General features: G+C 45.0%; 1 long non-coding RNA gene across 1 annotated transcript; it reads left to right on the forward strand.

Moving 5' to 3' along the window:
* The first annotated feature begins 24,150 nt into the window (after nt 1-24,150).
* LOC135903597 (uncharacterized) lies at nt 24,151-40,679 on the forward strand. The gene is made up of 3 exons (XR_010564861.1): nt 24,151-24,228; nt 39,798-39,899; nt 40,567-40,679. It is a non-coding gene; the product is annotated as an uncharacterized lncRNA (long non-coding RNA).
* Nucleotides 40,680-72,089: the final 31,410 nt, after the last annotated feature.

Here is a 72,089-nt window from a genome sequence, read left to right on the forward strand (position 1 = left end):
CTTCATTTAGAAATAATAAACCAATCGGCGGCACAAAATGCACTTCGGACCTCAGGCGCTTGTGCTTGGAAAATGGTGCCCAGGTGTCCTTAATAAGTAGGCTCACCTAGGTGAGCCTATATAGCAACAAACGCTGGGCACCGCATAGCTATGTGTGTGCATAAAACTAGTTGAATAGTAATTTAATATATACACAAGAAAAGTTCCTATATCCGTCGCGCACTCTCTGCACTCGCTGAAAATGCTAACTGGAAGTGTCCTGTTTCCTGCTCCACAGAAACCGTAACATTCGTACTTACCACTTCTTATATTTCTTCTGGATGAACTTACACGCCTTTGTCTGCGTGGTTCCTTTATCTTGCGATTTCTAGTCACTCCGTACACATTGCAGCGAAGAACCTACAGAGCAACCACGTTACGGGGGGGGGTAGTGCCCAATAAACTGCTAACCAAAGCAGACACGGGAGGCGATTTTTCGCGCCGTTAGCCAAATTTGTTAGTAACTAGTCGGGCTGTGGTTTATCGAGGCCGAAAACAGAACGTTAGGGCAGGAGGGAGAACCTTAAGAACGACGACGCGTCTAGAGCCTATGCCACCGACGTCATCAGCTGCAAACAGGAAAAAACAAGTTTTGTAAGGTCGCTGCGCGAAAAGGCATGGGAAGTAGAGAATAAAATGAAGAAAAATTAGGTGTCCCAGCCGCACTTGTGCCTAATTAGAAGCACCCTGGAGAGCGTTGCTCGCATCGAGCGGAGTCGAGTGAAGGTGTCGTGTTGAGCCAAGAGTCTTCCAGTTCACGTCTCGGCCTGAATATTTTGTGACCTACTTCCTTTCTGTCGTCTGAGAGCGGGATGCAGTCGCCACTTAACTTCTCCCATGTTCGTCCCAAATTTCGTTTCAGACGTTTGTCGCAGCGTTAATCGAGAGCCCGCAAAAGACCCTGCCAGCTTGCTCGTGCGTCAGAAACCTTCTTTTAATCGACGTCTTACTCACGATGCGTCTAACTTCACAATCCAAAATAAAAGGAAGTATTTCATTGTCATTTGAACGGGAGAACCAATCGAGTTAACACGGCTTACTTACAATAATAAAAATGGCGGTAGCTTGCATGGCAGTGCATTCACTGTGTGATCACTGGCACCTGTGAAAACAAACTGATAAGAAAACCCCTAAAATAGGAATATCTGCCTGGACGGACGGTTTTGGCAGAGCCCGATAAGTGCTTCGAGTGGGAGGCGCTAAGCAAAGCTAGCAATAACCACCAATTTCAAATACTGAGAAGCCTCATGTTTGTGATCAACATGATTAAAAGGCATTGACAAAAAACAATACATATTTCCCAAAGAAGGAAAGAAGAGACGCAGCGTTCTGCTCTGAACTGAGGTAGGCTGGGATTAAATTTCGTCAGTTTCACTCGCCTTATAAAGGCGAAAAAAACGCAACAATACTAGTGACAGATTACTTTCGCCACATGATGATGATGATGATGTAGCTGATGATGGTTTTATCGGCAACTCCTTTGAAACAGGGCCGCGACAAATAGCAAACTAACCTACTTAATCTAATTCCGCTTTAATGCATCTATTGCTGTCTGGCATTCCACTTTTCACTCCTTCATCTTTTCTTTCTTTAATAAATGATATAGCTCAATATTGTACAGTGATGGATGGCTTTAATGACTCCGGTTTTGTCAAACTATTTCATGCTTCATCTTTTTCTACCAGTACTAAGAACGTATTCCCTTGTCACTACTTTTTCCCAGTGAGTGCTTTCATCCTCTTTGAATCAGAGCGGCTCCGGAAGGTGTGTGTTTCCTACTGGTCCTACTGGGAAAATATCTTGGCATTCCATTACGATGTGCTAATTATTTTCTGGGCTTTTGCTGCAGCAGACACATGACTCATCCGGATGGTATGTTCCTGTTTTCAGGCAGCCAGCTGGGTGCCTCAAAAAGCAAGGCACTGCCATTTCGTCTATGCTAAAAATCTTCCTTCACAATTTCTTTCTCGAAGTATTTTTATATCTCCATAGTCAGTTTCTTTTCCATCAGCTGCATCTAATTTGTCCTCTCTGTTTCTCTCCCTTTTTTATTTGATGATCGTGCAGGGGTTGTGGTGTGCTTCAGGCGGGTCTAGCATGGCGATCGAGGCCGCCAATCGCCCTGAATGAACGCCTCTCACATTGTAATTGCGCTACTCACGATCGGTCTAATAGTTCAGTGGATCTTAGAAATGTAAGACGGGCGGAAGCTTCGTTCTGGGCTATAGCAGATACTCGCGAAAAACACACGGTCCACGTTGCTTACGGCGTCGAATGGCCCGAGGGGTGGAAGTGAATCTCCAAGGTATGCACCACGACGATCGCTGCGCAATGCTCAGGAATACTGCAAAGCAGCAACTGGCCCAAATTGTAGTGGCCTCGCATGACCTTTCCGTGAGGAGAGAAAATATTTAGCCAGAAGCTAAAAACGTTCTTCTTGAAGTGTCGATGGCGATAACGAGTCCTCGGAAGACCGAAAGTGACTGTATTTCCTTGAGCGCCATTTCGGCCTCATAATTATTTTTATTGACATGACACCTGCGCAGACGGCTTTCGATAATCTTCCGACAAAGGTGTTTCTAGCTCACCAGCAGCAAATGTCCCTACGCCAGTTTCATAATTTGCAAACTAATCTGTTCAAAATATATATTCACCTGCCCACTTTAAGAAGCGCCACTTGTCTGAAATGTGCCAGGCGAGGAGTGCTGTGTCTTTGTGAATGAGGCGTGTGAGGAAGCCTGCCGAGTGCTGGCACATTATTGTCTGATGGAAATCCCTGTGAGCTCTTTGTTTATGGAGTACCTGCTTTGTCGTGAACACAAGCATGTTCCAAACCTGTCGTTCTAAGTCACCCGTCATTTTATGTCAAAGGAACGGGCTGTTCACCTCAGATACTGGCACTGTTGTGCGATACACACCCATTTCTATAAGAAAAATTTTCTGTCGTCTTACTAGCGAAAAATCGACATCGTGTTAATTGACCTGTTTGCACAAGAGTTAGGTGCAGCGTAACGGAGAAAATCCCGTGATTTTATAAAGTTACAACAGAGTGCATTTCAAACAAAACGAGGAGTCCGTATTTCCCCAAGAAAGAAGTCAGCGGTACATTCTAATAGCTCTTAGTAGTCAGAATTCTGGAGCATGCGTTACAGACGTTGGTATCTTATCGCCTTTAGGTAGTTGGCCTAGCTTCCATTTTGTTTATTATTGCGTTTGCAATTATTCAAACTTTCGAGGCGCGTTCACGCCGTCTGTGACGCTGCCGTCGTGCTGTCCCGGTATCTCAGGCACACGTACGGCCTGAGCGAGGAAAGTAAGAAGGTTAAGAGAGTTAGTAGAGTCCCCTATTGAGCATGACTGCAAAAATGACGAAGCCAAGTTGACACAACGTCACGCTCCGCATTCAGCCGCCGCTGCAGTGGAGCCAGTACAGCTTCCTGCCTACTGGCGCTGCTACGAGTGTACTGCACACCCACGCAAGCGTTCCTGCTGTGCAATTGTGAGAACAAGACAGCGTGGTGCCTACACTCTTAAGCAAAGTTACACCCTTTGGCTTGCCTCTTTTGCCACGCAATAATAATCGGTATCTACCTTGATGCGTTTCCTTTCTTTAACGCTGCGAGCCCGGTACATTCCAGTAACGAACGGCACGCGCGTTATCAGCATAGAACAGTTTACACCCTTTGGAGTGCCCCTTCTGATAACGCGCGTGGCGTTCGTTACTGGAAAGTTCTGGGCTCGCAGCGTTAAAGAAAGAAAACGCATCAAAGCATATAACGATTATTGTTGTGTGGCAAAAGGGGCAAGCCAAAGGGTGTAACTTTGCCTAAGAGCGTACAGTGCTCCGAGTTGAACAGGCAGCGCTCTTCAACCTATAAACGTTGACGCTATTTCTTACGTCATCTCGAGTGTCATTGAGGGTGTGACGCCTAGTACAGCGATGACGGCGCTCCTTATCACGCCAGCTGTGATACGGCTGATAGTAACTACAATACGCCGTTTCTGCTGCGCAAGAAGCAAAACGGAGCACGTTTGCAGTTGCAGCTGCCTTGCATATACTGTTCCGCGGAAAGATGCCACTCCTATAGTGTTCTTAAATCATCTGGGGAGCTTTCACGCTAACGTAAACCTTTTTGTCACTTTTAGTGTTTCACTTTTCAGCCAAGACTACTCTTTCTTTTCACAGGAGAACTGTTAAAACGAGTTTCCCAGGAATTTTCGTACGGCGGTGAAGGCTCAAGTAATTATTCCGCGTAATTATTTCGCAGCCTTATATTTGCTATGAGACGTACGGATCAATGATTATGATATAAAAGCTACCTTGCATACATCTCACTTGAATGCACAGGAACTTTTATGTGTGTGCTTTTCCACCAGTATTCTGTAATTTTTGCTTCTGACGTCATGTTCACCACGTTACACCGATTGCTCGCTGGAGCGCAGCTGCATTTGCATAAAGTGTTAGATCGGCATACATCTGTGACAGCCTTATGTAGGTGATTGCAAACCTGACGCAAGAAAAGATCCGCCTTTGGAAGTGACGCCAGAGCACTGGCGATATAAGAGCTATGTAAGTTTCTCTTTCATACCGGACACTTTACGTACGACACATCATAAAGACAAGTCATGAATTCTTCCCTAAATTTTATCCATGAATTAGCCGAGATAACGATAAGAATATCCTCGCTTATAAAGACATTACACAATAATGATGTTGAAAATGATAGGTATATCACGTACTAACACCGCCGAAACGTGCCGTGTGTGAGGTGTGTTTGCTGGCGGGCTGCTTTCTCGCGCTCCCCACCAAACACGCTGCACCAACTAGCTCCGACGCAGGGAATTACTCGCATGGAGAATGCGTGAGTATATATTAAAACAAGAATCTCTGAATATATACAGGGTGTTTTTTTAGCTGCACCAAATATTTAAGAAAGGTGCCTGCAGCAGCTAGTACAATTCTAACACTTGATCGATATTACTCCATAAGGCGGCCATAATTTCTACGTGAAATCAAAATGTCTAATCAAATAATTAGCATATTTACGCTAGTTACCGTTCTTTAATTATTCATTTTATGGCACATATATTAATCTAACAATTGTAGCTTGTGAGTTCGCACAGCACATTCACTTGGAGCGAATTCTCAGGACAGCACCAGTTTCGAGATATAAGTGTTCAGTGTCCAAAGAAATGCATTGGCGTTGCCGTTACTTTTGAGCTTCAATGCATAAAACAGCGTTTTCTTTTAAAAAAGATAACTGGAATGCAAATGCATTTCGTAAGAAACTTTGGCAATTTTTATCCTGGAACTGGTGCCGTCAAGAGAATTCGTTCCAAGTGAATGCGCCGTGCAAATTCAGTGGCTATAATTCCTAGATTGAAATATATAAATTAATAAGCGTAACTTTGTGTATTATTGAATTTGTGATTCTGATTTCTAGAAGGAGTAATGGCCGTGCCATCAAGTAATTGAGATCAAGGGTTAGAATTGTGCTATCTGCCACATGCATTTTTTTAGTATTTAGGGCAACTAAAAAAAAAGTACACCCTATGTGGACGTGGGTTTGAGTTTGCCCTGCACCAGACGAATTTAAATATTTTTTATTTATCAGTGAAGTGGCATATACCCAGTGGCTCACACCCTATCAACCAAGTTTGCGTCAAATAGGCAAATAGATTCGCTGTAGAGCAGCACATACGCAGTTACTCTTAGCTATAGTTAACCAGGGTTGGTTAACAGGCCTGGAGTGCGGCCTGATCCCGGTGACCAGAACCGGTAACGCACTCTCTCGCCAGAGCAGGATTGGCCACCCTGGTGCAGTACTTGGCCGCAACCTCCTATATGAATACAACAATCAAACCAATCAACAATCGTATATTTAATGTTCTATTTATAGTTTTTAAAATCAGATAAAAGGCTTGCGCTGACTTTGTTAGGTTTCACGGCATTTGTGTGCGGGCAGCCATTGTCAAAATTCTGCATAATAATTTAGTAAGGAATTTAAAACCAGGTAAGAGCAACTTTAGTGATAGAATAGCTTGGAAACATAACCGATAGATGCAGCCTTTGTCTTATAGCATGGCACAGCATACAGCTTATATAGACATTATATGCGGAGCCTTACGGCAACACCGATGGCAACGACGAAAGTTCGCGTGGAGCGCCCATATAATTCCTATGGAAATAAAAAAAAATGCTATTTCCGTAGAATGCTAAGAAGAATGAATCAGAGATATTGAAATTATCCTATTACTCAAATCACGCTAGATATGCATGATTGTCGGTGATGTGATGTAATTAGACTATTGTGCTATCGTGCAATGAAAAAAATGTTGACGACAATGTTAATCTTTTGGTGTCCACAAGAATAGTGTGTTCTATCATTATAGCCCCCTGGCAACATTTAAAATGTAAATACATCTAGTCACGCTAACCTCTCTAATTACAAGCAGGAGCTCTAGTCGAAAGGGCGATTCTTTTCAGAAAGGGTAGTACCGGCATGGCTCTCTGCAGAGAGAAATAACGTCGCATTTACGACAAAAAAAGGAAAAATAAAGATAAGCTAACAGTCGCACCTGCGTCGTGTACTGGCTATCAGGACAGCCTTCTTTCAAAGCAAGGAATAAAGAGACACTTCAGACGAAATCATTATAATCCCTTTGGTGAAATGTTTTTTTTTTCCTTTAGTCAATCAGAACCATGGAGCCAGTGTGGCTGCGGGGAAGCGTGCTCATCTCGGACGCCGGTGGCATGGGCTCGATTCCCACCCAGACCTAAATTAATGCAGTGTCCTTTTTGAATGCATTAATGTACTTCGTTTACAGGAACCTGCTTGAGAAATTTGAGGTTAATCCGAGCATTTGTTAACGTGTTTTTACTCTTTCTGCCATCTGCCTATTTTGGTACCACGATTGGGTCACGCCGCCGACTACGCCAGATTTCGCGTAATGGGGTATTAATGTTTTCTTATTAAAAAGCCTGTATTTGGACTAGCTCATTATTGAGGCTACTCCAGCTAACACCCTGTCTGTCACGGCCACAGCCGCCTATACCCACGGGACAGCTATCTTTGTTCTGGCTTTATCCGGCAAGAAATTACTATGGAATGCCGCATCCCCAAGAGACGCATACTGCAGCACTTTTCTTCGTGCAGGTCGAAGATATGAAGAAAGCAGAGGAGTATAAAACAAATTTATTTGCCGACATGACTGTATTGACCTTAAAGCCAAAACAAAAACTAAGGAAAGGATTTCACGTGATTGCATATATTGTGGTTCGGAAATTATACACAGGGACAAGATACCTCGAGTGCTTTCCCAGGAACTTGGAGCCTTGTTTATGCAACTTCTGTGCCACAGTGTGCTACTATGCGTGTCAGCCCCCTTCTTGGCATGTGATGCATATAAGTACACACAGTTCAGTGTTAGGTCATCCTGGAAACTATGTCCCACTCAAAGGCTGCGTTGGAACAAGCCAGCTCGAAAATAAAAGGGAGTATAGTGAGCCAGAGAAACCAAAACACTTTTTGCTATAGACGCAGCAGCATGCTGACGGCAGCTCGTACTCCCATCCTAAGACTCCGCCAGCATGCGTTTACGCGAAGACAACGGGATGGCACAGAGGCCAGCAATATGGGCCAGCTGCGCCCTTCGTCACGTGTCGGGTGATATTCCTTCAGTGATATTAAAATCTGTCTTGATATACACAGACATATGTGTTCTCTAGTTTCGATTTCTTTTTTTGGGTGGGGGGAGAGGGGGGGACCGAGCTCTTCACCAATATTTTTGCTGCAATTAACTGTATTCCCTTCGTCGCGCAACTTTTCCTACTTTTCCTAAACAGTCTCTTATCATCACTTTCACTTCAGTGGAAGGACGACGACGAAGTGTCTTTTGATACAGCGCTGTTCTTTCTAGCTCCAGTTTATTTCTGTGAAAACCTCAGTTCATCCGCTGGTCCTCGCTCCCTGCTCGGTCGTAATGGAAGTGGACGACCCCGTACGTCTGCCGGCGACGGCGGCGTCAGCGGCGGCCGCCTCCAGGAAGCGGCTCGGTCAGCAGAGCGACAGCGACAGCGAGGACACCCATGTCTACTCTCACAGCAGTGAGGACACTTCCGATGCCGACTTCCAGCTTGTGCAGAGCCGCAGAGCGAAGAGAAGGAACACCAGGACGTCTTCATCGTCAAGCACGCAAACAGTGAGACAGACGCAGAGGCCGGACGCCAATACCATCATATTTGTGCCCCTGCTTCCCAACGTCAACATGAAGCTACTTAACAGGCAATCTGTGTCGATGTCACTGGAAGCCCTGGTGCCAAATGAAATATCGGACATTCGAGTGAACACCCGAAAAAATCTTCTGGCGGTTGATGTCCAGCATGCGGCTGCTTTGACCACTCTACGCAGCGTAACGGACCTCGATGGCATTCAGGTGCGCTCTTACATCCCTCTGGGATCTGACGTAGTCACCGGCGTTATCTACGACGTAGACGTCGCCATCCTTAATAACGACTTGCCCATTCTTATCAAGCCAGCCAATGATGAGGTCATCGTTGATGTTAAGCGGCTAGGCAGTTCACGCTGCGTGAAAATAGCATTCAAGGGTAAATATGTACCCTCGCATGTAAAGGTGGGACACTTCAGACATGCAGTGCGGCCTTTCATTGCGAAACCTCTTCAGTGCCGCAAATGCATGAAACTGGGACACGTGAGCAGCGTCTGCGAAAATCAGGCAGCATGCCCCCGCTGCGGAGAGCCCCACGCTGCAGATAAGTGTGGCGCGACTGTAGTGAAGTGTTCAAACTGCGGAGGATCACATGAAGCTTCATCGAAGGCATGCCCACATATTAAGAAGGAAATGGCGATCTTGAAAGAGATGGCGAGAGATCATTCATCTCATCGCGAAGCCGCTGAAAAAATCAGGAAGCGACGTTCACGTCGCCGGCGCTCCTCAAGGACGGCTCCTCAAGGAAGGCGCATGCCACTTCCTACAACACCACCTCCTCCTCCACCGCCTAGGCCAGACAATGTGGAAAAGACCGCGAAGAGCCAGTCCACTGAGAAGACCACATCTGCCGAATGTTGGCCGGCTCTACCGAAACGACAACATTCACATCCAGAAACACAGCAAACTTTCGCTGGACAACCCCCGACGTCTACTGCCGGCGATTTGTGCGACCAAGACAGGCAAGTGGCTGATATGATGCAATCGCTAATTAATACAATGCGCATTATACTGAACAAGCTGCAAACACCAGCAGCTCGAAGCGCTCTGCAAATACTGGATGCACTAAATCCAGTGCTTGCTAGCATCGTTTAAGCATCATGGCTCGACCAACAGTCCCCTTCCGCACTGACCTTAAAAGTGCGTCGATCTTTCAATGTAATGCCAGGGGTCTAAGGACCCGTATATCAGACTTTCGCCAATTCATTTTTACACATCGCTTCCCCATACTGGTTATTTGCGAACCAAATACATCAACTCCACTCAGACTGTCCGGTTATGAATCTTTCGTCTCGTCCACATGCGGTGCGAGCACGAAGGTGATCATCTACATCCGCACGGACTTAACATATGTCGCTAACGCGATAGAGCCTCATGACGACAACCAATATGTCTGCCTAAATGTCCAAAAGAAAAATGTGTCATTTACACTAACTGGAGCCTACATATCCCCAGCGGGTCACTTTGACGGCGAACGACTGAAGAAAATATTACTAATGAACAATGGCCCCTGGATTATTACAGGTGACTTCAACGCACATCACCAGCTATGGGGAAGCACTAAAATTGACTCCAAAGGCAGGCGCCTTGCCTCCTTTGCTGCTGACCATGATTTGTGCTGTGTGAATGACGGCAGCCCTACATTTCTGCGAGGCACGACCTACAGTAACTGCTTGGACTTGACTTTGGTGTCACGACGCTTTGCCTCGAGCGTCCACTGGTTTACGGACATAGAAACACATGGAAGCGACCATATTCCAACATACATAAAGATTAGAGGGGTTGAGCAACGCTCCTCTACCGTCTTGCGTGCAGTTGATTGGTCAAAATTTAAGAAGGATATGGATGACACATGTCGGGAAGGCCTCTCACACAGCATCGAAGAAGCAATCGCAGAGGCATTGAAAACATCCACCTGCTCGCTTACAAGGTCAACAAGGCGGACAGACTTGGACATGGAACTTGAGAGGCTGCGTGCAGCACGCCGACAGGCGGAGAGGAGGTATCGGCGCACGAAGTCCGTCTTGGATCTGAGGGCTTCACGACGCATACAAAAGAAAGTCCAGCGTCGCATGGATAAATTGGAAGATAAGCGATGGAAAACATTCTGTCAGTCGCTTGATCCCCGAAAATCGCTCTCGCACATATGGAGAACGGTTAGGGGTCTTCGCTCATCTCCGCATCAAAGGAAGCCCTTCGCTGCTCTGGCCCTCTACCAACTCCGCTCGGAACTTCAAGTGGCTCAAGAGTTCTGTGCACGGGTTGCTGGGTCCGTGGCCATCATTACTGACGCAGCATTGAATGACATCCCTGAGGCACGTGTACCAGAAATAAACGTGCTATTTTCACTCGAAGAGCTCGATGCTGCGTTGGCGACCTGCAGGCGTTCTTCGTCGCCAGGACCTGATGGCATCACGTATGCTGCCCTATGCCACCTTGGACATGACGCACGTGATGAGCTGCTCAACTACTACAATGAGTCTTGGCAGAATGGCGCCGTTCCTAAAGAATGGAAATCGAGCCGCTTGATCTCCATTCTGAAACCTGGAAAGTCTCCGCTTGAGATCTCATCATATCGTCCGATTGCGCTTTCGAGCTGCGTCGGCAAAGTGATGGAAAGAATGATTCTTGCTCGATTGGAATGGTACCTAGAACGATTCAACATCTATCCGGACGCCATGACAGGCTTTCGTCGAGGTCGCACGTCCATCGACAACGTCATTGACATCATAACATGGGTCCAAAATCAAAAAAGCCTCAAGCGCCTATCTGCGGCACTTTTTCTGGATATAAAAGGAGCATACGACAACGTCGCCCATGAGGCCATACTAAACTCACTAGAGGCTGTTGGAGTTGGTGGCCGGATGTATAAATGGATTCGGGACTATTTGACTGAGAGGCGTTTTTTCTTACAGACCGAAGACGGCCCAACTTCAGACCATTACATCTGCCGTGGTGTGCCGCAGGGTGGAGTGTTGAGCCCTATCTTGTTCAACCTCATCCTGGTAGGACTAGCGGATTACCTACCGCAGACAGTACATGTCTCAATATACGCCGACGACATTTGCATCTGGGCCTCTGCGGTGACTCGCCCTCAGCTAAGAGCCAGGCTTCAGCGGGCGGCAACCATGACGGCTTCTTACCTCCGAGAACAAGGCCTCAGTGTGTCTACTGAAAAGTGCGCATTACTTGGTTTTACGCGGAAACAAATGTCGTCGTATCCTGTTACCATCGATGGTCAAGCTGTATCCTATGTTAAGACGCATCGCTTTCTGGGCGTCATCATTGACCGCAACCTCTCGTGGAGCCCTCACTGCGTCTATCTGAAGAAGAAGCTAGTCGCCATTGCTCAGGTCTTCAAATTTCTATGCGGGAAAAACTGGGGTACACCAGTCCATTCTATGTTGCAACTGTACAGGGTTTTGTTTCTCGGACTCCTACGTTACAGCCTACCAGTATTGTCAAGTGCATGCAAGACGAACTTTCGCGCCTTGGAGAGCATACAAGGTCAAGCCCTACGCACGTGTTTAGGGCTGCCTCGGTGCACTTCAACCGCAGCAACAATCGCCATCGCAGGAGACCATACAATCCAGACTCATGTAGCTGTCGACTCTCTCAGAGCGCACATTCGCCATCTGTCAAGGATCCCCGACCATCATTTGGCCTCCCTACCAGCAGATAGACCTCAAGCGACCTTTTCACGAGTGATTAGCGCTCATCAAGAGTACATACCGGCATCTTTTACACCGGCGGCGAAGCCTTCCTCTCCCCTGTGGTGCCTGCGACCACCTCAAGTGAATTTTGCTATTCCTGGACTTACGAAAAAGTCCAATCATCCATCGCCGGCTCTGAAGCAACTTACGCTCCTATTAATGCACCAGACGTATGATGACCGCATACATATATATACTGATGGTTCGACCTCACCTACCAGCTCAACTGCCGCATTCGTCGTTCCAGCCAAGAACGTCACAGCTAAATTCAAATTGTCGCACCCGACTACATCTACATCGGCAGAACTTGCAGCTCTCCATGCCGCTATGATGTACATCACCGAAGAGCCAACAGAGAAATGGGTCGTATTTTGTGACTCTAAGGCAGCCCTTCACAGCATCAAGTCCGCATTACGTCCCAGAACTTACGAGCAAATGACATCTGAAATCAGGGAACTGCACCATCATGCTCTGGAAAGAGGACACCACATTATATTTCAGTGGATCCCTGCTCACTGTGGCATCGTCGGCAACAACCTAGCTGACAAGGCTGCCCGGTGTGCCCACGAGGATACCAAGACGCGTCCAACACCTATGGCGAGGTCGGACGCTGCCAGAGAACTTCGCCAACTTGCGCGCAAGAAGTCCCAAAGATCTCTGGATTTCAAGTGGCTTCAATTGCAGATTACGTCAACTGGACCCCACGCTACGGCTACAACTACCATCTAGCCTTTCCCGCGGCGAAGCAACCTTGTTGTGTCGCTTGTGGCTGGGAGTGGCGTTTACGAACGCATATTCCTACCGTATGGGAATGGCCGAGAGCCCGATGTGCGACTCCTGTGGGTGTGAGGAGACCATCGAGCACCTATTATGTACCTGCCCTCGCTACGATGTCCAACGCCTCTCTCTGCGGGCAACTTTACGCAGACTGGACTCGAGACCTTTCACCGAGTCAAAGATACTCGGACCGTGGCCACACCCGTCACTGGCTCGAAAAGCGATTCGTGCACTAGTGCAGTACTTGAAGTGCACGGGCTTAACAGACCGTTTATAGTGTCCTTGTGTTTGGTGTCCTTCCCACACGTACTCAGTGTTTACTCTCTCCCTTTCTTCCGCTTTCTATTCCCCTTTCCCCCACCCCCAGTGTAGGGTAGCAAACCGGATGCTGTTCTGGTTGACCTCCCTGCCTTTCTTACCCTTGTTTTCTCTCTCTCTCTCTCTCACTTCAGTGTACCAACATGAACTCAGCCGGTGCCCGTGGAGCATAAACAAGTTTCACGCCTGGCCTCGAAACACAGCGTGCGAAGTCAGATGCTGAATGCATCTGCACGAAAGATATTTTCATTTTGCTAATTCTCTTGGGTATATACTATGCACGCATCCACCTTCATGAGAAATGGTTTGCCACCGAAACTAACTATAGGAACTCTCTGAGTGGTCACAGCTGCTACCGGCTCTCTTGGTTCCCGCGGGGGTGCTTTCTTCACTGGGTTTCGCTTGTTCTTACAGGTTGCTCCCCAATGATATTTGGGCTGCTGGCTCGCAAACAACACGTAAACCTGCATTCAGAAACGCAATCTTAGTGAGCAGGCAAAAGCAGGCACTCGCTATAAATTTACTTGAATACGATAAATAAGTTGTCGAAAACTGAGCACTTACTGTGCGCAACTGCGTGGGTATACCTGGGAGACTAAACATTCATAAAGCACTCGTCCGCAAAACGGTTTATATAAAAATATGAATGTGGAAAATTTCACACTCAAGCCATTGTTTCGTGCCAGGAAAGAATGCTGCTAATTATTCAGGAAAAATTAACTATTGCTTGCACACTGACGTTAAAGTACAGGACGCACCTTATATTAAGAGCAAATAAACCAATCTCAAGGCAAACTAGAGAGCCTAATTTATGAATGCCGTCATCAGCACAAACCACGTCACATTTTTTTTGTATATATGTACCGTGCTTAATCTTAACATCGAAAGGCGAGGGAGGGGTGATTATAGCAGCGTCTCCTTGCGTCTGTTTTCAGTTTCGGTTATATTATCCTGTTTTCGTGAAGCGACCAATAAACGTGCTTCACCGCGCTGTTCGCAACACAGCCTAATGCTTACATTATTTGCCTTCATATTTCGCACCTTGGTGCAGTTAGTGGATTCATGCGCGAAAATAAATATTTCGGTGCTTAAAACTTAAGAATATTGCTCAGCAAACTGAAGGGAAGTGGTGGCGTCCATAATATTTATGCCTGCTTTGTGCTCTTTTAAATTCTTGGGTATATTTCGCAACTCCCGCCAACGTCATCCTAGCTACAGTATATTTAACAACATTTAAAAAGCTGGTTGTCCTGAAAGTCGCAGAGGTGGCAAGTCCCTACTACGGAATGATGGTGAAAGAGCTGGTGCGACCACTTTCATAAGAGGAGCGGTATCAGGTTCAAAGCTCAAATCGAATAGAACAAGACAAACTAAGAGGCTCGCCATTTTGTTGGTTACAAGTTCTCTAAACCAAAATATGGAAGACACGAAAAGCTTAGATGAAAAGTTTATATAATAATTGAAATCCAATAAAAATAAGAAAGAAAAAGAGAACAAAACAGAGTAGTTGAAAAACGAATTTGTCACGGGTCGGAGCTGCACCCAGATGCCCCGCCTTTTGCGTATGATACGCTAATATTACAGCTGCAGCGACGGCTCAATTAGTAAAACGTCCGGTTGAAGTTGAGCTGCCTTCACCGAAGGGGCGGACGAATGCCTTCAAGCAGGGCGGCAAGCAATTCAGCCGCCGCCTTCTCCCTCGTACATCAGCGCGACGAATGTACGGAGACAGGAAGAGACGACACAAGCGCCATCTTTCCACTGAAGCTTTACACTTACAAATTGGAACTTGTACAAACAAAACGAACAGAAACCGAACAAAACCGACGTAACCATAGAACGTATCTAACCATAACACGTTTGGTATGTAACCAAAATACGTTCATCAAAACGAGAACAAGGTAAAACAAGCCAACGTTTCTATACGTGTACATTTCTTTAAAGGCAGGGTTCTTTTAAAGGGGAGAGGGGGTGAAGCGGGTGGGTGAGACAATGACCGAGGGAGCGTTAGCAGCGAAGGGGTCGAATTGAAAAGAAAAGTGTGCTGTTGAACACCGGTAGAGGAATGTGAGGTAGCGCCGTGTGTCAGCCGGTTGACGCGTCACCCCAACCGTGTGTCAGCCGGCCATGTATTTTTTCGTGGAAGGAACCTGGACGAAGGGGGGTAAAAGAGTAGGCGAGCAGAGGGATTGTGTGCTCCGCTGAAAGTTAGGGAACTATCGCCTCTCTGAAAGAGGGAATAAAAAGCGGCAGAACATGGTGCTCGTGGAGTGCTGTTACCTATGGCTTGAAATTTAGCATAGCGAATATTCGCTATGCTAAATAGCGCTGTGCTAAATATCCCCTACGTGGTGCCGGGCAGCTAAGCGTGAGGTCGCGGGATCGAATCCCGACCACGGTCGCCGCATTTCATTGGGGGAGAAATGAGAAAACATCCGTATACTTAGATTTGGGTGCACCTTAAAGAACCCCAGGTGTTCTAAATTTCCCGAGTCCCCCCCTACCCTGTGCCTTATAATGAGATCATAGTTTTGGCGCGTGAAATCCCATAATTGAAATATTCTCTATCCTTCTTTTGTTGGTATACGAACACTTATTTTAAAGCTTACAACATTTGATGGAATTAAATCACTACAGATGAAATATCTAACCTGGCAGACACCTTTTGCATAAAAAACAAAATAATTGAATTCGATAACTAAGCTAACTATATTAACTACATAGTAGCATGTTTACGACAAATATTTGTACTCCAAAGTTAGAGGAGAGTGTCATAAAATTTTTGTTGCGTGGTTCTTCTTTTCAAGATGGGCGTGTCGACTGAAATCACTGACGTTTTATTGGTACAATACACCTGTTTAGGTAAGCGGCAACGCGAAGCTCGGCTCTCTGACAATGACCCCCCCCCTCCCTGTGACTTGGAAGGACGACCTAAATGATGCAGACATCGCCGCCTCCCTCTAACTACAACTTGATTCCAGTTGGAGTTCTGCGCAGCTCGCGAGAGGATGCGTAATCACTGCAGTAGCAGGGACGAAACAGACCTCTCCATCACGTGGTATGGCGAAGTGCGTGGCGGCCACATTTTCGTTGAAGAATTTTTTTTTTTATGAAGGCACGCCCCTTTTGTCAATTGACGTCCATCGCGGTCACCGACAGCCTGTTCTATCGATATCTGTGCGGGGAACAGCCTTTGCTAGTACGTTCAATTTACATTTGAGGGCACTAAAAGCGCGGAGCGTTAGCCGGCAGTCACGTGATATTTTTTATGTTTCGCGCAATTTAAAGAAAGGCTGGAAAAAAATTAAACAGGGTAGTTACCTTAGCACAGATGAAATATTCTGATGTTCTTGCATAATAAATAACTGGTAGAAAGTGCCACGGCGCATTTCGAAGAGGGCGAATTGCGAAAACACCCGTGTACCTAGATTTAGGTGCACGTTAAAGAACCCCAGGTGGTACGAAATTTGCAGTCCGCCAGTACGGCGTGCTTCATTATCAGATCGTCGTTTTGGCACGTAAAACACCATAACATTAAACTGGTGGAAAGACTGCGACGAATCCTTTTCAAAACAATTGACACGTTGCCGGGGCGTGATCGGTGGGGACTCTGATATATATGGATGTTGTTTATTATCGAAGCTATTTGTTGTTGATATGAAATTTTTTCGAAGGCATATTGATACATCAATTCCTCTTGTTCGGGTTAAATTACAGCTCTGTCCTAAACTCCGCCGATGGATTTCCTGACTTATTGAGACGCCTATTGATGTCATTGCAATTAGCATAGCAAACCAAATTGATCTGCGAAATACCCGAGCGAAGCAACTCGTCATCAGGCAGGAAGATTGTGCCCTCAGGTTGAATGCAGAAGAAAAGGGACGCGTATGTTGCAACGTTGCCGTCAGGACGCGGTTGCAACATACATGACGTCAGCTGTTGTGAGAGCTGCACTATATATTCCGCTATTCAAAATAGGTGCCGCACAAGTACGAAACACGTCACCAGAACCGATACATAAGCAGCTGCCAGAGAGGTCTCCAAACTTCGTGTGAATTCAGCAAGCCCGCGAACATCGAACGAAAAATTCGTTCAGCAAAAAACAGCTAGCGCCGCCACAGACCGCCTTCCGAATGCGTTGTAAGTTTGATCAGCAGTCTCGAAACTTAACTTCATGCAAAGAAAAAAGTGTGGCACGATGACGGAGGCACGAAGCTCGCAATGGTAATTTTTTCGGGGGTTCGCAGAATGCGCGATTTGAATTTCCGGGTACTCCACGCGTTCTGCGCACATCAGTACTTGGGAGCTTGTCCGCCAAACCTTCCCGCGGCTATTTTTTGTCTCTTTCTTACGAAAAAAATTATTAAATATCAGTGTTCCAAAAATAGCTACCGCTGTTGAACGATTCTTACGTGCATATTCGTTTTGAATAAAAGGCGCGTTAGAATTCACGCGCGCGTTTCAATCGCAAATATTTCTACCCAAAATAAATATCAATACCTAGACTGAGAAAGAAAGGCTCATGCAAGGTACACTCTAAGAAAAAACCCCGGGAAAACGGGAGTAACTGTGCCATTAGTCCTAAAAAGGGTGCTTTCGTCCCTCAAAGGACTAACTGCATGAATGTGCGTGCCGTGTGCAAATGCAGAGAGTAAGTGTTTAGTCCCTGGTCGGAAAGAGAGCAATGGCAGGACGAACGGCAACAGTTACTCCCCAGGCACTTCGCTGTTTTCGTCCGTGTCAGGGAGCGATGTGTCGAAAACATTATTGTCTATATATCGTGAATCGTTCGAAGTTCGTGCATTGTTTATTCAACTACGTGCAAAGCAGCACCTTGCTTCTTAGGGAGAAAATTGCGTGAAACTTAAAACTGAAACGTGAAGAACCATGCCCTTCGTGCGCACACCATAAGTGAGCGATACACATTAAGCGCGCAAGTCATTTATAGTTGGCTAGAATTTCTTAATCAATAGTACCTAAGTTCCTTCCGTTCCAAGGAGGATGCGAACTGAAGTGATGTGTAGCTCAAACGAGGCACGCTAAGCGACAGAGAAATTAGCCTTCTCTGTCACTTTGGGTGCCCCGTTTGAGCTCGCTACACGTATACACAGCGTAGTGCCTCAGTCGAAATCACCCTAAGAATATTCGGACTGATTTCTTTTCGCAGTCGCTTATGGTTGCAAGTACACTCATCATCATAACAGTCATCATGTGGGCCGATCTTGGTGATGTGCAAGAAGGGTGCAACTCAATGGCACATATAACCCTGTGGGCTCAGGAACCTGAACCAGTCCTTCAATATCTTCGGAATGGGCCTACGTTTGGGGAGTGCTTAACGCCTGCTTCACCTCCTCGACGGGTCGGCCCGGCATTGCACTACCATCGGGATCAGCCCACGTTTAGGGAGTGCTTAACACTTGCTTCACCTTTGCCGCCGGTAGGTCCGGCATTGCGCTACCTTCGGGTCGACCCGCGGCGGAGGTGAAGCACTTTGCGCTTGTCATTTGAGAGATTTGACTGTTGTCAGCTCTCACTGCGGTTCCATCTTCAGAGTGGAATGGTCGCCAATTTTTTTCAATCCTTTTGGATGGCTATAGTTATCGGCATCTCCTGGGGTGTGAAGGCCGGTTTTCTCATCGATTCGGTGCGCGCGCAATTAACTCATGATGAGTTCAGTTGTCACGATCTGCTCAACGATCACGCGCATCGCTGTTGCTTCATAAGTTCCACCTTCTTTGTTTAGACTGATCCTGCGACAAGGAAAGGGATTCGGTTCGTAGTCAGCTGGTGTGTACACTCGTGGAACGAGTTGCGGCCGGAGAAAACGACAGTTAGTTGCGTTTAACTTTTCCTTTTGCTTCAATATTTCCTCGATTAACGGCTCGCCGTGACGCTGGCAGATCGTCGGAACCATATACCCGCGAGATGGGTTAGATAAGGTGGAAAATAAAACAATGCGAAACAGCGTCCACCGTAAGGCCTTGCAATAACCGTTAAACCAATAAGCAATATCACTGTTACTTGTTACCTCGTGTGGCTTTTCCCTAATTGTATAGCCTTTTCCTTGCAAAATTGGTAACTGGAAACAAGAGTCGCAAAGACTTCTTTTTTACGTGTCTTCAGGTATCTATCACCTTCATTTGTCCATGCACCAAAATATTTGTATTCGTTTACATGAGTGTAACCTTACTCAAGGACGCTGTGAGCAGCACTGCTCGCGGCAGCAAATGAAAATGTTGCCAGACAGGGCGTGTGCATGCGTGATTCAGTTTCAGTTTATTGTTCATTAAAGATACATAGTTGGTTCTTAGTAGTATACAGGCGAGGGTCCCAAAGTCAAACGACTTCAGCGGGACCCTCGGTTGAGAAATTAACCGACTTACTAAGGGAGAGGGCCAAGGCAACAGTCAAACAAGAAGGAGAAGCAAAAATTAATGCATTTAAACGCTGTTTGAGGAAATATTTATGGATCAACATCTTTTTATTGAAAAAGGAAGTAGATGAAACGCCGCAGGAAGTGGAGGATAATTACATGTGTTTTGAGTGACGCTTCTGTGAACCACAGCGTCCTGCGCACTATGCGGTTGCACGGGACTGGTGGCCACGCATCGTTAAGCAACTTCCGAAATAACAACACCAGCTGGTTTTGGTACTTAAAAATACCGAACAGCTGTAATTGTCCCACATATATATATACAGTAAAAGCTCGTTAATTCGAACCGCAAGGGGAAGCCGCTTCAGTTCGAATTAACGAAAGTTCGAACTAACGAAAGTGAAGGAGGGCAACAGTACTCTGCGATTAGGAAGCAGTAGGGCATGTCAGAAATTTGGCGTGTCAGAAAGTGATGGCGTGTGCCGCAGGCACATGCCATCTTCAAGTCGAAGCTCTGGGTCGGACTGTGCCGCACCACCGATGTCCACCGAAATGAACGTTAGCCGAGCCTTAACACCATCACAATGAATCGCGAGGGCCGATACCTCCTAAGCTGAAAACAGAGGTGCACAACCGATGAAGACTGCCGAGACAAAGACGCTGAACATGTGAAGGTGGCGAAGGCCCTGATTCGTTGGCTCTTGATTGCAAGCGCAGCTGCGACGTACTTGATTCGCTGTGTTTTGGAGCTTGCCGTGCCATCTCCGCACAACATTAGCAGCTGTACAAGATTTGCAAAGCCTCCGAGATTCGCAACGGGCAAGAAGCCTCGGAGGTCACGTAGAACGGAGAGGCGGCAGCCGCCGCTGACTTCTGGCTGACCCCACGTCGGTTAGATTTTTGTCCAATTTTGCCTTCTCTCGCCGTTCTCTCCGTTTCGGAGGCAATACAGCCTTGTGTGTAGGCAGTAGGCGCGTTTTTCTGGCCGTGTGCCAGGCGAGCGTAGTTCGAATTATCCGTGAGGGAACCTTCTCGCGTTCGAATTAACGGAATTTTTTATACATAGACTTCTATGGAGCTTGGCCGGACCAAATCGTACAGTTCGAATTATCCATAAATTCGAAATATTGAAGTTCGAATTAACGAGCTTTCACTGTATATATATAAACGAGAAGAAAGGGGATTAACCCAGGGGCCCGATTTTCATTAATCATATCATAGGAAGCCAACAAACACTGACACCAAGGACAACATAGGGGAAATTACGTGTGCTTCATAAATGAAATGAAGCAACGATAAATTAATGGAAATTAAAGTGGATGAACAAACTTGCCGCACGTGGGAACCGAACCCACAACCTTCGCATTTTGCGTGCGATGCTCTACCAATTACAGTACCGCGGCGCCGTTCTCCCATCCACTTTCTTGGGTATTTGTGTTTCCTAGTAGAACCCTGGGAGTGTTATATATATACATATGCTTTGGAAATTCAATTACTGGAACAAAGAACTGCCGACTCCGCATGCACTTCCAACCAATTGTTACATGTACATCGAGTACATGTTGCAATGGACAGACTAAATAAATTTGAGCCTTCGAAAGGATGCACTTAATGCGACAGCAATGTGAATACCGACCAAAGCTGCCTAGCGGCCGCACAGAAGCATAAAAAAGGAAAGCAGTACAATTCTTCTGCACCAAATGACTTCATGCAATTGTCCTTTAGGAATGGGCGCCTCTTCTGTGTATCACGGCGGGGTAATCAAAAGTTTGTGTTTCCTCTCATCTGATAGTGCGCACAAATAAAAAAAAATTGGATGCCCTTCCGCTACTGTTAAGAGGTGTGCATGTGAAGCTCGGGGTCCGGCGCTCTTCGTTGTCGTAACGGCTCGGCTTCGCGCTCCCTCGCGGCGAGGTTGGCACGTTGACGACGAGGCCCTTTGTCATGTGAGTTATGGGCGGCGTTTGTCAAACGCCGCCTGTTCTTCAACCGAACTCACGACGCGGGGCCCGCTCACGCTGCCTTTCTTTCAACGCAGATTGCTCTTCGGGAGAACGAACCAAACGCAATCTCCCCATCTGACTGTGAGGTCTGAACTGGCGGGAAAAGGTGGGCATGAAACGAGCGAACACGCAATCATACCCTTTCCGTCCTCCTCCAGAAGGAAGGGACGCCAGTGATTGGTTCGCGCCTTGCGCTCTGTCTACATCTCCATGCACACAAAACCCCGCTTTAAAGGGCACGTATTGTGAATCTTAAAAAAGACCTTTCTCTATCATCTAATGGTATCCGGGTGCTTCTTTTCAAAACGACAGCCTGGAATACGCCATATGATTTGTTTATGTTATTGGGACTTCATTGATTATGGAGAAGCCGAATGATCGACAGTCATGCCGAGCCACCTCGCTCGACAAAGTCTGTCTTTCGAGTAGAGGCTGCTCAACTGCGTAGTGTGGTTGCTACCTTTGATCCCGTTTCTGAATGGACTTCGCGTCTGCATGCTTGTGTTTGCTCCACCGAATTTCACACGTTCATTGGGCAGCGTACCATGTGCGCATTTGTTTCACATGTATGGTCAATTGTAATGTAACAATTTTGGACTGACACTACTCATAATTCCATGCAATAAAGAAACAAAAACCGACAGTGGCTGAATCGGTTAGCGTGGTGGTCTCGCAACTCAGAGGTCTGTGGTTCGTAGCCGACGAGCAATTTTTATTTTCGCGCAGGTATATATACTTTCGTACGCAACAACGTCGATGCCGACACGAGTGTGGCAATACAAGTTTCGCTTGAAAACGTGCCTGTCTGTTCCCGAACCGTCTAACGGAGGGACGAATAGCCTGTGGCAAGTTGTTTTTTCATCCCCTTTCATTTTCATTATCTTGTGGTTTCTTTATTTCATTTATTAGGCACAAAGTAATTTCCCCTGTGTTTTCCTCGGTGTCGGAGTTTGTTGGCTGTTACAATATGACTAATAAAAATTGGACCCCTCGGTTAACCTCTTCCTTCTAGTTCATTGCAGGATAGAAATTGTGATTCGTCACATCCAAGCAAAACGCAATAGTTCGTGTTCCACTAACTGAGAACGCTTACGAATTGTTCGATGAATAGAGAAGGCCATACTTCAGCCATTAGGAATTTTATGTACGCACGCTTAAACGGCCTCATGCGTTGCACGTGTTAGAAATCATGCAGGGAATGTCGCACGATAAACTTCTTTAAATGCAGGAAACTTTAGTTGAGTGTAATTTGATTACGACTGCAACACAGTAACTACATGACAACAACTACAACTAAACTTCCTTTCGCACCGATACAGGATACAGGATACAGTATTAACGAAGTTAACGAGTTCAAATACCTTGGACTTACTATCACAACTAACCTTAGTTGGCACATTCACATCAATATAGTCTGCTCTAAGGCGATGCGAAAACTAGGGTGCCTAAAACGAACTTTAAAACACGACACTAAAGAGTGCAAGCTTACGGCCTATAAATCACTCATTAGACCTGTTTTAGAGTATGCTTCTGTAGTGTGGTCGCCTTATCGCATACAGGACATTTCCAAATTAGAATCCATTCAGAAGAAAGCTGTTAGATTTATTTATGGCCGTTACGACCGCATGTTTTCACCATCATCCCACGCCCACGCTTTATCACTAGACCCATTGTCGTTTCGTCGCACGTGTGACCGCCTAATCCTGCTGCAAAAAATTGTTCACGGATCATCTAACATTGAAGCGCCTATCTCGCTAACCACACCTACTGGGCGAGTGACCCGACGTACTCACCCATTAAACATAGATCCCTTCGTTCCAAAAATAGATTGCTACAAGTTTTCTTTTTTTCCACACATGGTTGAATTATGGAATAACATAGATGGTTCTCTGCGTTCATTGCCGACTAATCAATTTCAGAAAGAACTGCCTAACCACGCTGGTTGACATGTTATGTTCATAAGTTATGTAACCCACCTCTGCTATGTCTCTAAAATGAGATAGCAGTATTTGTAAAATAAAAAATAAAAAATAGATACTGTATACTGTAGCGACTGTATATTATCGAGCCCAGTACGAACTACAACGTCCGACCACCTTGCCGCGAGCTTTCATGCAGTAGTTTATACTGAGTGTGATAGTACAGTAACGTGCAGCTGCTGAACTAAGTCTGATTTATGCGTTAGGTTTCCTGTGTGTGCCCTAGGCATTCAAACTGTGACGCCCAGAGCAAAGCTTCAATGGAATAAATGTCCTGAAGACAACAAAGGGTGTTAGATCATCCGGTCTTTCTTGTTCACTCTGTGCACTTTGCGTCATCAGAAAGTTTGCAGAAGGTCAGTGTATTTCCGCATAAATTTTTGAAACTACATAAGTTCGAGTACCAGTTCTCAGGGCATTGCCACTACAACTGGCACCATTCCTCTCGCACTCACTGATCACACCGTAATATAAAGTGCACACTAATGTGATGACCTGTCCAAACATCACGGGAAGCTTGTATAATATGGACAAAGGTCGACAAGTATACGCGGTGCTTCCAAGTGTATTGGTTTTGCGTTATTTCCTTTGTTGTGTTTATCGCTCAATACAACCTAAAAAATGAACGGAGAAGAGTTCCCAAGTCTTGAAGGCGACGTGACGTACTTTCTTACAGGGTATACGAAGCTGTATATCACGTGGAGTCATTGTAGGCCATAAAACGGAGGAGCATATACATTGCTAAAGGCGTACATGTCGCCGGAACAGCTTATAAGCCGACCAACTGAGAAAAACCTGTGAGTATGAGTCTGATTGAGCCCCGGCCTGAGTATAATTTTGGTAAGTTTGAGTCCGACTAAGCGCGAAGCAAAGAATTTATCTTGTAAGCTAGTCTGAGTTTGTTTGCGTGGCCCATTTACAGCCACAGAAGTCTCGAGCGTTCCAAATACTTGCCAGCCATTGCTGCTCCTAATTTTAAGTTTTAAACACTTTTGGTCTTGAAGTCTCTGTCTTACTGAACTTTTGTGATTTGACACCACACTGGTTAATATCAAGTGAATATAGAAGGTACATTGCTAACGTCATAAATATACGCCAACAATGTGACTAGACAAAACAGAGTTGCTGCAGTATTTCTGCATCAAGCAATTCTACATGATGTATTGTTCAGCATCAATCGCTACGAAGTTTCTTAGCCCATTTCATGCTTTCTTGGTTTCTAGGCTCGCAAGTATTTCTGAATGTGTACTGATCACATCTAACTACTCTTTACCACAACGCACAAAAATGTAAGAAATTAAGAAAGGCTTTCATCCTAATGGTACAAAAAATTATCATCATCATCATCATCAGCCTGGCTACGCCCACTGCAGGGCAAAGGCTTCTCCTATACTTCTCCAACTACCCCGTTCATGTACTAATTGTGGTCATGTTGTCCCTGCAAACTTCTTAATCTCATCCACCCACCTAACTTTCTGCCGCCCCCTACTACGCTTCCCTTCTCTTGGAATCCAGTCCGTAACCATTAATGGCCATCGGTTATCTTCCCTCCTCATTACATGTCCTGCTCATACCTATTTGTTTTTCTAGATTTCCAATAAGATGTCATTAAGTCGCGTTTGTTCCCTCACCCAATCTGCTCTTTTCTTAAACCTTAACGTTACACCTATCATTCTTCTTTCCATAGCTCGTTGCGTCGTCCTCAATTTAAGTGGAACCCTTTTCGCAAGGCTCCAGGTTTCTGCCCCATTGGTGAATACTGGTAAGACACAGCTATTATACATTTTCTCTTGAGGGATAATGGCAACCTGCTGTTTATGATCTGAGAATGTCTGCCAAACGCACCCCAGTCCACTTTTATTCTTCTGATTATTTCAGTCTCATAATCCGGATCCGCGGTCACTACCTGCCCTAAGTAGATGTATCCTCTTACCACTTCCAGTGCCTTGCTATCTATCGTAAACTGCGCTGTTCCCTTCCTATACTGTTAAACATTACTTTAGTTTTCTGCATATTAATTTTTACACCCACACTTCTGCTTTGCCTCTCCCGGTCAGTGAGCATGCATTGAAATTGGTCCCCTGAGTTACTAAGCAAGGCAATATCTTCAGCCAATCGCAAGTTACTAAGGTATTCTCCACTAACTCTTATCCCCAATTCTTCCTAATCCAGTTCTCTGAATACCTTCTGTAAACACGCTGTGAATAGCATTGGAGAGATCGTATCTCCCCGCCTGACGCCCTTCTTTATTGGGATTTAGTTGCTTTCTTTATGGAGGACTACGGTGGCTGTGGAGCCATATCATTAAAATTAAAATAATTTAATTCAAATCATTAATATTATCAAGCAAACATTAAATGAGTGAAATCAGCAAAGCTTTCCGTTCCTGAATTCTCCATCACACAATCGATTGCGTTCGCTCGAGTTGTTTCGTTTCAGTCTCTGTCCTATGTATTACGCTATTGTAGGTTTGACAATGCTACAGCAATTGGCTTGCGTTTCCACATCTCACATATGCATACAGCATGGAAATCTAATAAAACTCAGTTGCTGAAAAACAAGAAGCGCGTAATATAAACGGTCCTAAAACGTATAGCTGTTCTGCGAATATCGCGTTTCGAGAAATAAAATGCGCAAACTTTCATCAGGCGTTTATACGAGACTCAATGGCTATACTTTTACATTCGCTTTAAAAAAATACCAGTGAGGAGCAGTTTAGAAACTATATTTATGTTCATTTGAAACGCCCTTATATCGCACATAGCGTAAATGTGCGCATTGTTTCGAAGGAATCGAATAGGTCGTACACATCTAGCGAGATAACGAGAGTGGAAAAACGCACAAAGCGGCTGTATATTACGCGAGCTCATATATTATATTATTTTATCTGTGCCCATTGCCGGCATTTGCTATAGTGGCTTAAAAATGCGGAAGCAGAAATTGAAAAAGAAAGAAGACAAGGGCAATAATGCCATGGAACAGACCAAAAATAACGAGCTTTTTTATGTGTCTGCTGCGCATAGTGGCAACATAAGAGCGCAGGCAATAAAAGAAATGAGCACTTATGGTGATTGACAATAATGCAGATTGATATCCTTATTAAAGATCAGTCTGCTGTGAGCCCAAAGCTATATGGTTATTTTTCTTTTTTTTCCTGTTCATAATGATGGAATAGTTTTGTTACTTTAAGTGCCATAAAAACCTAAAGGATACTTAAGCTCCGCCTCAAAAAGTCGAGCGTGAAAGCATTCGAATATCCCTGACTGCTTCTCATGCTCCATGGCAATCGCAGCTTATGTAAGCGTAAGGTTCTCCAGGAAACACTGGCGGCGTACGCTATACACATAGGCAAGCTTTCTGGTAAACGTTTCTGGCAAAAAAACAGACATCATTTTCAGGTTTTTGTTATTGTTTCCCGCTTTTATTATTTGGGTGAGAGAACATTTAACAGAAAAGGTATGCGAGGTTGGGGGTGCGGTTAGTTTCATGGCATTTGTTTGTGGGATGTCCTTCTCAAAATTCCGCGGAACAACTTTGGCAAGAATGTAAGACAAGGGATGAGCAACTTTACCGATATAGGATGGTGTGGCAATATAACCCGCATACACCATTTGTCCTATAAGGAGGCGTGCTGTATACGTATACCTACATATATTAGGCAATTTTCGCTCGCCGAGAACTCCACGCCGACGTCGGCACCGGTTTTTCTGCTACATGGGGCCGTTAATGCTACCGCGTTAAGAGTGACATGTCTTGGCTTACATTTTGTTGCTGTTTACCAAAATATGTAGTAGCAGCAATCATTACTCAAATATTATTCAGATGTATAAATTGAAGTTTAAACGGCAATGATCGAGAGTGGCATTGAAACGTAGCGGAAACGAAGGAGTAACGCAACGCTTAACGATGACAAACTGTCCGTAAAACCTATTTCGGCGTCGAATAGGCACAATTGAAATAAATATAAAGGCATAAAAATGAGCAAAGGAAAGGAAAGGGCCGAGAAGTTTGCGGTTATTGCGTTTTCTTTTTTATAATAATACCGAGCAAGAAGATTTGATGCTCTAGCTACACGCCAGAGTATATAGCTGAGAGTAGTAATCGAGTATTTCATTAGAAAGCATCTTTTTCAACTCATTGTATCACACTGAAGAAAGGGTCGACCTTCTTTGATGGTACCTTAAACATTATATAGCTACAAGAAATTTAGATAATCGTACATGCAGAGCATTGGTAGTTCCTGAGGTAATCGCCCCTCCTATTTAATTGGGATAACAGGTTTAAGTGTCGAGCATTTAAATTAACACGTTAACGTAATAACGGGGGATATGCGACACAACTGAAATTTCGAGATCGCCTTGGCTCGCTGTGACGTAGCAATAGCCCTTGTACTTGTGCGCTTATTTTGACGTTGTTGTCGCAGAGAACGTGGTCGTAAAGCATCAGTGTAAAATGGTAAAAATCAGCAGCAGCAACGAATGCAGTTAGAAGCTTCGTGATCGTAATCCTCTAGGCCAATAAAACGAGCGTCAATGGCTCCGGTAATGGGGGCGCTTCGTGGAGAAACACAAACAGAATGCCCCTGCCAATAGGGCAACGTCACTAACAGTTCTGTAAACGTATGAGGGTTCATTGCACACCGTGGTAGGCAGCACCTCTACAGAACGCTTCTCTAAACAGCTTGGTAATAAATGCGTAATAATACAGTAGGCAATAAAGACGTATTTTTCCTCTCCATGGGTCTCATCGCCTGACGAGACCCCCGTGCCAAAGAATCCTCTTTGCTTTCTTTTACTTCAGAGTGAGACAGAACATTTTGTTTCTTTTTGCACAGGGGCAGGGTGACATTTGATATTTTGAACGCGAATCAAATATTACAGGCTAACCATTGACATTCCTCTACGAAAAGGAACCATTCGGAATTTTCGACTATTTGAAATTATTCAAATATTCACCGACAACCGAACGTTAAAGTATTATTCTTGTTGAGAATCTACTAAACAAGGTATCCCCAATTGCCAGAAGGGAAAAAAAAGAGTAATGGAGGCAAGGATGCAGATAAAAATGTATACTGCAAAGTTTGTTAATGCAACGCATGAGTCTTGATTGTAACCTCTCATTCAGTATTTCTGGAAATTTAATCAAGTAGCACTTTGGTATTTCATGCTGCTATCACTGATGTCTGCCGCGCAATAGGCCCTATCACACGTTCGTGCAACGCGCAATTCTTTCAGCACCTTTCTTTTTTTTTTCACAACTTCTGATCGTTATTTCAGCATCCATCTATTTAGCCTTTCTTATAAAGCTCCTTTCCCCACAAGAGCCATTCATTCCTGGAAAGCTTGTTTCCAAACAGTTTCTAAAGACGTTGAAAAGCTATACGCGAGAATTTTAATAAGAATTAGTGACGTTCTGTTATTAACTTACTCTTTCTTACCGATAGTCAGCTGTCCTTTTTGAACTTTTTGTTAGAGGCATGGTACCTAAGTATGCACACGTAAATATCCCCGCTTGCGTAAAATACGTATATGCGGCTCTGTTTCACTGTTCCACGTTCGAAACTTACTATTCATACCTGATTCATATGCGAAAATTTGTACGTTTGCGTATCTCTACTTCCTCGTACAAGAACGGTGTCAAATGCGGAATTCTGATCGACATTGGTGGGCAAAATCAATAGGCCACGATCGCAGGCATTCGAAATCGCGCAACGCATTTGCACGAATGGGGAAGCACATACCGCGGTTGACGGCCTTTACTCCTTGTTTTATATATTCTTGCGAGATGCTTACAGTGTTTGTAGGGGCTTCAAAATAGCGCTAAAGCTTGCTATGGATGTGATTTCTTCGGCATTCAGGCGAAAGTGCCCGTTTTATGGCGACAGTAGTTAAGCGTTAAAAATTGGTTTTGCATTGTCTGGCCGCCCCGGCGATTTGTCACGTCTGTCTGTTCGTTGATTCTATTAATGCTGAAGATCACGGTTACCGTCATCGACGACAAAAAAAAAATTTAAAAAAAAACGACGTTTTATGTTGTCATTAGGCTACCTCGTCATTCCCAGCTTTGCAATTTCTACAGGATGAAGGAAACGAACCACATGAACCACCACTGGGATTTGAAGTCGTATTACTGCAGTCGTTCAACGTATGTAGTTGACAGTTCAGTGCGCTAAGCGCTGAGCTATAACACGCAACAACGTGCTGGTCTATTAGTGCAGGGCTTTCAACTCCACGCAGAGACTCAGAGCAGTGGCACCTGTGCATGTGTTTTGGAGGCCAGAATGGCCAATACTGTAGTGGACAAGGAGCATGGGCAGTGCGTCGAAATGTTTCTTCGAAAGATGACAATTTGCCTTTGTTGTGCAATTTTTTGTTAATAAAGGGAAAATCAGACATCCACCCGTTCGTAGCAATTGCTACAAAGGAAACCCATACGGGTTCCTCGAAAGAAAAGCCTCGCAGCTGAAGAAAAATTCGTCCTGGTCCGGGTCTCGAGCCCGGGACCACCGCCTTTCTAGGGCAGCCGCTCTACCATCTGAGCTAACCAGGCCGCTAGCAGATGGTAGGGCGAAGTGGAATTTGTCAACAACTCGAAGCAAAGGCAAGATTTTGACGTAATAGTTCTTCGGAAACCTTCAAGCTGGAGAGAAGTAACAAAGGGAAAATCTCCTCCACCTTGCGGTGGAGAAAATCTCTCCACTTTGCGGGTTTCCGCAGAACTATTACGTGAAACTCTTGCTTATGCTTCGTGTTGTCGACAAATTCGACTTCGCCCTGCCATCTGCTAGCCGCCTGGTTAACTCAGGTGGTAGAGCGGCTGCCCGGGAAAGGCGGTGGTCCCACATTTGAGTCGCGGACCAGGACGAATTTTTCTTCAAATGCGAGGCTTTTCTTTCGAAGAGAATACCGCGCTGGGTATCGTAGTTGCAGAAAAAAAGGGTATATCGCAATGTTACTCTCGGTTGAGAAATCAAACAAAAAAAAATGCAGCACACCGACATTCGAAGGTATATGAACAAATTGGTCTTTCGCAATCGCTGCCACTTCGCCCTTCGCTATTCAGGGCAAGCATGGAATGTGGCAGATCAAGGTGCAATGATAGCTAGGAATGCACTTGTAGGAAATTTACGCTAGCCCTACTTTTATAAAGTTAGATTTTTGCTCGGTATATATTGGGCGCTCTCTCCCGTCGCCTTTTTATTACCTCTTTTGGAAGCAATGAAAGTGCTCGATCTGTAGACATCCTTGAATTCGCGTATCAGCAATCGGCAGGGTAAGATGAAACAAAGGGGGGGGGGGCGGAGGGGGCGGGAGCGAAATGCCGTTATCAATTTCTCTTATCAATGGAGCCACATTTGCCGAGCAAATAGAAAAAGACGAGATCAGATTATTGCACGGTACCGAAGGAAGGGCACGATGGCAACCATGCACGTCGCATTGGCTCGGCGCATTGGGTGCTTGTAGTTGGTGTCAACATATATTGGCTGGCTTTTCTCATAAGGAACGGGCATTGCTGCCGTGAACGAACCGAGCAGGAGCGGATTCATAAAGGACGTGGGCGGAAAAATCTCCTGCTCGCACATTCGGTCCAACTAGGAACACGAAAAGACGGGAAATTGTCGAGTTTATTGATGTGGCAGCGTATCGCCCCGTGTATATTGCGTCTAAACAAGGAGCCTAAAAATAAACTATTTAGAAAAAAGTGAGCGTCTGCATTATGTAGAGCGCTTTCGATATTACTTACTGCACTCTAGCAAACGATTTGAGCCTACCGGAGCTTATCTTGTCCTTATGCAACAATATTATTCTCTTTTTTGTGCCTTTCCTTCTTTTTTTAACTCAACGTGAAAGCCACTTCCATGTCAGGAACGGTATGCGCGTTACCAACATGAAATAGCATTATTCACATAAAAACACATGCGCAATGTTTTCAGGAAAGAAAATTCAAGCGAGACTGATGATTAATGTTTGAAACCAAGATACGCCGCAAGAGCTGTAAAATTTTTAGAGTGTACTGCAGTTTTCTGTTGTGTTTTGATTAATAAAGGATTTGTCTCTGGGTTCCATTCTTTCATATTTCTCGTCTTGCTTTAATAAAAAGGAGCTTAGATGATACACAAGTGCCTCTCTCCAGCTAGCTAAGGTCACTGGCTATTTTCGTTACATTTCCTTTTGTCATGCTGCACAAATTTCTTGCCATATGAGATCCGCTTTCATCAGACAAGCACTGATAGGCTCTTATGTGCACTAAGTGGTTTTAGCTGGCTTATGCTGCGCTTCTCTAAATCTGTAGTAAGTTATTTGTAATGGAATGGTGCTAAAAGGAGAAGTTACCCTGAAGCAGGGAAACGCGTTTTACTCACTGTGTTGCATGGGCTTAATCGTCATTTGAATTAATGAGATCCTAACTAGCAAGTTGAAGCCCTCTATTGCCTCATTTTTTTCTCGCTCGTAGAAAGAAAGTGCCCCAAGTTTGCAAGCATCAATTCCCTGTGGCCACATACGATATTTTATTGGGAAGTTGCCTGCTCCTAATTACGCACTGCATGATGTCTGCGGTTGAATGGATTTCCCACATCCACCACCCTGGCCATCAGTGGCACTGGCTATGTGTACTAGATCTAGTACACATAAACGAATACCCAGCGAAGTCTACGGGAAGACAACCACCCCTATATATCACTGATAGAGCATCGCACATATAACGCAGAAGGTTTGTAATCAGCGCTCACCTCCAATAAGTTATTTTTTCGTTGGCTTCCATTCTTTTTGTCTTATCATTTATGCATTTTAGGTAAAACACAGTTCCATTTCCTGAATGCGTTCCTCTGTTTGTTGTCTGTTGACTTTATCTTGGCTGCAACATTAAAAAAAAAATGGCTGTGGCTTAGGTAAGGTTAAGCCCAGGATGCGAAGCATACTAGCCTTTATTTTAGTTGTTGAACCACTGTTTAGCCTGGTGAACTGTTGAAGTTGTTTAGCCAGTGAAGCTGTTGCTTGGCTATATTTGGTTCGGCTAGACGAAGAAACAACTCATGCATTACTTCTTCGCCTTCAAGAGTGGAACGCGACAGCGTTCCCGTCGACCCGCCAAGGGGTGTAAGACAATGGGCTACAGGGCAGCGACTACGCGCCCCGCATTGGACGCGGTGAGCGTCGAGCAAAGCAGCGTTCGGCGCGGCAACGAAATGTGCGCCTGAGCAAGAGACGCACGCCTTAGAAACAGCGCGTTTCTAAGGCAACACCGCATTCACTAGAGGCGCTTTTGTACCGCTTTGAAGCGTTGTACTCGTGGCTCAGTGGTAGCGTCTCCGTCCCACACTCCGGAGACCCTGGTTCGATTCCCACCCAGCCCGTCTTGCAAGAGTTGAGCCAAAGCCACTTCTCCTCTGTCGTGACGTCACGGTGTCACGTGATTTCATGGTCACCGCCGCGCCTGAGGAGCTGGGTTGAGCCCTCGTAATATGCTTCGCATAAAAGTCGCAACTTTCGCGGCTCTCCTGCCGAATTTCCATTGTCACTGCCACCGTCAGCGTTGCCATGATGCTCCGTATAAAACCCAAGTATAATAAGATTATATCGCACCCTGCGCGTCGTATGCTTTAGGTGCGCGAGGGAAAGTATGCGAGGTTCAGTCGATAATTAGGAAGGCTTGATGCGGCGCCGTCTTCCGTGAGACCAATGTAATCAGGCGCCACGTGATTAGGCGCCTGATCGAGAACGTAATTGGACACACGCTCTGAGGGAACGATAAGCGCGTGTCTCCTCCTGTGGCCCGGTCGTGGCTGCGTATGGCTGTGTGCGCGGCTGAGCGCACCCATACCCCGTGCGCCCAATCGTCAAGATAATCTGTGGTGGGTGCAAAGATTTGGCGAGCCGAGACGACTGGCGGCTTCATGATTGCTGTCTTTCGGTGTGCTTACTGTTGGAGGTTCAGTAATCTCAAGTTTCTGAGACGCGTTGAAGCAAGACACATATCCAAGCGTTCGCTATCCTTGGTCTGCACTCGTCATCATGCCAGCGCTGCGAGAGTAAGTGTTCACAAATATCGATTGAGATCTACGTTTGGCAGTACGCGCGCGACACCATGTTTGTTAATTATAGGGCCGATAAATCTACGAACATCGTGTAGTTTACCAATAGTTCGCTACCGCAATGTATAGTTCGCATTTCTGGTGAAACGGCGGCTTTTTCAATATTACCTGAATAGTTTTAACAGAAAGCTTAAATTTGTATGTATGCGCATAAATTGGGTAAGGTAAGAATGAAACAAACATCTTCATGATAATAGAATTCGTTCTTTCTATAGAGCTCATCTACACACAGTTTGTAGCGCATTAGTTCATTATTTTTATGAAGAGGGAATGACAAGAACAATTATAAGCCCTGCGATCAGAGTGGTGCGTCATTTACACATGTTGCTGCATGCAGGTGGGCCTTTGCGACGACATTCCTACCCAATGTCGCGAAATACCAAGCAATGTGTTGCGAAATTGCGGAAGAATGTGTTAGAGGACGATACGTAAAAAAAAAATTCTCCGGCGATTACGATACTCTCTAATACGAAATTTGAGCGCAGCTGTATGCGTGCTTTGATTTCGCAATATACAGGCTGGCGTGAACAATTTCTCCCGTGCGGCAGGTTGTAAACGGAACGAAATGTGGTGTGACTGTCTTGCAAATCGCGAGAGTGCGCGCGTCGTGACAAGTGGGCGCGAAATACAGCGGCCGTAGCAGACAGACCTCGGCTCATGCAGTGCTTTGTTACCTCACAGAGGGCGCGAGCTACCCTGCCAACCTCTCGTAGTCATCGTCGCGGCAAAGCCCGTCTTAGCCGATGCTGACGCTCGCCGCAGGAATGGGCGCCTAAGACCTGCGTTCCAAAAACAAAAGTAACTATCCCAACGATACGACTCTTCAGATCTCTCACATAAACGTACGCAGCAAATGCCGAAATTATAGAAGTAATAATGATTTTAGTTGCATGCGCACGCTTAGAAGTACTTCCTGCTCGCGAGGTGCCTCTCAAAACAAAAACCATTTACATGGCTCACAAAGCTGCCTAAATATAATTGTTCAAGTTGGGTGACAATTCGATGTTTCAAACACCAATCGAATATCAATCGAATACAAATTGATCACAAACGTTTAGTATTCGGATTAGTTGAAAGTCTGGTCAAGTAGGAGTGCTGTAGTTTACGCTACGGTTAGAGTTTTCCTGGAAACAGTACTTGTTTACATGCGTTTACAGTACACATGTCCATCAGCAGCTTCTGTTTTTTTCTTGTTGTAAACTTCGGGCGTTTCGCTTTTTTTTTTGGCAACGACATATTTATAGTTATCGGAAAGCTGGTCATACAATAGCTTGGGAAGCTAGTTTATAACCATGTTATCGTTATGTTGAGAGGCTACGCGTGCAGTTTATTTGATAATTGGTGATATTGTATATAAATCTGATCATTTGCCCCTAATATCTAACCGTATTTGCACTAGTCAGTAGAGGCGTGTTAGCTAAGTATACCGGAAGGAATATTCCTGCTGTAAATGTACGCGGCTGCATTTAACTTTTTGATATTCGATTAGATATTTGATCCTTACTATTTGTATTGAATTCACGCACAAAAAACTTGATATTCGACCACCTGCAGTAGCGTCTGCGCTCCTGTTCTTTTCGTTTTTCACATGGCAACAAGAACGCACAAAAGGCGAATACAGGAATTGTTGCCTCTAATTATTATAATCATCATTGTTGATAGAAGTGATTATTGATTACTTCCATTTCCGGACGCTATGATGACGCGAAACGTGCCAAAATGCAAAGGTGCGAGACGTAATGTATAGACACCTGCTTTCAAGTGATACTAAGCAGAAAATTGTTAACGCTTGCAAACAATTAGGTTTCATTCTTCTTTTTTTTTCATTCGAATGTCGGTCACCAGTTTACTTGAACTGATAAAATAAAGGTCGAGACATACCCAAAGTTCTGCACCGAAGGCAGTTCATTCCCCTTTTAAGCTCATCCCACGAAACGTCATTTGTAAGTCGCCACTTCTAACGCGGTTATACGTAGAAGAAAACAAATGCGCTGCGTTTATTTTCCACTAGACTGGTTACTTAAACATAGCATTAGGTGTATACTTTAAGTTCCTCATAAACGGATGCTGATTTATAAATATAAGGTTGACGTCGCTCTGTTATTTGCCGAAGGTCTCTTCGTTTTAGTGCCCTTACATTTACGCCAAAACAGGTAAACGAAGCAACTCGCGTATCTACTTACCGACCAATATCAGGAAAGTCACCTAATATTTCATGTAAACTAGAAAAAGGTAATGAATACATTATCTCCGGCACGACCGCTCACAGCACAGTAACGAAACTTAAATGGAATTTAAATGGAAAGTGGGGAGTAATATGGAATTCTGGATACATCGCAACAAATACAACTGACTTTTAACTCGAAATAAAAACGAAGTCTTCGTTCTGCTCATGCGCGTAATATCTAAACCCAATTTCACGTGTACCATATGCAGTAAATTTGACGGTTTCAAGTTTTCCAAATAACCAAGGTGAATTACATTCGACAGAAGAATATAAACACCGATATTCGAATTGTAATTCTGATACGATTCTATGGATCCCCGCAGATTCTTCGGAAAACGGACAGATTGTTTTAAAGTGCAGTTCGGTTCCTTGAGCCTCATTTCTTGGAATCACGAATCTCGGGAGGAACTTCAGGGTAATCACGGAAATGCGTTATGCCACGACGGCTGGCGAGTTATAAGTCCCCGTTCATTTTATTAAGAAAATGTCGACTTCCAGCGTAACTATAGAGAATCATAAACCGCCTGTGCTGTTTATGTGTTTTCTTCCTATGTCCCCGTCTTTTTTGCGGTCAATATGATTTGCAGTAAATACCAACTAGGCCAAACTGAAGTTCTTCTGGAGTTATAAGTCGTTTGTGCAATACGTACCGACACCAAAATGGGCCGGGGGCTTTCGAGTAGTGGATACACATTCTTCTGCTATCAAATCTCCAAAAACTGGGTGCTGAAAAAAAAAAAGAAACAGCCTTGGGAAACGACTTTGCAAAGTTAGGGCTTAAAAACAAAACTCGTCGCTAGCACAGCAATTTACCATTCCATCTTTTTAACACACAGCAGAAGTGGCGTTGCTTGTCGTTGTCTGTTTCCTATTCTCGTGGTGGCTGAAGTTTTACTATGCAGAACATAGACAGAAGGCAAGAAAGATGCATTCTCCGGGACCTGCTTACAACAGCAATGTGAATTGGACGACGCGCAGTTTTCTCCGAGAAACCTCCATGGGATATCTCACCCACGTTCGTATAAGTTCTGGGGCTTATAGCATCGCGTTATTGTGTGAATATTTTTGCTATATATTTTGTTCCTTGTTTCACCTATTATTCCCTTTAGTACTTTTCCTAGCACAAGGTAGCCAGCTGGTACTTACGCTACCTAACCTCCTTGTCTTTCATGCCCTTTTGGCTCTCTCTCTCTCTCTCGGCACAAAGCTCATATCAGTGCTGAAAGTGCGGGCAATTCTAATAGAAGCATGAGGAAAATGAAATTGCTGCTCGCATGGGGATTGATGGTTGTTCCAGACTGACCCATGACTAGCACTGCTATACAACAAGTTGGTTGAGTGCCGAGTACCGCCTTTAAGCTAATACGACGGACGTTCATTTTATTAAGAAAATGTCGACTTCCAGCGTAACTATAGAGAATCAATGCCACAGAACTATGTACTAAAACCTAGAGGGCAAATAGTGTGGGCGCACAATGTTTTCGGATATGTTTGAAGGTCCTATAAATCCACCTTCATACACTAAGAGCAAAATATAAAGTTGGCATTCAAGGCCTTAAGGGCTTTGTTGAAGTTTTTAAGGACTTGTGAATTGTGCGACCGCCTTTGAACGTTGTAGAGCGTAGTTTCGCGTTACTGTGTGAATTCTTCTTCTTCTTCTTTCTCCTTTTATTCCCTTTACCCCCAGCACAGTGTAGCCAGCCGGTACTTACACTGGCTAACCTCCCTGTCTTTCCTCTCCTTTGCCTCCTCCATGAATATGTGCAGTGCTCGAACATTAGAGTTAAGTCTACCGGCGAATATGATACACAATAAGACGCAGACGAAAGTGAAAGAACTTAAGCCATATGTATGTCGAGTACTGCAGTTGGATATTGTTTCAGCTATGAAATGACCGTCATCTTGTGAACCTTAGTAATGGTTAGCTCGTTTCTGGGAAGACTAGCGGTAGCACATATTGCCCCTTAGCCTGCAGTCAAGTGGCAAAAAGATTGATTTCGACACCGCAAGCGTTGAAACATGGAGGAACACCACCAGCCTCCATCACAACGCGCAGAGTGCGCCTGGCTGCCTGCATGCGTGCGTGCTTGCGCGCATGCGTGCTCACGAGCTCCTGCCGCGGAGCTGCCTCACCAATGAGAAACGCGCGCGTGGTTTCATCAAGGGAGGTCGCAAGCGCCGTTCGAGGATGGCGAAACGCCGCAGAGCGCGCTTTGCAGCGAACCTGCTAAGGGATAGTTCCCGCATGATTGTGTCCGCATGTCGACACAAAGCTGTAGCCTTCTCCTCCGGCGTCCGCGTCAGACGCCGCCTACGTTCGTGTCGACGAGTACACGCCGTGATTGCTACGGCCCTACCAGAATAAAACGTTATAACGTGGGCCGATCCCTAAGATCGTGCAATACCGGGCCGACCCGCGGAGGAGGTGAGGCAGGCATTAACTACTCCCCGTGCGTGCGCCGATACCGAAGATAGTGCCATGCCAGGCCGACCCACGGCTGAGTTGTAGTTCGCCACTAAGGGGCCCGCATACAAAGCTTTGCTGGTGATCTTTCTTCACAGAGTAGAAGGGCACTGAGCTTTTTGAGTACCTTCGCTGCGCAGGCGACATAATGATCTTCTTTAGCTCTAGGCACAAGTTCGCCCTTAATAAATGATTTATCTTTATAAACCTGCGTCGGCCTAAAGTGGCTACAATATGACATGCATGACCGAAGCCCAATTTTTATCTTCGTCTTCTAAGTGTCGTATTCGCTTGTAGTCGTAGGAGACCGTGACAACAGAGACAATCATGCAGTCAAGTTGGTTTTAATGCATATACATTTCGATGGCGCAAGAACAAAGGATCATAAAATAATGCACTGTGTGCACGTTGCATTTGTGTGTGAGTTGTTCCTCATATTCCCGTGTTCTTAACGCTGTTTACAATTGTACGTGTAATAAATGTGTAATTACGACCCTTGTAAGTATTTATATTGTTCGCTAAGATGTGATATTGATGAGAAAGTCATTTATAAATCAAATCCCTCCCGCAATATTCTAATTGTCTGTTCAAACGAAAATCAATATCGTCGTATTTAGTCCGCCATGGATTGTACACACGCATATTTACTACAAAATATAACATGATTTCGTTCTGCGAAGTATTCGCACTCTCATTCTCAAAACTGTCATTACGCAAGGTCATCTGTCATTCTCATGTTCATGGCGTCGTTATAGAAATAAAGCTCATCATTATTATTACCGGTGGCTGCCGTTACAACGGCCAATGAGAGCATGTTCTTGTAAAAATGAGTTTTTTTGCTACGCACTTGAGCTTATTTATTGCAACTTGATGACCGAAGCATAATTTATTTGATTCTCTGTTCGCTTAATAGTTGAAATGAGGCCGCACTGCACTGACCCCTGATTTGTGCTTGAATTTGAATAATATGTATTTTTTACAGCGCTCTTTACACATTGGTCTTTCGTATGTGCACGTTTTTTTTTTCTGATGTCTCTTTTTTGTGCAGTTGTGTGATAACTCGCCCAGCAGAGTGTACAACGTCTCTTTCTCGCCTACTAGATTTGCTTGTAGGGGCGTTAATGTTGGTGTGCCCCTTACTGTGTGTAGTCACATACCGATAGATAAGTGGCTAAGTGCACTTCCAATGAATGTTTGAGTTACCAGCACATCTGTGGCCCCCATACGTAGGACGACATCGGAACAAGAAACCCAAAACATAAAAAAACAGCAAGAACGTCCACCACAAAAGAATGCCGAAGGAGTGATATGCAGCGATCTGACTTTAAACTTCGTTCCTCTAGCGCTTGCGTCACTATCTCTCGCCACACCTTCGCGTTAGTTTATGGACAGTGGGGCTACTCAAAACAAAAATAATGACATTTGTATCAGGACGGTGACATCGCAATAGAACATGAAACCTGGAAACACCGGAAAGGGAAATGGACCATGAAGGTATTACAATTAAGGACTAAATGTGCAAGGTCCTGATTTACATTCTGTTTGGGATATTTACATATGCACTTCGAATTCGGCATTCCAGAACATTTCTAGCCAGCGGCTGTATATTTTCCTGGCAATACTTCCTCTGTCATCACTGGAAACATGCTCTCTCAAGGGCGACGTGAAATAAACACATTTTGGAGTGAGTATATGTAATCATATATTCCCTCGATGCGTCTTTGAAAGCTTTAGTATGCGTGTGACTGTGGACTAACTAGTCGGCCACTCTCGCATTATTTTTTTCCTTTATTTCAAGTTGATGAGTGCGCAGGGTGCTAGTAGCAAGAGTGGTCATAATTTCTCAGAGCGAAATCCAACTAGAGTAAGAGGTGTTAGGAAAATAGCCTAACCATTTTTTCTTAAATATGAGCGATTTGTACATAAATTGCCAAGCTGAGAATGTTTTACCTCTCATGTATGTGTGTGGGACTGGTTTACAGAATACCAACCTTGTTCCACAGGGTGTTACATATTCATTGTTGGTCATAAGAATGGACGGGCACATACAAGTCTGCTGATTTTATAACAAAAAGGGATTTGCAGATACGGTTTACTTGCATTGGCATTGAGACAAATTAGCTTTTTAACAGAATCGCATCTCGGTCCACCTTAAAGATGGATCTTGTATTTGGCCTCTAGCGATACATTCAATAAAACAGACAGAATATTAGTTTGAGGTCTGAAAAATTGTTATTCATTATTGAATTTGTTGTCTAACTTTTTAACAGCAGCGATATCTGTTTCTAAACTATCAGTGAGCTACAGCCTACTCCATATCCCTGACATTAACTACAAATATCTTATTTCAGTGCGCTGATTCCGCGTGCTGCGAGGAAGCCGGCTCACTTATGTGCAAGCCCTCGTGGAATCAACTTAACCGAACAGAACCGAAACACCACTGGTTCTCCTGCTGACGTATGCTGCGAAATTGTCCCAAGAGGATCCAGCAGCCTAAATTCACCAGAGCTCAAGCCGTTGTGCGGCGAGGCAACAATGTTCATTAGGAAGGCCGTGCAACTACGCTCCCCCCCCTGCTTCATACTTGTCAGGAAAACTTGCTTGGGTTGAACTACCGCGCTTGTATAACTTCCGCACGCGCTTTTCATAAAACACTATGCCTCCAGGCACTTACAACTCCAGATTCCTGTAATGCAACAGGGAAGTTGGGTATGTGAAGATGTCTCCTTATCACTGACTACCGGTGGAGTGTTGGACATGAAGAGAAAAGCAGATCTCATCGTGACTGCGACCCACTCAGGCATTTTATTTTGTGCTTCTATCTATTATGGAACAGAGGGCCTTTTTCGCGTCTCTGCACACCTATCCAGGTGTGCTTTTTTGAGAAGCCCGGAAGCAGTCGACTCAGGAGAGCTCGGCTGATGAGGCACTGGAGTCGAGTGTCCCGCACTTCCGCGATAACAAAACAGCGTTACCAGTAGCTACAGGGAGAGACGACTTAATTAGGAAGCTAATTAGACAGAAATACAGCGGAGCAGCCCTGGAGATTACCGGAGGAGCTATGGCGGTAGACGAGAAGAAATTTGTATTTATTTCAGAAGTGCTCGCGCTGATGAAAATTTCTCCCGCGACTTCATATGGGGGCAGGAAACATATAATACGGCCTGTGTGTATTTTGCTGGTTTGTCGCAAGCAAGCGCGTGCATGCGTGCGCACACTTATAAATTGAAACGTTTTATATAAGTACGTCGTCGGTTAGCAAGCTTTCTACATCTTCTCTTCAGTTCGTATTGAAAAATGCGGCAGAGGAACGTTGTGCACCGTTTCTAGCATACCGTAGAATCACAGTTTCATTTATCAGAGATCTGACGCATTAAAAGGAACGTAATCTTTACGTCTTTATACCATAGGTTAGCGTGCCCTTTTTTCCGTGTCACTCGGTTCAATAAATTTATTTGCCAGCAGCAATCCCTGAAGTATTGAGGCATCGCGGAAATTTTGTGCGCTATCGTCGACCGCACGCCAGGCAGGACGCAACGGAGTGGGCCAATACTGATATCCCCGTTTCGTAAGCGTATATCGTCCTAATCCGTGACAGCGTGTTTAGAGAAACTAGAAGAATGGATTATGCGAACCATGATGTGCCACGATTACATATGATTTAGGTAAGCTAACGTCATTCACGGAAAGCTCACGTCGCACCAGGAAGCACTGCTATAGCTGAAAGTCCACTCGCTCTTTTCATTCAGTGAGCATTATATTGAGCTGCTACAAAATATAATACTCGGCTAGTGCAGAACTTCCCAACCAGGACATCGGAATATGTATGGTCTAGAAAATAAATAATTTTATCAGCTGTTCTGTGCTTCTAATGTTAGGAACTATTGAAAGCTTTTGCATAAGCACTCAAGCATCAAAACGTAATCTCTCACTAACTACAAGCCTTTCAACATCAATAAATGTACAAATGCGCACTTCGAATGAAAAACTCACAAAATAAAATATAGCCGCTTGCAAAGTTCACAAGACATCATAAACATGCTACAGGCCACATATCTAGGTTTTTTTGTCGACGAATGGTGCTAAGTTATAAAACCTTATTCAGACGCACAGCGGTTCATTAGGAACGCTTACACAATACCACAAAAGGCAGTGTTTCGTCATTTCCACTCAGAACTGGTTGCATGAATACTAAAATGTGCAGGAGCAAATATTACAGCCAGGTGAGGCATGTGTCTGCTGTTTTAAGTATCCGGAGATGACGCAGTACATAGTAATCTAATGCTAAAATCTACGCTCTGCAAGGTTGGTAGGAAATTTCTACCTTCCAGAAGGGCTGAGATTCAAAGCTGATGGGAGCGTTAACTGGCCAGTAGTCGAGACAGGCAATAAACGTTTGTAGCATTGATGTAATAAAAAAAAAGCAGGGAAAGCATGCCGCCAGGTTCTAGAAAGGCACAGGTAGCTTTTCAATTACAGAGACGTTGAGGTTTATAAAGTAGGGATAGACAAAATGGTGCACTGCAATAGCTGTAGTATAACTTGATTATAGCTCAAGCAAACTAGGTGACTGTCGACACCTCATTTTAAATGGGAAAGGGCTAAATAACTTTGTAGTGGGTATACTGAACAGTTCCGATGGTAACGTCTGTTCGTAACCGAGACGGCAGGTGACGCAGAGCAGGAACAGCTGGTTTCCTGAATGGCTCACACTCGTGCTAAGTACTGGCGATCCGGCTGGCCCACTGGTTGCACAGGAGGCATGGAAGAGGCGATCTGGCTGGCCTTGTTTTTGTGCTCTTCTTCCTCAATACAACTTCAATAATTTTCATTAGCTGACATTGGTGTAACTGCAGGACAATCAGGTTCCTTCAATGAAAGTCAGAAATTACTTGGACTGACGTTAAAAGAGTAGCGTATAAAACTTTTTCTACCAGCTTTGGAATGCCCCAATCTTCTATAGTATCTCTTTCATTGTGAGCATATCCAGACATTGCAGAAAAAAATAAGTTCTTCAGGAAAGGCATATAATGATAGACAAAACCGCTTCCTGTGTGTACTGGCAACAACAACAACAACAAAATAATAAACTCAGCTGTGGTTGCTTATCTTAACTACCCAACGAGTCTCCTATCAGACAATTTTGTCCATTTGTTTTAAATCAAAAGGGAATCTGCGCTGAAACTACTGGAATATTGTACCTTGGGTAGAGGCCAATCATTTCGTGTTACACTGTGCCTTTGGAGAATGTATCTTTTGAATATATATATTTCTTTCCGCAGCCCATTGCACAAAGACCATTGTAGTGTGCATGTGACCATGCCTTCGGGTGTGGCGCACAGGAAGGCAGACTCTTTGTGAGTTTCCCTTCCAAAATATGGCCTTGCCACACTGGGGATCGTGTGTCAACTAAGAATGAAGAACAAATGTGCACCATTCCTGCATTTTGGCGCAGGCTGTTACTATTTTGTTTACTGCGAGTGGAGCAGTCCTCCCGCATTATAATAAGGACGTTGGCTCCTTTGTCGCACCATCTTCCTGTGTTAGGCTTGTAGCACACTGTATGCGTACAATAGCGCACAGTGCTGATCTTCGCACTACATTTTTAAAATATTTTGTGTGCTTTGGATCAGTTTACCTATATCCCGCTTTCTCAGTTTGCACCTGCACTGCGGCCATTGCTCGTGGACTTCGTGTAGACCGCACAGGGATCGAAGATTTTGGCGGCTACAGATATTTGGCGTAGGCTTCTTTCCGGCCAGTGCGCTGACGAACTGGTCGCACAGACAAAACTGGAGTGCAATAGTATTCGTTCCGCTGATATTAACTACACCGCTGCTAAATTACGTTAGTGCAGACTGCTTCTCCAATAACGCGGCATACTTGCGCTTTATCAACCTAATGGCAACGCATTAATCATGTGAGGAAGCTTCTCGGAAAGCGTGCGCGAGCACCTCTAGACGTCGCTCTTCGGGCACGTACGTGTACGACGTTATCTAGGCACGGTCGATGGCGCCGCTCAAACCGAACACACATCGATCCACGTCTACGTGCCAACAAAACCGCGAGTGCCCCGTGGGCCGGAGCCCCTGCTTTTCAGAGTGAAGGGGGTGAGCAGCTCCCGAACGACGACAATGGTGCCTGCGAAGCGGACAAAATTTGACGGCTAGCTGTCTAGCGGGACGCAAGCGCTGTAAGCAGCATTTCGCAATATTTTTTTTTTCTCGCAGTATGATAACTTTCGTTCATGAAACGAAGAATTGTCTGAGATCTGAAGACGGTGAGTTCAGTGCTTTGTCCCCGACGAGAGCATAATTGCGTAAAGCGCAGTGCAGCAGCTAATTTCGGATAGCAGTTTTGCAATGTGCGCCACGCTGCTGTTTTCAGCTGACAATTAGCATACGTGTTTTTATTTTCATTTAGCCTCAAAGTAGAGGGGGGGGGGGGTGATTCACACTACAGAGCTACAGGTTCACTACACTACAGGTTCACTACAGAGTAACATAGACGCGCAACAGTACCAGCAAAACAAAGAACTACGGCAATTAGATGTACAACCAATGGTTGTTGGTGGAACAATGAACCATGAGTATGGTAACATGGCTATTCAAGGTCAAAATGTGTCCAAGGTACAGAACTTTGAAATTTAAATATTATTAAACTCTGCATAACCCACACGACACACAATCATAGCCACAACAATGATATAAAGAACTACAGACAGGAGACAAAAGTATTGTTATTTACTGGCACTCGGAGTCAAGCGAGACAAACACAAATAAGTATTGAATTTAAGACGTGCGCGCAACACTGCCTTGAAATGTGATAAACAAATCGTGCGGATCACTCCATGAAGGAGAGTTCGCTATGTGGGTATAGAGACGTTGGGCCGCTTTGGAAAATGTTCAACATCAAACATTAGTGAAGGGCGCCATTGCACGTGTTGGAAGGAAACAGTGACTGCAGGGATCTGTCCTGGATAAATCATTACACTGTCGCAGTGCTGCTACAGTAGCTAAACGCGTCGCCTATGGACATTTCAGGCATCCTGTATATAATATAAAGAAACAGCCGCGCCGCACGGAGTTCTGAAAACGTCCAGAGGTTTGCTGTCTCGGTCGATAAAATTCTAATGCATTCAAGAAGATCGTTAAAGCTGCATGCTGCATTGTTCAGCGAAACCTTGCGGCATACGAGCAAGTGGACGCGACCATTTAGAAGCACAGGTTTAAGTGAAAATTTCGCTCAGTTGATAGAAATTAGTGCATGAATGGCAAATACAAATCGAGTTATCGCGTATTTAACCAAAAACCATGCAGAATCTGCGGTGTGACATACAGGAGGCCTCACTTATATCCTGATATTGCCTTCAGAGAACTGAAATGATGTACCATATCCCAGTGGCTGAACTAGTTCAGTTCCAATTGCTGAGTGCCAGAACACCGTGTAATAGATGCCTGATTGCACTGACACTGGTCCACATCGAAGGGAGGTATCATTCGGGTTGGAGAATATCGCCGAGGCCACCACATTTGCTCATTGATCTTTACCCAAGAGAGACCTTTAGCTTGGCATTTGCGCGATGCATGAAAGCTAAATTCGCAAAGAGTAGCTTCTGCTGACGAGAGAATTGCCGTTGGCAGATGACGGCGGCCAGTGAGATGACGTCGATGATGCATTTGCTGAAATTTCCATAATCATAAGCGCGTCTGGGTCTCTCCGAACCTTGTTGACATGTCACCAAGGGACGACATTTTCTATATGTAGGATATCGCGAGAAGCATTTGCTGCCGGCTTGCGGAGGTTCTTTATGCGGAAGTCCTGATTGGATGACGGCACCCCGTGACATAGAAGCCCGCGTCTTTGCATTTGTGCCCCGTGGCCCTTTCTTTATTTTGTATGCGTGTGCTTGAATTAAAAACAATAATCGTGCAGATCCTACGCACCGTAGAAATCGATGTAAGCGAAGCTTTCGATGCTGTTTGCATTGATTCACTATAATTGGTGGTGAGGTTGACAGCGAACGTGCAAGTACGTTCGTTGATATTAACTACACGGCTGCAAAATTAGGTTAGTGGAGACTACTTCTCCAACAACACGACATACACGCGCATTTTCCCTTAATGGCAACGCATTAATCATGTGAGAAAGCTTCCCGGAAAGTGTGCACGAGCACCTCTAGATGCCGCTGCAATTTCTGTTTTCTATTGCAGTCTTCTGCAATAGGAGAGTAGTGAGCCAATGTTAAACTTTGCCTTTACCATTTGTGTTTGTCTAAGTAGTACACAGAACAAACAGCGAATGTATTTGCTTGAGCCGTCGTTGTGCGCCATTGTTCTGAGCCTTCGAAGAGGTTAGCGCTGTCATTGACTCATGCACCTCATCGCATCATGGCAAATATATTATGTGCCTTGAAGTGCCGAAATCGCAATCTTATTATAAGGTACGCCATGGTGGGGACTGCGGATTAAATGTGACCTTTAACATGCACCGGAATTTGGGTACACGAGCCTTTTGACCTTTCACCCTCGTCAAAATGGGACACGCGTCCTCGAGCAGCGCATTAGCCACTGAGCTGCCGCGACTGGTTTAGAAGGCTTGATTTCCTGGGTGGCCGGTTGATTAGTGTCGTCTTGACTCATCATCATCATCATCATCATCATCATCAGCCTGTTTTATGTACACCGCAGGACGAAGGCCTCTCTCTGCCATTTCCAATTACCCCTGTCCTGCAACAACATATTCACGCTAGCGCCCGCGAATTTCCTAATTTCATCGGTCCACCATGTCTTCTGCCGCCCTCGACTGTGTTTCCCTTCTCTCGGTACACATTCTGTAACAATAATAGTCCTACGGTTATCTAACCCATGCATTATGTGACCTGCCCAGCTCCATTTTTTCCTCTTGATGTCAATAGGAATATCGTCAATACCCGTTTACTCTCTGATCCAAACGGCTCTATTTCTGTCTCTTAACGGTATGCCTAGCAACCTTCGTTCTATCGCTCTTTGCGTGGTCCTTAACTTGTTCTCAAGCTTCTTTGTCAGTCTCCAAGTCTCTGCCCCATATGTCAGCATTGGTCAAGTGTACTGATTGTACACCTTCCTTTTCAATGATAATGGTAAGCTTCCAGTAAGGAGCTGACAATTTCTGCCGTATGCGATCCAGTTCATTTTTATCCTTCTATGCATTTTCTTCTCTTCATCAGGGTTCCCTGTAAATAATTGACTTAGGTAAACGTACTCCTTCACCCGCTCTAGAGGCTGACTGGCAATCTTGAACTCTTGTTTCCTTGACCGGATATTCATCCTTAACTTTGTCTTCTGCATATTAATCTTCAAGCCCACTCTCACACTCTCTCTGTTAAGGTCCTCAGTCATATCTTGTAATGCGCCTGCATTGTTTCTAAATAGAACAATGTCACCGGGAAACCGAAGGTTGCTGAGATATTCGCCATCACTCTTTACTCCTAAGCCTTCCCAGTTTAATAGCTTGAATACTTCTTCGAAGTACGCAGTGAATAGCATAGGAGATATTGTGTCTCCCTGTCTGACCATTACTTTATAGGTATCTTCCTGATTTTCTTGTGTAGAATTAAGGTAGCTGTGGAACCTATGTAGATAGTTTTCAAGGTATTTACGTGAGCGCTATATACTCCTTGATTACGTAATGCCTCTATGACTGCTGGTATCTCTACTGAGTCAAATGTATTTTCGTAATCTATGAAAGCCATATAGAGAGGCTTATTGTACTCCGCGGATTTCTCAATAACCTGATTAATGACTTGGATATGATTCATTGTAGAGTATCCCTTCCTGAAGTCAGCCTGTCCCTTGGTTGACTAAAGTCCAGTGTTTCTCTTATGCAATTGGAGAAGATTTGGTACGTATTTTATATAATACTCGGAGTAAGCTAATGTGCCTATAATTTTTCAATTCTTGAACCTGTCACTTTTAATGGATTAGCACATTGTTTCCATTCTTCCAGTTCTCTAAGGCCCTTGAAGACGATAGACACTTCGTATAGAGAGCCGCCAGTTTTCCAAGCATTAGGTCTCTTGCATCCCTGATTAAATCGACTGTTATTCCATCTTCTCCTGCCACTTTTCCCTGTTTCATGTCTTGCAAGGTCCTTCTGACCTCACCGCTAGTTATAGGAGGAGTTTCTACATCCTGTTCATTACTGTTTCGAATGGAGGTATCCTGACCCCTCTGGGTACTGTACAGGTCAGTATAGAATTCTTCTGCTTCTGTTACTATATCTTGTAGATTGCTGACAATATTACCTTGCTTATCTTTCACTGCATACATATTCGTTTGTTCTATGCCAAGCTCCCTTTTGACTGATTTCAGGCTGCATCCATATTTTGCGGCTTCTTCAGTCTTGCTCACGTTATAGTTTCGAATATCACTTATTTTCGACTTGTTGATCAGTTTTGGCAGTTCCGCGAATTTAACTTATCTCTTGAGTTGGGCACTTTCATTCTTTGTCGTTTCTTTATTAGGTCCTACTATAGTTGCATTGGTGCCTTGTCTCCCACTTCAATTGCTGCCTCTGAAGCCAGCGTACTTGCGGTTTCATTGATTACCTCTACGTCATCTTCATCTCTCTGTTTTAAGGCTGCATATTTGTTTGCAGGTACCAGCCCGAATTTGTCTGCTTTTACGCTTATTGGCTCTAGAATGACCTGATTCTTCTTGACCAATTTTGCTGTTTCTCTCTTCAAATTGAGGGGAATTCTAGCCCTCACTAACCTATGATTACTGCACTTTACCCTACCTAACACTTCAACATCCGGCGCTGTGCTGCGATCAGCAGAAAGTATGGAATCGATTTCATTTCTTGTTGCACCATTAGGGCTTTTCCAGATCCACTTACTGTTGCTACGCTTCCTGAAAGAGGTGTTCATTATTCGAAGCTTATTCCTTTCTGCGAATTCTACCAGCATCCTTCCTCTAGTGTTCGTAGAATCAACGCCGTAGTTGCCAATTGCTTGTTCACCAGCCTGCTTTTTCCCACTTAGCATTGACGTCACCTATTACTGCAGTGTACTGAGTTAGCACTTTTCTCATCGCTAATTCAACAGCTTCATAAAACTGATCTACCTGATCATCGTGACTGGATGTTGGAGCGTAGGCTTGTACTACCTTTATTCTATACCTCTTAATAGGTTTGATTACAACAGCTACCTTCTCATTAATGCTGTAGAATTTTTCAATGTCGCCCGCTATATCCTTATGGATTAGGAATCCTGCTCCATATTGTTTCTTATCTAGGACACCTCGATAGCCGAGGACATGTCCGTTATTGAGCAGTGTATAGGTCTTACCAGTTCTTCTAATCTCACTAAGGGCAATGATCTTTGATCTAAGGGCGAGAAAAACTTTGATTAGGTAAATGATAAAGAGATCGGCAACCTGTTGGAACAATACCATCATCGCAACAAAATGCGGTCATTTGTTCCTATCAGACTATGAAACACGACAAAACCGAACCCATAGATGGGTGATGTCGAGCGTAAGCTCTCTTGCTACATCGCCAGGCGTGAGCTGATACGCCTCCGTGACTTTGCAGTTATAGTACTTCGACTTGCACTGCCCATATAAAAAAAGCTACAGCCCGAACTACGCCCAAGGCATCGTGCATCTATCATTCGCGATAGGCATTTCATTTTCTTATTGAATCAAGATGAGTGGTATATAAAAGTCGTTATCACTACTACAACAGCATTAGCATTGCTTTTTCTTTGAAGTGGACATGAGCACTATCTACCGGGTTATCATATTAGTAGTGGTTGAGAACAGCATACAGCCTATGAGCCTTTATTAAATGGCACGAATATATTTGGCGTTCATTACTGCCTTCATGCGCACCTGACAGACCGCGTCTTAAATCCTCTTCTCGCAGTCATAAGAAACCAATCGGTTAGCATTCAGGTAAACTTGCCTAAATAACCTGGGCCTCTCTGATCTTGCCGCACATTCAAGGATCTCGGAAGCACTTTCGAATGATCAGACATTCGTCAAGCTTTATTTGTCACGTGGAAGCCACGCACGAAGCATGCATGACATTGCGTGTAGTGCGTGGCACTGCGTTGGCAAGAACACGTACTGCGCGCTCGTTGTGTGCCTGTCACTTGGGCACCAGTCAAGCATTGCTGTTCTTGCTTCGTTGCTAGTTGTGGCATTCCGGCTAACGTGTTTTCGTTTCACAGGTAACTCTTGCTCAGAAATCATATATCGTTCAGCGAGCCTTTGACCAGAAAGATCTTCATCATTCATAACAAGAATTCTGCACTCTGTTCTTCGGTCTTAATAACCATAATGTATTGCTGCTCAAGCCGAGAGACTGGTTCCGCCTATAACACGCTCTGCATTTCAGTGAGTCAGACCTCTTCCTGAATGTCGAGGTTACAGAACGAGCAGAACATAGCGCTCCTTAACTTTTCCCTTGAAGTTCCCACGCAAGCTACGTATCGGTCTTTCGACCCCCCATCACTACGGCCTGCTAATAAACATATCTCATTCTAACGCATGTTGTTAGGAAAAACTTTCATTGCCGAATGTTCCTTTCCCTCGCCAAGCGTACGTGGAAGGACAACTGGGCAACATACTGATACATGATGCTTTTTATTTTCCGCATACATCTCAGAGGAAAATATTACATTTGTTATATTGCATTATTTAATGTGCAACTGCTTCTCCAGCGTTAAGGTAGGCGCTGCTTTTTCCACCATATGGTACGAGAGACCAGGGACATAATGTTCCCATAACCAATGCCGGAAGCCTTTCCTTAACAATTAATAATTCTGGTGGAAGTTTCGTCACGATAAATGTCGACGTTCTACTACACAGTAAAATGCTACCGGAGAAACGCGTCACGTAAGAGCAGTGGTGTAGCCAGGGGGTGGAACAACGAATACGTGAAGGTACCTCACCGCCTTCACCCCCCCCCCCCAAAAAAAAAGAAAAAGAAATTGTGCTAGCATTCGGCCTTGCAAATCTCTCTCTCTCCCTGTCCGCCATTAAGGGTTACCAAGGAGGAAGCCACTCTTTTGGAATGTGACGTAACCTCTTGTTCTGCGCCGAACTAGTCGATATGAGCTGACTAGAAGTGGCTGCCAGCAATAGGGAGAAACTCGCTTATGTCGGTGATCCTTCGATGAATATGGGCGGTCGCACTCGACATGGCGTCGAACAGCGCTTTCGCCCGGCCTGCTTCACTTTGTCCGAAGCCATGCGTGCGCATGAGTTGTTTATACGTTTAGTTGATCTTCATCTATTATGGGACACCTATATTGCTTTCCTTAGTTTATCGATGACATCACTGCCGATGCAACGCCGAGAGCTGTAAAAAAATAAAAGAAATACCTAGGCCGGTATTTTGTAGCGATGCCTTTTCCGATGCTATGCTTTTTCCTGCTTTTCGCGCTTGGCCAGTGGTCAGAGCGACGGTCTGCCCACATTATCAACGGGATCAGGCGGCCGTGTGTGGTGGATGATAAGAATAGCATAGAATAAGGCATAAGGCATCGCTACAAAATAGCGGCCCTAATTGGTCAAATGTGGATTATTCCTTTTCCCGGAGCACATCATTTTTCTCTCACACACCAAAAAGAAAAAAAAGAGGCATTAAAACAACAATATGCGAATTCCGCAAACAGGTAATGCGCGAACTCTTGCTATTTCAGAAGCAGGCTCGTGTGCGGTCACGTTATTCCCTCAATAGTTCAGACGATTCAACCTTTTTGTTTTTAGTCCTTGACTTTCGTGATCACACGCTGCGTGTCCCTCATCCGCTGACGTTCCTACGCATGCTTGCAATTTCCTTTCTCACTCACTCACTCACTCACTCACTCACTCACTCACTCACTCACTCACTCACTCACTCACTCACTCACTCACTCACTCACTCACTCACTCACTCACTCACTCACTCACTCACTCACTCACTCACTCACTCACTCACTCACTCACTCACTCACTCACTCACTCACTCACTCACTCACTCACTCACTCACTCACTCACTCACTCACTCACTCACTCACTCACTGATCCTTCCCTGAAGCTGCTGCTTAGAATACGCCAATAACGCTGCTATGCAACATTATTCTGCCCTTGTGGGAGAGTGGAACTTACACAGACCTACTTGTTCCTTACGGAAATGGCCCAGTTTTCTGCAACAGTTGTGGGTGCCAGGACAGTTTTACAGCTATCCTCGCTAAGACTACCTGCGCCTCATCTGAATTCAAGATCTTCCTCAGTGAGTAAACCATGGTGACACCGTCGCAAACCCAAAAGCAATACGTGCATTATCGCTGTGACTGAAAAAGAACAGACTTCAATGAAATCCTGAAGTTTCAATGTGCCTCTGCAGATAAATGAGTGCACCTGAGTGCTACCTCTTTTTTGCTTTTTTCTTTCATTATTTCATGCCTTAATCGCTTCTATAGGGTAACAAAGTGAACGTACACTTGGCTGACCATTATGCCTTTCTTGGTCTTCGGTGTCATTCAAAATGGTATAACGGCGACACTACTGGTCTTCGAACCGGCTTCTGCCATTTTCTAAACGCAAGTTAGTGTCGCACAGTGAGATAGCAAGTCCGTCTTCAAGAATCAAATGTGATCTTCAGCATGAAAATTCTCCTAACGGTTTACAGGAAGGCTGGAAAGTTCCTCGTCCGACTTACTTGAAAGAAATAATAATGTGCCTAAGTTTATTGATTACATTAAACGAACACCCTTCCACGTGATTGCGCGCGTCTTTAAATGTGATAATGCAGTTTTATAATTTTTTTTAAATAGCTGTTCTAGTCATGTTCGAGACAAACATAATTTTTGCCTTTGAACGCCATGCATTGATAGAGATAATTTCCTTTCTTCCTATAGAAAATTACTAAGAAGCCTTCCAAAAATGTAAACGAACGCTGTGCGACAAGTTTCCATCTTACTCAACTATTTATCAGCGGCGTGCCCATATAAAGTGGAGTGTGCACAAAACCAAAGACACAACAAGATTCTGGAAAAGTTCAGCTGTTTCAGAGCCTGAGATTTGTTTAATATTTACACCACATCAGGTACTAGGATATTGATGAATGCTAGCTTAATTCTTTGGCAAGGCACTGAACATACTGAGGGAGCGACTCACATTCGCAAGTTATGAACAGTGTGCAATGGAGAAGCCATCAGCCAAATGGGTGTCCGTGTGCTCGAATACCGATGAAAAGCGCGATCAGGTGTACGCGTGAGTGCTCATTTAGGACGGTTTCGACCGTCCTCGCGACAACTGCCTTGACCATTTGACCATTGTGGTAGAAGCGCGGCAGCATAATTATGTTCCTGAAACTGCACAGTGATCTCTGCAGTGGTGACACTCTGGTTATCCACGGCCAATGAAAGTCAGGGCCCAGAAGATCGCCGGGAAGGTTATAAGTTTAATTATCGAGGATAAAGAAGGCATATTGCTGGCCGACTATCTTTAGTATGCTCGTGTAGTGCACGCGACTACTAATCTACTTCGTAATAAAACTTACTGCCTAAATTAAAGAATGCATTAAAGGGCAAACGATGCAGGAAGGAACAAAAAGTTGTTTTCTTTTCTTGCAGAGAACGTCAACGCATCCTGAGCTACAATTATCGTCTCATTAAATCTAGTTAGATTTGACCACTTTCGATTGTCGAAACCTGACGCAGAACTATAAAGATTTTGTTTTCAGTCATCTTTGGGTTATAGCTGTGGCGGAGCAGTACTTAAGCCTGCAATGTTTATATATTTTGCGCGTGTGTGGTTGCGTGTGTGTGTGTGTGTGTGTGTGTGTGTGTTTCTGTGGCTTATAGAGATACGGAAGCGTTGTGCGAAATGGTTCATACTGCGAGGAGATACTGAGAAATTATTCAAAGTCGCAAGATTTTGCGTTAGTCCATTCATGGTAAGACCGAGAACATTTCATCGCTTCGCGTAAACACCACTGCAAACTTGAGAACATTCCACGTCGCTAGTAAGTGCTATTCTCTACACTTACCCCAGGGCACTAAACACTGCTATGTCGGCAGTTTAACCGGATTAGAAGCAATGTCTCATTGGACCCTGGTATAGCATGCAAATGACAAACAGTACTTAGTTTGAATGAAAATAGCACACTTAGTATGACCATTAGTCTCCTAGGGGAAGCTAAGCTTAGTATATCCGTTTCGAGCAATATCCCATTGTGATCTAGTCGGGCTGTACAAGGGCCTAAAAGACCAATTGGCAGGCGATGAATGTTGTATTGAAAATTCACAGCAGCAAACAGGAATAAGCAGCCTAATGTTTATATAACCTAGTCCTCGTTCACGACTGTACACGATGGCATTGCTGGGGCGGTATAAAGATGAACACTATTTTTTTGAGGCCATGAATGTAAAACAATCTTGTTGTGTTATTAATACTGGGCGCAGTACAATCTTTTAAGCACCTATACTGAACATCAGTCTGACAGTACATGATCTCACTGGTACTCGCCGCTCCTTCGAGTATAGCGGTGCCTTGTAGAAAAGGAATTTGGCCCACCTCCCGTCAACTTTCTCCACGTACCAACTCAATAGGCGTGCCTTATTACATGATGTTGCGAAATCAGCCCACTTGCATAATATTGTTTCCCGATCATCGCCACCGTCTTCGTGCGGCAGACGTAAGCATATGTGATTGCCAGCTACAGCCCGGATTGCATACTAGAGTATCTAAAAATCTGCGAGCCGCAGACACATGTGTGAGCGCTAGAAGGTGCTTAAATAGTGCATGAGCACGAACCTCCTGTCGTGCACGACGTGTCATTGAGCATTTATGACTCGTGTAGCAGCGATCGGCAGTGTCTATCAGATGGTTCCCTCGCTAGTTCTGAACGGGCGTGTCCTGCATGCATGCAGGACACGCATGCATGCAACTTGCAGCGATGAAGAATAGAACATGCTGAGATGGGGAGTTCTGTAGGGATGAAAAAAAAAAAGTTGTACAGGGGTGTACTCACGGGTGCACATGGTTGTGTCACTCAAGTAAGCCGTCTACGTGCCTCGAATATATTAGATGCTGAGAGCTCCTAGGTGATCGTGTACTGCGCGCCGTCGTTTAATTAAACTCAGCTTCACCGAGGCGAAGGACATCCCGGGTTCGTGGCCTTGCACTAATTTGATTCACAGGCAACGGTGTAGCAAGTAGGCGTCCCTGAGTTCATGCACAGTAGTTGGAAAAGCGGTTGACGATGTCTATACTCGTGTTCACGAGGTATACATGCAGCCGCACCAGCATGCTTTCCGTCCAGGGAAATATATTGCGGATTTATTTCTGACCGTAGGCTACACGCACGACTTTCTTAATTATAATAGACCGTTATGCACGCGTGAGATTTACAGTGGTGCGCGACATGGAAAAAAGCAGGTACTTTTGTGGCATTCTTTGCCCTGGAAGCTAATGACCGCGTTAACAATCTTCCTGAAACTTCCTTTTTTTTAGGGGTGTGCGAATATTGAAATTTTCGAATACGAATCGAATACGCATAAGGAGAAAAACTGTCTTCGAATATCGAATCGAATATCGAATATATGTGTAGTATTAAAAAATTGCAAAACGAGGCAACAATAGCTTTATTACCCTTTTAAAAATAACATTGCATTTTACGAGGCTGCTTCAGGTTAAAGAGGCACTCATTATAGGTAATGCACTCAGGTAATGTCAGGTAATGCTCTGTCAGCTAAACGCTTGTTACAGATTATCGCGAAGGAAAATTCAATGCTCAACATGTTCAGAAAGTAATGGCTCTCTGTGCACTGTGACAACATTTGTCCTGGTAACATTTTCCAGGTGCATGTTTTATTGCGCATACTTACAAAGCCCGAAAGTACATCAATATAGTTATGAAAGAGCCCTGGAATAAAGCTTGGTAAAAAAAAACTGAAACTGATCATGTCTCACGGGCCTGATGCAGATAGACTGGAACAGAGCGTACACATTCATTGTAAGGTTCGTTACAGCACTTAAGATCACAGTGCTGTAACGCTGTGTCGTCGTTTTGTACCTTCTTTTGTCCCTGTTTTGTGTTGCGCTGTAACGAACCTTACTATGAATCCCAACAAACTGGCCCAATTTGCCATCTTGATGCAGAGCATACAGATAATGAGCGGATCCTGTGAAGTTCTGAGTGAATAAACATGTTTTTAGGAGAATGTGGAGCAAGCATATAATTTGTTAATTGCTAAATTATTCACAGTCTGTCCGAATATTCGCTGTTTCGACCATTATTCGGCCGTCCTCAAATATTCGGGAATTTACGAATATGCATTTTTCGAACCGAATACGCTTCGACTAAAGAAAATATTCGATTCGTATTCGAAATTTCGAATATTCGCACAACCCTATTTTTTTTTCGTTTTTCGCCTCGCAACACTATTTATGCATGTCTTCTTTCTACTTCAACTCAGCCAATAATCGATAGCCTACTGTTGGGGAGGAGCACCGTTACAAAGGTTCAGGAAATGTATGGAAGCTTGGTCTCAGACGAATGAGTTTTAAGTTGTTGGGACCGTGGTCAACGGCTAAATCTTCAGAAACGTGCCCACTTGTCGCTATTACAGCGTTTTTCAAGGTCAGCTATGTTGTCGACAAATATTAGGATAAATGGCACATGCACATTTTTGCCACCGAATAAGCTTGTATATATATGGAACGTGCGCGTGTGTATGTGTATGCGTGTGTGTGTAAGAGAGGGAGAAACATTGTATGTCCTTTCGTTCTGAAACAGGGATCGGCGTCAATTTTTTTCTCTTTTGATATTTTTGCACCTTTAGCTTGTGACCTTTCAGGATGTATTTTTCTCTCGATAAAACTGAGAGGAAAGTTTAAAGTTAATGAGTCGCGCCTTTAGTCATTCCTTTTGGATGAGCGTTTTGAATGCTCGGTTCAAGGCCCCTTCCATGAGGCTAAAGGCACCTTCCCTGAGGGCATGACAGCGCTAGTTTGCTTTTGATTTTCAGCTGTTGGTAGATGGCTTACGTATGCAGTTTTTCTAGATTTTGGCTGAACATGGCTAGATCTATGTAACTTACGCCTCTAGGTCTATGCCAGGTTCATTCATAGTTGAATACTCACATAACTGGCATCGTCGCAGGTGATATAACGCGCTTACAAGGATCAGTAAAGGGGGTTTACAGATGAAAGCAGCACCATAATAAAAGCTCCATATTTATGCTATCTGTGAAAATGGCTTCCTGTACTTAAACTACTTATAATGCGATGTCGTTATTACACCCAACCACCCCAATCATAACAACTCGTCAAACATCTATATGTTTATTCACATTTTTGCTCTCGGCCTCTTTCTCCTTAAAGGGACACTAAAGGGAAACAATAAATCAGTTTAGACTAATGGAGCATTGTTTGAGAACCCTGCAGGCAGTCATTTCAAATAAATAGTTTGATTATTAGATCGGAAAATGAAGGTCCAAGTATCAGTATTTGAATTTCGTGCCGCAACCCCAGCGCCGGTACGTCAGCGTGACGTCAGGGATTCCAAAGTATGTTTTCGCATTTCGGCCGCGTTGGCTGAATAAAGGTTCCCGAAACTTGCCATATTTAATATTTGGTTCCTTTAGAACACAATGTAGTCAATCTGTACCGCTATATATAATTGGTAGGCCCTTGAAGATACCATCAAAATCCATGACGTCACAGCCTCCAGGTGCGGGAACTCAAGTAGGTGTCGCCACCCGTATTTCGTTCTTGCGCTTTTTCTGGCTTACCAAACGTTGTAAGAGTGGTGTTTTTGGTGTTGTAGAACGGTAATTTACTGATGCAGAAGAAATCATTTTTCACTTTAGTGTCCCTTTAAGGGAGTTCAAGCAGCCTATGCGGAGCTTTTCTATTAGTCTACACATATGAAAGTCCCTTTTAAGAAAATTTTCTATTTAAAGAAAGTAGTAGCTTTGTGTCTCATCGATTCCGGCGCCTCATTATAAAAATTTTCTTACTCATGTTCTAAAACTGCAGACAAAATAAGAAAGAGAGAGAAGGGAAGAAAGAAAGGCAGGGAGGTCAACCAGACTGAGTCCGGTTTGCTACTCTACACGTGGGGAGGTGAATGGGCAGTGTACAAAATAAGAACTCCTCAAAACGTGGATGCGGTGATGTGGGATATACCACGTTTTTGGAAACCTACATTAAGCCGTAAAAACGTACCACCGTACAACCGTACAAACCTACGTGCATTCAGCTTACAACGTACATGAGCAAGTGCCGGTAAATCAGTACTATTATCATTTGCAATAGCTCTGGCAATTTGTGCAAACTTCCATACATTGGTATATACGAACATGTCTCTGTCACTAACAAATATTTAGTCATATTTTTGTATTCATTTTCCGCTGGCACAGACTTCAAAGTGTTTCAACACCGAACCGATGGCCACTTTGGCGTCAACAGGAAAAAGTACTCCCTAATTAAAATACTCCCTAATTCGAAATTTGATAGCAGGTGTATACGTGCTTTGATTCGCGCAGACAATCTGTCTCTTGCGGCACGTTCCAAATGGAGCGAAATGGGGCGCGACTGCTTCACTAATCGTGACGCATGGGCGCGATTCACAGCAGCAGCCACCGCCACAGACAGACAAGCGCTCATGCAGATCTTGTTTCCATACAGACGACGCGCGCTACCCTAGAGCCCTTCGTGCGCAGCACTACGCTCTCCCTCTCACGCTCTCGCCATAGTCTGCTCCTTACCTTTCTTCCTTATGGTTCTGCTGCACCCTCCTCTTGTGCTTTCCTCCTCGCGCTCTCTTCGTTATCGCCGTCTTTCATATGCTCTTCACGTTCGCCCTCTCATCCTTTTTCAGTGTCTGTTCACTCTGTTACGAGTACGCCGAAGGACAACGCCGACGCTCGCCGCAGGAACGGGCGCTTGAAAGCTGCGCTCTAAAAACAAATTCAATGTCGCCTGCATATGAAACGTATTTGCAGGCTCAGTTTTCGTGGAGGCGGCTACGGACTTTCTGAGCATGAATTTGTTCCACAATATAACTGGTTGCCGCTTGCGTTTGCTCTACTTCAGGGAACATTGCGCAAGTTTCTGCACTTCACCGTCCTTCCCCATATATCTAGTTACGAGTGCTGAAAAAACGCACCTGCTTCTATACATTCTATTTTCGCCACACAGACTCGAGGTGAAGAACCAGCAGCGGTGCGATAAATATTTCTTCAGGTCACCACGAAGGCGCACGCGTACACCAAGCGCAGAAGATCTTATGTTTTCGTTCAGCAAAGTGAGCCATTACATGCCAATATTTTTTCCTGGCTCTGGATTCACGCTGCAGATATATGAACAAAAGCATGCTGCTGCATGCATTGTTCTAGCAGAAAATTTCAGGAAATTTCTAGCCAGCGATAATAATACGAAAGTGTGCCAGAAAAAGTGATGCAAGACCTCAAACGCTGTTGATTAAACCCCCAGTGGATGCTCTCGAAGTGTTTATGACCTAAGAACCTGTGGCGCACTACGATGCATTGTGTCTGTAAAGCGATGACAATTTTTGTGATCGTTGTAAATGTGGAATATCTTGAGTGTAACTGTGACAGCTATTTGTGGCCGCCGTTAGCCAACAGCTGGCAACAGCTTGGGTCTTCAAAGAGGTTTTTTTTTTCTTGAACGGACGATGTCAGATCAATCGCGGAAGCTTAGTAGCTATGGCGCGGATCTGCTTATGGTGAGGTCACACGCTTTAGCCCGGCCGTCGATGCTGCGTTTCAATTTGAGCGAATTGCAAACACTTGTTTATTTAAATTTAGATGCGCGTCTACGAACACCAGGTAATAAAATTTAATCCTGAGTCTAGCAGGTTTGGTATTCTTAGTCTGGGTCATTGCAGCTTGAAGCATTGTTGCCAGGAACATACATTTGTTTGTAATTCACCCTAGAGCTAAAATTAGAGAACATATATTGATTAACGAATACATCCGTAGGGCAGTTATACTTCGAGCTGCAGAGTGGAGTACGCTCGCAAAGGAGAAGCCGATAAATTTGAATTTTCACAAGTCATATCATAGGCAAAACCTATGCAAGGGCTGCGTATAAAGTAAAATAGGAACTTTGGAACGCCGTGAATGATATAACAAAAATTCATGAAATAGAAACGGCCCAATCATGTTTTAAAGACATGTAAGAAGCCAGTTATCAATACATGTCAATACAGTCCTCAACAATGTGTCAACGACCACCCAAAATTCTTTCATTACCGTTTCCTGTCATTGGACAATAGCTTTTGTGAAGACATGCCGAGTGGAGAGGAGAGCATCTTCACCCCAGGGAATCGATTGGGTGCTTGACTTTATGATGTTCCTTAAAAACACAGTCAGATACTGACTGCGTATTTCAGCAATATCAATAATTAATAAAAGAAATCAGTATAGTTTCAGCTGCAGGAAAATATCTTTATAGATTCAATATTTACTGCTGATGTAAGCCAAGCTGATTTGACTAAACTGTAGGCCGGAAAAGAAAAACATCCTAATGATTCATGCAGAATATAGAACGCCCAATTACCACTATTATACAGTACACGTATACGCATTGCATTACTGACATCACGTATATATGTACAATTAACGCTAGGTCCCTCCCATGCCTGTTTTCATATCCACCTCCGAGAAACGTATTTATCTTTGGTCTATGGGCTTGTACCGATACTGTATTAGTTCTCCTTCGGTTCATCTTTGTTCTATAAAGTATAAGACATGTTAACACAAAGGGAGAAGGAGTGGATAGCGAGGTAGCCGAACGCACCATGGATCTCTAAGCATAACATGTATGTAATGGTATCTCACGTTATGTGCATTCTTTCTGAAAGATTCTTGGCTCCAACCTTACACCGAGTGTACTTGCATAGGAAGAAGTTGCATATGTTGACTTAGCTTTGCATACAACATGATGATAATGACGACGTTAATGCCAGTCCCTTTGAAACAGGCTGTCCGCGAATAGCCTGCTTGAGCAAATCAGTTTTCACTACATCTATCGCGGCCTAGCAATTTGCCTATCGCTCCTTAATTCTTTTCTTTCTGCTCTTATCATCATATTGTACAGTTGCCTGTACCTCCAAAAACTCCTCTTGTATTAATTTCTTCACCGCTTTTTTGCCGCGAATACTCTATACGGTGTTGTTTATTTCGACGGCCTGACTAGGTAATGTTTCCATCTGCTTTGAATATCAGCGCTACTCAAAGGTTCACGTTTCCTACGGGTCTTGCTGGATGAATACATTCGCAACTCATTGTGATGGGCTAATTAGTTTCTGGATTTCTGCTGCAGCAGACACATGTCTCATCGTTTTCGGAAAATTTACTTCTGTATGTTTCTTTATCTACACGCAACCAAAAGCTGTTGTCATCGACCAACACCTTTTCAATAACTTCTGAACAAATATTGTTGAGAAGACATGCTCAACGAACAGACTCCCCCTCCCACCCCCCCGGGAATCGATTGGGTGCTTGACCTTATGATGTCCCTAAAACAGTCAGATACCGACTGCGAAACTACGTAATGCGTGATGGCAATTTCAGTTGCATCCCATCACTTCGTTGTTCTGTGTGTATGCTAAACATGGACAGCCGAGATTCAGTGTTCCTCTAAATAACTTAAGCCGCTGGGAGGCATCAGGATTGCGGTTCCAGGAACGCCGAATGCAAAAAAATCGCTTATCTTAATTCTCAAAATGAAAGCTTCAAAAAAGAACATTCGAACCATACTCCTGGGCAGGTTTGCGTAGGATGAATAGCGTACTTGCTTCTTCGGAAACATCTGTGACAACACAGATAGAAACTGTATAAACGGGTATACAGCAAACGAACACACCGTATCGCGTGCATTTCCCGAACTAAGCACTTGAAGCACCAGGAAATCCTTTGTGCTGAGCACACTGTGACGAGTACCGCTTGCCATGAGTGCCGCAGGCGAATTTCTCACTCCTTGGGGGAAAGAAAACCGAGACACGGACAATGGGGTTGCCGCACCTAGCTTACCGCTGTTTGTCGGCGGTAAGCACCACTGCATATATAGAAAGCGTTCGAAATCCTTCGGTTTGTTCAAGAACCTTTGCGAACGGAACTATGCAGGGAACAAGGGCATGTGTTTCCTCAGATGTGTCATACGTACTTGGATCTGCAAAGAGTTTGTTTCTAAGCCACTGTTATAAAAATTTCTGTATTGTTTTCTTTGCAACAAATTCAGTATTGACTTTGTCGCCTATTGAAAGCAAAATCTGAAAGATGCAAATTAACGAAAACGGCCGGGCGGTATTAGAGTGTTCTAACTTGCATCTTATGCTCGCCATGCCTGCAGTTCAAGAAGGAAGGAGCAGTCAAGCATTAGTTAAGACAAACAAAAAGTGTTTGAATGCACTCTAATGCGTAAGAGTTCTTCCTGGCAAAATTTGTCCGTCACAGGAAAAGTTGGAGGCCTTGTCTCTGCGCAAAAATGTCCAACTTACGAAGACATTTACTCGTTATTATATTTTAAATGTAAATGATTGGTCGCTTTATAATTGATAAGGAGGAGGAGGAGGATGGAACTTTAGTATTGCAGAAACCGTTGCATGGTTTATTCCTGGGTGGTTTCTTCTGACAGGGCTCCACTGGCGATCGCGGCTCACCGGGGCAGGTCGAGGGTCGCCAGTTGGCTTCCAAGGTCCAGTTCAGAGAGTTTCACCTCTAAAGACCACGTAGTGAGTGTGTGTGCTGTGACTCGTGGAGAAATTGCGTCGCCCGGATGGTCGGTGCATTCGTATGTTATGTGCGTAAGTGTCGCTGCGTGGTCGCTACACCAGGGACATGTCCGGGACGTATATCTGTTTGGGGAGATTGCGTGTAGACGAGACAAGTGTAGTTATGTGTCCGTTTTCAGATGGCGCCGGTTCCTTCCCTGTAGTTCATTGGGAGCTCTGTGTGGGGTAGCGTATAGTGTCCTTTCGAGACGTTGGTCCTGTAGTATTTGTTAATTGTGATTAATAACTCGTGGGTCGTTCATCCGTCTGTCGGGGGCTGAAGAACGGTGTGGTATGCCGTTCGGCTAGCGATACCTCGAGTTGCGCAGTCCGCCTTTTCATTGCTGCGCAGGCCATCGTGCCCGGGGCACCAGACGATACCGTGGGTCCATTCTAGTGAGCGGCCCAAAATTCGAATGGCTTGTATAGGGAGTGTTCCATTCATGTATAAACTACACGCCGCTTGTGAGTACTTCAGGACGCGGGCGGACCTTCGCTTGCTCTTGACATCGTGGAGTGCGAGAATGATCGCTGCTGCTTCTGCTGCTCCGCTGCATGTGGCACGGGTGGAGGCAGAGGCTACAAGATTCCCCTGATTCCCCTGATGGCGTAGGTGATCCCGTCAGGGCCCGGTACCGTGTTTTTCTTGAAGCTGTGTGCTGCCGCATATACCTCCGCATGCGTGATGGGTGCGTCAAGTGTCTGGTTCTGAGGTCCCGTATATCGAGGATATGGTTTCGGATGCCCGGTCCGGATTCCTATGTATGTTTGCTGGAGTTCCTGTATGAGTTCATCCTAGGTTCCCGCATATTCGCCAATGAGTTTTTGTGGGGTTGTGTTTGTTTCTGTTTTGGTACTTAAAGGAATGATGATGCTGCGGAGAATGTTCCACGCATTTTTGGTGCTTAGCATGCCTTTAAGCGAATCGCAGAACGCGCGCCAATTGCCCATGTGAACCTTCAGGGCACAATTGCCGGCGTATTTAGTGACGTTTGAAATCCTAAGTCTAAGTTTGCGATTTTTCTTGTATTTACGCCATCTTGTGAGGCCTCTGCATGCTTCCCATAAGTGTATTAGGTGGTTATCGATGGCCGGTGTGTCGGTATCGGTTTGGTATACTTTAGTATTGCCGTCATAAAGTTTCTTTGATGCGTCAGGCACACTCCTTGATCGTGGTTAAGCGACCTTGTTGTTCCGCGAAGTGCGGACTTGTGTCAAAGTCGCACTGTTGCCTCTCCCTAAACTTAGGCCCATTTGTAATTTTAGCCTTCCCTAGGGGTGGCGTGGTTTGGCCGAGGCGCTGGTGATTTTGATAATGTAGTGATCCCTACCCAACGAGTCATCTAGGAACCTCCAGCTTGTTCTCACATTACCGTTGGTGATGGTGAGATCAGGGGTCGTGTCCCTGCTGGCGCTGTTTCCTATTCGAGTAGGCGCACCTGGCACAGTAATTAGCGTGTATTCGTTGTGCTCTATGGCTTCTAGGAGCTTGGTGCCCTTGATGTGAGCTTTTGAGTAGCCCCACGTTTTCTGCTTTCGCATTGAAATCTTCGGTTATAATTAGGCGATCACGGTGTTCCAGCATTCCCTATAGGTGCTGGAACAATGATGCGAAGTCAGCATTTTTGTCACGTGGGGAGGGGGGGCTGTATACTTTGCATACGGCTTGTTTAGTTCTCCCCTTCTTGACAGGCCATATCGTGATGATGAGATGTGGGATTTCCTCAATGGGGAGTACTGTCAGGGTTGTTGCCAAATCTTTGCGGACGAGCGTGGCCAACCTACGGTAGCTGGGCTCGTACTGTATTTTATACGCCATAATTGGCTTTGGTTGCTCTCCCGCCACTTGCAGCCAGATATTGTCCTGGAGGACTAGCGCCACCTGTACGTATAGCTAGAGGGATGCGTGCTTGCTGTTAATATACGTACAATTTCAGGACCAGATCATGATGTTTTCACTTCCAATTTGAGTTTTACGGGCCATGATGGCACTTAGACGGTCTTGTGCTGCTTGTATCGGAAGTTAGCACGCTACCATCCTCTGCCTGAGAGCATATTTTACTACTTTTGCATTTACGCTTGGCTTCCTTGGTTAGGCTTTCGTCGACGTATTTCTTTAATTCTTGGAATTCCGCAAAAACCGGTTGAAATTGTTACTGTATTTGTTCTGCCATTTGTTGTTGTGATTGTTGCAGTGCTTGTTGCAATTAGTCCTGGGTTACTAGGTTGCTCTGAGACGGTGAGTGCACCTGAGACTGCTTTGGCGGTCTTGTTTTGGGGCAGTGGGGCAGTTGTGTTCGTAGTGGTGGATGACCGGTGAGAGTGCTTAGCTGTTACAATTGAGATTGTAGCAATCGCTCACGGGTCGTAGCATGTGCCGATTCAAGAATGGCCACTAGTTGCATTAAAGTTTCGATGTTGTGCTTGCAGTTGGTTAGACACTGTTTGTGCTGTCTATTTTCCTCAATGACTCTCTGGTATTCCGGATGTTGTGTGATTGGTGTGGATGTGCTTCGTGGCTTGGGAGAGACTACTTCCACCCAGCTTACCCATAAATCTGTGGGTGGGCCAACTTGAATTTGGGGCTATGCTTACACATACTTAGGCAACTTCAGTTGAGTTTGTACATAATTTGTTCTGCCGCACCTGGGTGGAAGTAAAGCTGCCAGTGGTATATACATGTTCTTTAGGGCTTCGCTTGTCGCGTTAGCTTGTCTTCGCGCAAACAAATTCGCATGGTCATCCATAAAGGAACATAAAAACTGCGAAAGTTCATCTTGTGAAGATTACAACTTTGGCTCACAAACAGTTTGTTTGCATATTGAACAGCGACCTTACACGGGAATGAATATTTGAAAACAAGTGTGCTTGCACAACTGTTATCACTATGCTCAAGGGATTGTGTGTACAAAGCATACATAAATATCTCTAGCTACCGAGATAACATGTTAAAGTTGCAGTTTGTAATCGTAAGTTTTAACACGACTTTAGGTGAAGAAGGGCATGTACTTGCGCAGAAATAATGGTATCATGGCGCAGTGTCTTTGGAGAGAGAAAAGTGGGAAGAAAGAGAATAGAAGAACGAAGGCAGAAAGGGGGCGCCCGATAGCGCAACTGACAGTGGGTGGCTACAGACTCCTAGAGTCTGCTGGAGAGTGAGGTGTCCTAGAGGAAGTCAAGGTGGGCGTTGAAGACATGCCTTTGCCATCGAATGGTACAAATCAGATCCGCGATGGTCGACGTAAGAAGGCACCCTTGGCCGAGAGTAGCACCCAGTTTTCCCCCTTGGGTTGCGTGCATGCGGGGCAGTGACAGAGGAGGTGCTCCAAGGTATTATCTGTGCCGCAGTATGTGCACGCAGGGGAGGAGGCGATGCCCAGTTCATGCTTCTGAGCAGTGGTCTCGCAGCAGCCGACTCGCATATTTAGAAGGAATGTCCACTTTTTTCAGACCTCTTTCCGGGAGCAGCCACGAGGGTTTACCTGCATCAACCATGGAGTCATTGTGGCAGCTTAGCAGTAGCCATTGAAGCGTATGCCTCGATGAGTCAGAGGAACCTACTGCATCGCTGACTGCCGCTGAGAACTTGTGAGGCCGCCTGGCCAATGCATCCACTTTTCCATTTTCTCGTATTCCTAGATGAGATGGAAAGCATTAGAGGTAGATGTCGACACCGCTGGCGTGGAGGGTGTGTAGTTCTACGTCAAGAAATGCTGTGCTGAAGGAGGTGTTTTCTGGTTGCTCGAGGGCCAGCAAGGCAGTAGGTAGACAGGCCAGCAGGCAGAGTAGGTGTGTTGCCAGATGCAGACCAGCGGTTTCTGCTGTAGTTGAACTTGCTGCGAAAGGAAGACAGCGCGTGGCAGCCTTTTAGATTGCTGGAGCTGTGCATGCAGCCGGGCTTGGGTGCAATATTATAGGACTTGTCACTGTAAGAGAATAGCCGGAACGACCAGACCAACCTCTTCCCTCCTCGTTGCCGACAATCCTCGCAACTCGTATGCCTGAGAGCAGGCACCGTTTCGCTCAGCACCTTCTCTGACCTTCACTGAGTTCCTTCGTGGCACTGTGTAGAGTACACGGGCCGACTTATTACTCCTTGATGTGTCGGCTAGAACGTCGGCGGTGTACACTGAGTGGGCAAGAATATGCTATGAATTCTTGTCGACCACGTCGTCCACGATTAACTGGCCACCTCACGGCAGCCAGAGAGACGCGCAACGAACGAGCATGCGACGGCCTGCCGTCCTTCTTCCTCCGGTTTCTCCATGCCATATTCCTCCCGACAGCACGCGCCCTTTTTCACGTTCCTGCGACGAAAGAGCAAGCGAGCTAACGAGTGACAGTGCGACACCCCTACATTTAGCCCTTCCTCGCCACTAAATGACGCGAGGACTCAAGTGTGACAGTCTTCCCCCAACCACTTCCGCCCCCTCCCCCTTTCTGCAACTCGGTTACAGTGAACTAAATGACATAAAATGCCCTGGCACACGGTAAATTGGTTGCGCAATAGCCCGTGGCCTTTCCTTAGGCGCGTTTCGTCGCCTTCTATCGCCCAAATCTGACTACCATCGTACCACCGACCTTCCACGAAAACGGCCCAAAGAACCAAAAAATGCTAGTCACTTTACAACAGAAGTCTGAACTTGAGCTCATAGCCGTCCCGATGGTTTTAGGAAGGCTGGAGAAATTCTATATGGCCCGCAAAAAGAGAAGACCTTAAGTGGTTAACTGCAAGGCAAACACCATCTTTACTTAATTAGTTGTAGCACGGACGATATGAACGAAGTATCACGATAAGGAAGTCATCGAGATTATCATCAACAGATGAAGCTGAAATACTTCGCGAAAGCATTAGCTACTTTTAGATAAACATTGCCATTACTTTTCCGAATATATATATTCCCAGCCACATTTCGCACGTAGACCGAAAATGCTTTCCTATTGCGAGCAAAACTGTTTTGGTATACTGATATACAGTTTGAGTGGTAGTGCTCATTGCGTTCTTACAATAATTTTATTTCCACCGTAGCCTAATTTGAGAGCTCGTGCTCTTCAACTCTTTCGACGCAGCATTGCAATTTACTATAACGTTTGAGTACTTACTAAAAAATTGTGAGATATACATGTTCTAGAAAGTTGGTTAGGCTTGTGTAAGGGCTGCCTTCAATTCTGCAATTACAATATTTCCTTACAAGTGCTTAATATTATATCCATAACATTTTACCGCAGAAGCTTTTGAAGACTATGGGAAGAATTTTTTTTGGCTGTCGCTGCTATCAATATTTTCAACATCATCAACCTATTTATGTTCACTGTAGGACTAATTCGTCCAACGGTGGCCGATTACGCGTGCCTTGCGCCAGATGATTGCATCTTACGCCCAGAAACTTACTTATATTTACACCACCTAATTCTGTGCCATCTTCGACTAGAGTTACCTCGATTGGCAGTTACTTCGATTGGCAAACATTCTGTCACTCTTATAGAGCACCGAATATTTGTTCTGCGCAATGCATTTCCAACCCAACTCCATATCCCTCTCCCCTAATGTCAGTTACAACATCGGATGCCCCTGTTAGCTATTCCAACCACACAGCTTTCTTGCTGACGCTTAAGGTTATACCTAATATTTTTGGTTACCCGCTCCTTAAGTTCTCGCGTTTCTTTTACTAAGCCGCAAATTCCCGCTCTATACGTTAGTAGCCCTAAAATGTAATGATTCTACATATTTCCATTGAAGGATTACAGTATGCTTCTGCTCAATATTTTGTAATGCTTGACGTATCAGCTGAAGACCCAGTTTTACTCTTCTGTAAATTAACTTCTCATGGTCATGGTCTTCTACGAATAATGGCTTAGATAAACAGACTGTTCCACAGATTCTAGAGGCTCACTGCCAATAGTGAACACTCGTTCTGGTGCTAGGATATTAAACGTTGCCTTTCTCTTCTCCATAGCATTCTTCAATCCTCCTTTAAACCCGCAAGAGTGGCTGCGTAAGCAGGCGTTTGATGAATTACACTATCACCTAAGCTAGTACATGAGGGTTGGACCCTGCCGCGCTTAACCATGCGTGGGGACCCGTGGGCTTGAGCCGATGCCGAAGGGTTTGGACCTTTACCGCCCCTCGGCGGAGGCAACACACACCTTTGGCTTTGGCTTCATGTAGACGGCGCGCCCGAACTGACCCAGACGGGGGAAATCGGTAGTTGCCTTTTCTTATCCTCCTCTCCTATCTTCGTCTTTCTCTCTCACTCCTAATCTTTACTGTCATCTCCTCTCTTCTGCATTACTTCAGATTTTCTTGACAGCGAGGGTTAACTCTGCGTGAGTAGCCAACGTAGCTTATGTCATATTTGGTTATGGTGGTAATGTATAGCTGGCGTTGGCAGTACCAGTTTTGCAGGTCCAGCAGCGTCCCCTTCTGGGGATACACAGTGGGCGGCTGGCATTACTGCCGAAAAACACACTCACTTATGGCTGATTCTTCCCTCCCACTACCTGACCGCTCCCTGAAGAGGGGGCGCACCAATGAAGTCTTCGAGTATTTTGGTCGTCAAAAAGAATATTTTCCCCGTTTCTATGCAATTCACTCTGAAAAAACAGACAAAGCAGCGCGAACAATCTCACCATTCCTAGTATAAAGTTTCTTAGTGATGTTCTTGTACTGGTTATGAAGCATGCAGGATGGCAAATGCTGGTCTCCTATTTGAGCTTCGCAACTTGAAACATTATGAAAAACTGCCCAATCAAGTCTCATTTGGGCATGCCCAAGTAACAGTAACCCCGCACCGTACTATAAGTACGCCCCATGGCGTTGTTTCAGAGTATGATCTGTTGGAGTTGACAGAAGCTGAACTCCGGGAAGGCTTCAAGTAGAACGTCGTCAACGTCATCAACGATGAAGGTTGAAAGCAAGGAATTCCAAACCACGCATCTGATACCTAGATTTCGGCTCAAGTATCCTGCTTGAGTCCATCGAGGCCGGGTACATCAAGCTTCGTGTAGCGCCATACGTGCGAAATCCCCTCTGATGTTTCAAATTCCATCGTTTCGGTCACCACAAGTTTGGCTGCCGAGGCCACCAAACTTGTGCGAAACACATTGGTCATATACATACTTATGATTCTTGCGAGAACTCTCTGCGCTGTGTAGACGCTTATAGGAAGCATGCTGCGTACGCGCGGTCGTGCCTTTTCTTTGAAAAAAGAAAAGGCAATAGTAAAAATTAAAGTAAACGAAAATATTACTTTCAAGGAGGCACGCAGACGGGTATTATACCTGCTCGAGGACAGGTTTGCCATTGTGGCGCGCCAGGGAGACGAACACTACGGCATCCGGCAAATGTCCAGCCCACATGCCGTGAGCAGCCACTGACGACATCCGCCCTCTTGGCGGCTGCAGCTAGCACTGCTCCGCCACCCCAGCAAAAAGAGTGATCGACCTTCGGGTTAATGGCCTCACAGTTCTTGTCTCCCGAGACGAAGCCTTCACGTCAAACGCAGCGCTCGCAAGAGAGCGTATCCAGCGCCTCGCAAGAGCCGGTGGACACAATAATCATTCAGACGGCACCGCCAGCGCCTAAGGAGCGGCGAGACTCTCGCTATCGCTCAGATAAAAGCCAAACCTCGCGTCACGGCGCCTGGAAAGGGTCGGTGAGATCAACTCCGGGTCTTAAACAAACAGAAAATGACCGTTTAAGTACGTGTAATTCGTTACCTTTAAATTGTCTTATCTCCCACTTCAATCACGTCTTCTGAAAGCATATCGCTACACTCTCATTCCTTGTCGCCATATCATCTTCATTTTGCTATGTAGAGGACCACATCTAGGTCGGTCTGCTTCCCCTTGAATAATTTTGCTTTATCTCTCCTGAAAGTGAGAGCAATCCTTCACGTGACTAACCTATGATGACGTCCTTTTACTCTACCTAGATTGTCTACATACTGTACTAGGCTAGAGTCGGCGTAGATTATGAAATCTATTTCATTTCTTGTTTCTCTGTTAGGGCTTTTACAGGTCCGTTAACTTCTATTACACTTGCGGAAGATAGTTAGAATTAGGTTAAATTATGGGGTTTTACCTGCCAAAACTACGATCTGAGTATGAGGCACGCCGTAGTGGGGACTGTGGCGAAGACAGACAAAATGCTTCTTTGAGAACGTGCTGCCAAAATTACTTCGCTGTGTAGGTGCCGTTGGATGCTTACCCTGTGCTAAAATAGCAAAGCCTCCAATTATTCTTTGTGGAGGGAAGGGTTGTTCACTTTATGGTGCTTGCTTGCTTTGTCTGCATACACCTGTGGACTTTCGTGACTTTCGTTTGGCACGTAGCCTTCTATTGCTTCCAGGAAATGTCGTTTATGCTCGAAGCTTGGCCTTCTGTTGAGTAGGCCTATACTTCGGTCGAGCTCTTGTTCACGCAGCATGCAAGAGCGCACAATCCATTAAAGAGCAGCAGAAACAAAAAAATGGCTGTGGCTTAGGTAAGGTTAAGCCCAGGATGCGAAGCATACTAGCCTTTATTTTAGTTGTTGAACCACTGTTTAGCCTGGTGAACTGCTGTTGCTTGGCTATATTTGGTTCGGCTAGACGAAGAAACAACTCATGCATTACTTCTTCGCCTTCAAGAGTGGAACGCGACAGCGTTCCCGTCGACCCGCCAAGGGGTGTAAGACAATGGGCTACAGGGCAGCGACTACGCGCCCCGCATTGGACGCGGTGAGCGTCGAGCAAAGCAGCGTTCGGCGCGGCAACGAAATGTGCGCCTGAGCAAGAGACGCACGCCTTAGAAACAGCGCGTTTCTAAGGCAACACCGCATTCACTAGAGGCGCTTTTGTACCGCTTTGAAGCGTTGTACTCGTGGCTCAGTGGTAGCGTCTCCGTCCCACACTCCGGAGACCCTGGTTCGATTCCCACCCAGCCCGTCTTGCAAGAGTTGAGCCAAAGCCACTTCTCCTCTGTCGTGACGTCACGGTGTCACGTGATTTCATGGTCACCGCCGCGCCTGAGGAGCTGGGTTGAGCCCTCGTAATATGCTTCGCATAAAAAAACGCTAACCTCTTTTAGTAATGCTAACGTGCTTAGTAGTCG

Source organism: Dermacentor albipictus, chromosome 1, assembly GCF_038994185.2.
Source record: "Dermacentor albipictus isolate Rhodes 1998 colony chromosome 1, USDA_Dalb.pri_finalv2, whole genome shotgun sequence".
Classification (NCBI taxonomy): Eukaryota; Metazoa; Arthropoda; class Arachnida; order Ixodida; family Ixodidae; genus Dermacentor; species Dermacentor albipictus.